Source organism: Prosopis cineraria, unplaced genomic scaffold (assembly GCF_029017545.1).
Source record: "Prosopis cineraria cultivar Desert tree isolate PC_DT_omini unplaced genomic scaffold, ASM2901754v1 PC5, whole genome shotgun sequence".
In the NCBI taxonomy this organism is placed as follows: Eukaryota; Viridiplantae; Streptophyta; class Magnoliopsida; order Fabales; family Fabaceae; genus Prosopis; species Prosopis cineraria.
In genome coordinates, this window is record NW_026555336.1 from 6,576,209 (window position 1) to 6,647,702 (window position 71,494).

Genomic DNA, 71,494 nt, shown 5'->3' on the forward strand with positions numbered 1-71,494 from the left:
GCCACCTCATTTGGGAAATTTTGTGACAATATGGTCAAAATGGATTTTGATGTCCAACTTTTTATAAAAAATGAGTTTGAATGTAAAACCTATATCATTAGCTAGAGTTAGGAGAAAGCTCCATATAGATACTAAAACCACCTCAAACGGACGTCGGACAAAGATGTGGGACACGTTGAAAGTTCACTTCTCGTTCTGTCAAATTACAGCACTGATCTGTCAAATTTCATGTAATACGCCGCGGTGCATGGCACAGAGAAAACACGCCACAGTGCACCAGCCGTAAGATGCGGTGCACATGTCATTTTTTGTATTAAAATTTGAGCTTGATTGTCAGCCTACTTGTGTATTCATTCAAATAATAAATAAGCTTTTTTTGATTTAGTTTTTCAACATTTTCATTTTCTGTGAAAAGCTTTTTCATATTTTCATCTGAATTTACATAAAGGAGTCATTCCTTTTTCTTTTTAAAGAATTATCTTAATATATTGTTTTCACTTTTTTTCAGTAGAAAATGATAGTTTTTGTTTTTTATCTCTTAAATTTAAGAAAAAATGATAATAAAATCTCTTCAAATTATGTAAAATGATAATTTAATCTCTTAAAATATTATAATATCAATGAAGTTCCTAGAGACCTCTTTATCAATAACTTTTTTAGAAAAAATATCATTTTATTTTTATTGATAAATTATAATTTCTTATTCAATACTTGCAATTTTTTAAAGAAAAGTTATAATTCTTTAAACAAAAGTTGTAAATAGAGTTTATTATTTTGAAAACTTATTCTTCAATAATAAAAATTACACTTAAAAAATTATAATTTTTTGTTTAACTTTTATAATTCACAGAACAAAAATTTTTATTCCTTAAAAAAGTTATAATTATGACTTATTTTTTAATAACAGAAATTACACTTAATAAATTATAATTTCTTATTTAACTATTTTAATTTATAGAATAAAAGTTGTAATTCATTAAATAAAAATTATAATTAAAAATTTTTATTTTTAATAAAGATAGAATAATTATTTTTAAAAAAATTATTAACAAAATTTTTTTATTAATTTTATTTATATTATGATATTTTAAAAGATTAAATTATCATTTATACCCTAAAGTTTTATTGTCGTTTTCCTTTTTTGTGGCTGAAATTTAAATTTAATTTTTAATTCCATCCCTTGAAAGTTGAAACGTACATTCAAAACGCAAATACACTCCTCTCTCTCTCTACCACAACGAAAATAGAAAAGGAAAAGGAGAAATCAAATCCTGTCATCGTCATCTCATTCCAATTCCTCAACTTCCCCATTTTCCTTCACCGAAAACTCCAACCTCTCGATCTGTCCGTCCTTGCTTTCCCCGAACGAAGCACAAAATAGATTCTTCAAATCTCGATCGGTCTGCCTCCACTGTTTTTTCTCGAAACGTTTTTTTATTCTCTCTTCGCAGATCACCATTCAAATATTGAAAGCCATTGTTCCGAAATGAGCAGCGGAGAGCTCCTTGGCGTCGAACCTGTCGAGCTCAAGTTCCCTTGTGAGTTACTTTCTTCTGGATCTCATTTTCTAGGGTTCGGTTATGGTATATTCGTCCATTTTAATTGTGCGTTTTGTTCGTTTTCTTTAGTTGAGCTGAAGAAGCAGATCTCGTGTTCTCTTCTATTGTCAAATAAGACGGATAACTATGTTGCTTTCAAGGTAATCTATCTATTCGTTTTGGTATTTACAATTACTTATCTCAGAAATTGATTTCTGACGAGGACGGTTAAATTGTAACTTTGGTTTCTGTTGGAAGCTGGCAGAGGAATAGGATCTGATGAGTTTGACCCAATATTGAGTATTGGCCAAGATACATTATTACTCTTTCAGTTATTCCGTAACGTCGACAGAACAAAATATTTTCGTTACAGTTAAAAAGATTTTTTGTGATAAAACGCATTATTGGTTAACTCTTGCAAAATTTTAATGTTTGAGTCCATATTTGATCATGCTCAGGTGAAAACCACCAATCCAAAGAAGTATTGTGTTCGTCCAAACACTGGCATTGTCTTGCCACGATCTACGTGTGATGTTATAGGTATCAATGTGAATCTATTTAATTATGTCGTGTGTTTGTGCTTCATCTCCAATAAATATTGGTTGACATCTGGTCTTTATAAGTTACCATGCAAGCGCAAAAAGAAGCTCCACCTGATATGCAATGCAAAGACAAGTTTCTTCTTCAAAGTGTAAAAGCAAATGATGGTGCTACCGCAAAGGACATAACTGCAGAAATGGTATTGATTATACAACTTGCTAGATACTGATATTACCTCTAGAGTTTTATTCTTTTTTGTAAAATTACATGATATGTCATTGGGTTTGTCTAGTTTAACAAGGAGCCAGGGAATGCGGTTGAAGAATGCAAGTTGAGAGTGCTGTATGTTTCTCCACCTCAACCACCATCACCAGTTCCAGAAGGTTCCGAGGAAGGGTCATCACCTAGAGGTTCAGTATCAGAAAATGGAAATGTGAATGGTGCTGAATTCACAACAGTGGGTTCTTAACTTGTTAATGGTTAGGTGAATAAAACCCTCCCCAACCTAAAAGAATAAGAAGTAATGGATTATTTTTGTGTACTGCAGGTAACAAAAGCATTATTTACTGAACGACCTGATGCTCAAGAAAAATCTGCAGAGGTGAAAAAATAATTAGTTATTACTTATTGGTGTATTTGCTAATTGTTGATAAACATATTGATATTTTGGCAACACCTTCGACTAACAGTGGTATTACTTTTCAAATTTCAAATTAGTTTTTTCAGCGGAAAAAATATGAAACAAAGTTGAACTTCCTTCTTTGGTGATACTACTATTTCATCAATTTGCATTGGCTTCAATATTTATATGGCTTTGAGTGCTTTCTTTTTTATGTTCTAAATCAGTGGTTTTGCATAGCTTTAGGATGTGTTCATAGTTGTTTGTTTTCTAGTGATAACCAATTATCTTAGGTGCAAAATCAGGATGCACCAATTCTTATTACCATCTGTTATTGCAACTTGTTATCACAGCATCTTTTTTCATAAATTTACTGGCAAGCATCTTGTTTCGTGTTCAAAATGTCAGGCTTAGCAATGAATGTTATTACTACGCAGTTCATCTCTGCTATAAAAGGTCTGTGGGATACACCCCTAAAGAGGTTTTTTTAGTTCCCTCAGACTCCCCTCGATTACTGGATCAGTGATTTTAGCTGAAGTACATAAGGGTCTAACGGCTCCCTTTTTCACTTGATTAAAAAGCTGAAGGATAATTTAATGCTTTCAAGAGCCAACAATTGGTGTTGTCTGACTTACCATTCGCCGGATCAGTTTTTTCTTTTAGTTGGTGTCAGGCATATTTAACTTTCTGAGTTTGTACCATGTGGCAACTATATTTTAGTGATAATTGCTCTTGTTGCAGGCAAATGCCCTCATCTCAAGGTTGACTGAGGAAAAGAATAATGCAGTTCAACTAAATTACAAGCTTCGTCAGGAATTGGTGAGGATTTGAAAAAATATATCTTGTTTTCTAATATCTTCTATCCATTTATGTATGTTATTTTTGGTGAAGGAATGCTAAATTTTTATTATGAGTTCCCATGACTCTAACCCTCTGATTGGTTTATGAGGAATGGAGGGGAGGGAAAATTTTTATGAGTTAGATTTTTTTAAAAGAAGAAGCGGGGTTATGAACTTTTAATAGAGAGAAGATATGAGAAAAATTTATTAAAAACTTTCAACCCTACTTTTTCATTTTTTTTGAAAAAAAAAAATCAAACCCTTTAAAATTCTCCACTGCCCTCCATTCCTTTTGAACAAAACAAAATAAGGATTATCCGTAGCCCATGACTGAGCCTATTTGATAGATTTCACTTTTTTCTTTTTTGGGAATGAAAAGGGGAAGCCATATGCTATTAATCAGAATGTCTTACAATTCCTTCCCTATCATCCTAAACCACCTTACAAACACACGGGGGTTGTGTGATCATAGGTACACAAATCAACACCATTAGCATGCCTCAACTTAGCTTTTAGTCTATGAGCACATTCAGTTGCTTCTCTATGAGCAAAATTAACGTAACAGACAGAATCATAAAAAAGCAACATTTGGCTTTTTCAATGGTGTCCCGAAAGGATGATTATCAATTCTGGTGTCAAGCAGCAGCTGTAAGAGTTGATAGATTTTACTGAGATGCATTTGTTTCAAATTAAATTGGATTTGATCGTCTTGTTTCTGATTTCTTTTTTCATCTTTTTCTTTGAGTTCTCCGTTTTGGCTTTACCAAAATCACATGTTGACACAAATGTGGCAGTATGTGCCATGAAAGTATTCTTTTTGGCATTTTTCCATTCCAAAGCGAATCTAAATTGTTATATGCTCATTCCTCCCATTTGTGAGGTAAGGTAGCTTGATTTTTACGCATGTACTCTGTTATTTGTTGAAGAAACCTTCAGAGGGACTTATTTTTTTATATATAAAATTTAGAATAAATTGCGGGTATTTAATGAGGAAGCTCTTAAATCTTAACATGCTGTCCATCTTTTATGAGGACCTAAGAATGTATTTTCCCCCTGCTCCGTGGATTATTGTTCAACTTTGTTTTATGCACATTCTGGAAGATGTCATTAAAAAGATAAATTTACTTTTAACTGGAGACATAATTTGATTATTGTAGGAGTTGCTGAAGCACGAAGGGAACAAAAACCGTGGTGGCGTCTCAATTCTGTTTGTCATCATAATCGGCTTACTCGGCTTAATTATGGGGTATATCATGAAGACATAAAACACGTCAATTTAATTGTTCACCGTACCTTTTGATCTTAGTCTCGTTATCGTTCCTGGCAATTCAAGAAATGACGAGAAAGGGGAAACAAAAATTTAGCAAGTGATGTTTCTTTCTTTTTATTTCCCTGTTTTTTTTCCCTTTAAAATTTTATTTCAGTCGATAACATCTTGGATGTAAAAAAAACTTTAGGAAAACTCATGGTGTCATGGGTCTTTGGTTGTTAGGGGACCATATTATATTGTGGACTGACTCGTACTTCGATGACATGCAATTCTTTTTTGTAATTCAAGAGAGGTGCCTTGCTTTTCTTGTGTGATAAATGATTTTGGTCTAATTTCAGTTAAAGACCACAATAGAGATTTTAATTATTGGTGGGTTCAAAAAAATTGAAATTTTAGTTAATTTTGAAGGAAAAAAGTTAAGAGATCAAAAATATGTTATGTAAAATTATGAGTTAATTTTTTTAATCCGTTTGTTAATTTATGATTGAGTTGTAAATTATATAAGTTAATATGTTAATTATATAAGAGTTGATATTAGTTGTTTAATTATAAACAGCAATATTAATTGTTAAATTGTAAACTTATTAATTTACTAACATTAGTTATTGTAAATTATTAACAAATTTTGTAATATTAATTATAAATTATTGATAGGTTTTAAAATTTATAACTAATGTTAATAAATTATTAAGTAAAATTAACAAATTAATAATGAATGTTATTGATTGTTTAACAAATAAATGTAATTTATAAATAATATTAATAAATTAATAAATGCAGTAAAAAAATTAACAATTAGTAATTTTGCATAATAAGTAAAGGTATTTTGATGTTTTTACCATCAAAATTAGTTTGACCCACCAGTAATTTAAGTTTCTACTGTGATTCTTTACTAAAATTCTTCCAATGATTTTTTTTATTGACGCTTCTGGAAATCCATCCATAGCCACCAATATCATCCCAAGAGTATTGGTGATATGTCTCAACAGTATCCATCAAATGTTGGACTAACGTACAGTTTTTTCTCACCGGTTTCACTCCTCCTGGCTTTTATAACGCTGTTCAATTTCCCAGTTAGCTACGTATAAGATGATTTCCTTTATGCATCTTTTTTTTTTTTTCCAACCATGATTTGAGAACACCAACAAAGGTTGGTTTAGTTAGTATTAAGTATTTAGTTTATTCAACATCATGGACTTCAATTTTATTGTCAATATAAGAATTTTATTGAAGGGTGATTTATAAATATATCCGTAAATTTGGATGTATATTATTGCCCTGATAAGCTTGGTGGAGGTAAATCACCTGAACCTTTTTATTATTTAAAAAAAACAATAATTTGAGAAACGCTGAAATTGACGGTGGAAGGGTCAAAGATTGCATTTCTATGAACCAAGACGGAAATCTCTGTCCTATCAAAACTGAGACCCCACTTCTTGGATGCCATGCTAGTTTTTTATGCTTGTTTATGGAGGGAAACGACAATACAATCTCGGAATCTGCGAGGTTAAGCCCAACCCAATCATGCAAAACAGGCTGGAATTAATTAAGATTCTCTTTAAAAAAAAAACAAAAACGATGTGAACATTGTGAACAACTGAACATAGTCTAAATCCACATCATTCGGTGGTTCGGTTAGATGAATAAGATAAGCATTAGGTTGAGTCCATGAATAAAACAATCTTTCTTAGTAACTTTAAATCTTGTATCTCACGCATTGGACTACGGTCAAATCATCTGGAAAAGATTGCCTACCTGATCCCAAGCATATTAACGATGAAGCCAAAAAAGTTACATGGACTGATGAGTGGATTATCTTTTATATAATCATGGCTGTCGTCTCCATTGATACAATCTACTCTGTCCAGGCTGTAAAAACGACACATATATTCTGTAATATCAAGTTAAAATATTGTTAGGAGTCAATTGTTCTAACAATAATACTGCCTCCCTTTTTCAAAAGAGGTTCTAGTTTGAACCTAATATTGATATGGTTATAGTCATGTGTGAATGTATGTCTTTCTTTTTATGCAAAAGGGTTAGATTAGGGATAAAAAATTAAAAAAAAATAATGTAAAACATGAAATTTATTAATAATTTGTATTACAATGGCTTAAAATAATTTGTTATAAAAAATAAGTTTGAGATATATACCATGTGACATATTGGGGTGTAATAATAGCAGGAGGCAAATTTGGGTTGGTGTTTTGTAGTGTTAGTGAGCTCCATCCAACATAGAGAGAGGTAAGGAATGGTTTGAAATTCAGAAAGAGGAGTTATGATGAGAAATTGAAAAGGATTTCAGCCTGTGAGGCAAAGAAGGACAAGTGCTGAGATGGTCCTTCCTTGGTATTTTGTGCTGAGGAGGGAGACCCACTAGAGAGGCATGAGATCATCAATCAGATCTAATGACAATGAGGACCGTACAAAATAGAGTGGAGCACTCACAGTCACAGTCACAGTCACTAACTGACACACAGCCGAAAGTGAAGCCCTCAACGTCCCGTGTCCCATTCCCACACCGTCCTACACGCCACTTTGCTGACATGTCTCCAAATTTAATGGGAAATTTTACTCAAGGATTCATACGAAATTTTTTTAAAATTTATAATAGAAATAATAAAATTAACTTGACTTCATATATTATATAAACGACTTATTTATTCATATATTATATATTATTTATTTTTTTTACTGCATTTATTTATAATTTTAATTTTACTTGATTTCATTTCAAGTGTTTTATGATAAGATAATTTATTCATCCTCATATTGTATGTTATTTATTTATTTACAAAATATTATTTACTTTCATATTTCATTTGTTTATGGCCCTGGAACAAAATCAAGTGAAACCAAAATTATAAATAAGTGAAATAGAAAAATAAACAATATTTCGTAAGTAAATGAATAACATACAATATGAAAACGAATAAGTTATTTATGTTGTTATTTAAATGAAGACAATTTTATTATTTCCGTCACAAATTCAAACAAAATTTCATATGGGTCCTTCAATGTAATTTTAAAAATTTAGAGATATTTTTATTATTATCTTTGATCCAGAGTCTCTCATTAAAATTTTCTCAAATTTGATTCCATCTCTTGGAAATTTCCAGTTCCAGCTATCATAGCAATAATATTGAAATTCATAGTAGCTCAATAAGTGGAATTAGTAAATTGTTAAATTGATGAATGTATCATTTAATAAAATACTTTGTTAACAACTACTCCCTTCATTTAAAAATATAAAACATTTTTAATCGAATCTCACTCTGTAATAAAATTACTACCTATTTTTGAATTAACTTTATCTTTTTATATTTACTCATATTAAACACTCTATAATACATATAAATTCATTATCAATAGGGGTACTTATAAAAAAAAGACAATAATTATATTTTAAAAGATTAAAAATATTTTACATTTTTTAACATCTAACTTTTTAAAAAATGCCTTATATTTTTTTAACGGAGAGAGTAATATAATCATAATTCAGCTATAATTGTTATTATTAATATTGAACTTTGATTAGTTTCATAATCAATCCAATTTTTAGTATCGAGTGATTTAATTGATTGAATTAATAAATTATTAAATTAACATCTTGATTAAATTAATAAAATACTTTGTTGATGACTGCTCTTACTTTAATTTAATTATAATTTTAATTATTAATTTTTAAATTAATGTCATTACCAATATAATAATATTTGGTATGTTGGCTTTTTCGGTGCTTTATGACAAGCACTTCCCTTTCAACCATAATCACTACTGGTGAAACGTCTGGCCTTGGCAAAAAAAAAAAAAAAAATGTTGTGTTTAGGAACACGTTGATTTTTTTTTGAATACAAGGATATAAAAAAATTGTGTAAAAGAAAAATAAAATTAGATCATGTGAGATTTAATAAGGGATTTTCATCCTGAAGGCAGATGATTGTAAATAATAAGATTAAGATTATCTCGAGATGTAAGGTGAGCGAGTATGTCCGTACATCTATTTGCTTTCCTAAACATGTGGTTGAATGTAATGGAATACGTTGATTTTAGTCAATGCCAAATGATAATAAAGTTTATCTTAGGGTTATATAAATTATATCATGCTATTACACTCTATTAGCCTAAATTTTTAAAAATATTATTGACCAATAAGTATTGTGTAATAACTTCTATAAGAGTTTTAATTTTCATCTATCTATCTTTACGAAGCTTAGAATTATTTAATTTGTTTTACTCTCTTCATTGTAGCATCGCTTGATTTTCTTTATATATATTCAAATCATTTTAAATAATTTTTTACTATCTTCTTCTTAACGGATGCTTCGCTAACTTTTTTACATATGTTCATTATAGATTTTATGCTTTTATTTATATCCACATATCCATTTTAATATTCTCATCTTTATTACTCTAACATTATCTTTTTGTTGTTCCTTTAAAACCTAATATTCATTGCCTTATAACATACATAATTGGCTTTAAGTTTGATAAAACTTTCTTTTAAACTTATTTGGCACCTTCTAATCATAAATAACTTTGATAGCATTTCTTCATTTAAACCACTTGACATATATTTTATGAATAACATCTCATCAATTTCATCATTATTTTGAATAATTGCTCTCAAATATTTAAACTTTTTTACTAATAGTATGATATATCCCTTTGATCCTATTTATAGGGCAGCAATAGAGTATTTGTTTTGGTTTTATTTTTAAGACACTTTAATAATTATTGTGTCTATATTCATCACTTTACCCTTATGAAATGTTAAGAAGGTTGTTAAATGCTATAGTATTTTATTTTTAAATTATATATATTTAATAGGAGTAAAGATGAAAATTTGTTAAATTTTTAGACATAATTAATGAATTTTAATTTTTTTTAAATTTTGGTAAAAATGTTAAAAGTGATTTATAATAGAACATAAGGAGTAATCTATCTAGTCCAAAATATAAGCATCTTTTAAAAATAATTCGTATGTCAATAAAATTTTTATTTTCATATATATATATATATATTTGACCCATAATTTCAATTTATTATAGACGAGAAGGTCATGAATTCTCCAATATAAGAATTTAGATCAACAAATATGAATGATAAAATGAAAAAAGAAAAAAGTTACAAATACTAAATTATTTATATTTTAAACTAACACTAACTGGGAAAATGAAGTTTATATGTTGGACAGTACTCCTTTCGATCTTCTTTATAAATTACATTTAAAAAGATTTATTTAATTTTATTTATTAGTCACAATGCTGTTTTTTAAATAATTATTAAAAAATATTTTTAAAATAATCTAAAAGCAACATGATATTATTTTAAAATTTATTATATAAAGATATGTTTAAAATTTTACACGTTTTTAATTTTTATATTGATATTAATAAGGTTGATATAAATAAGTTATAAAGATTATTGAAGTGCTTCTTTCTTAAAAAAAACAAGAACAAAAACCAAAATCGGGAAGTAGGAATTAGAAGACTTACACACGTGGTAAGGTGAGGTGGACAGCCAAGAAGGATGACGTGGCACAAGGCCAGATTGAAGTCCCAATAAAGTCAGGAATTGCTAGTCTAGCTAGTAGCTACCTCTGACAGTTGATAGCTTCCACACGTGTAATGCTGCTTCCACCTCACTTGCTTCTCATCTTTCACTTCCTCCATTCACTTTTTCTTTGTTTGCTTTGCCAGACCTGCTTGTCAATCAAGTTTACATATATTATTTTTGATTGTAAAATATTCAGTCCGTTTAAAAAAATATGTAAAATATTTTTTAAAAAATTATATGTTTAAAAATATAAAATATTTTTTATCTTTTAAGATACAATTATTATTTTTTAAAAAAATACTCCTATTAATAATAATTTTATATTTATTATAAAATGTTTAACAGAAATAAATATGAAAAAATAGAGTTAATTTAAAAGTAGGTAATTACTTTATTCAGGGGTGAGATTTTATTAAAAATATCTTATATTTTTTTAACAGAGGAAGTATATCTAATTATTTTATCCAAATTAATAAGAGATAATTAAATTATCAATTTTATTTTAAAAATAAATTTTTAATTTTATAAAAAATAATAATTAGGAATTCTATAAAAAAATTAATGAAAATTATATATATATATATATATCTTAAATTATTAAAATCCATCATAGTTCTTAGATACAACAAATTTTTTGTTTGTTGATTGGTTTAAAATTTAAAAAAATGATAAAAAAAATCTCTCCAAAATATATAAATGACAATTTAATTTTTTAAAATGTCATAATTTCTCTGAAGTTTTTAAAAAATTTTTCATCATTAGTGAATTTATATAGATTATTAAATTGCCCTTATTAAAAATAAATGATTCACAAGTTTTATTTAAATATTTACAACTTTTCTTTTAATATTCGCAACAATATAACAGCAAATCATAATTCACATGTTAAATTTTTTATTTGCTGTTGCACTGTTACAAATATGAAAAGGAAAGTTGTGAGTATTTAAACAAAACTTGTGAATCATTTATTTTTAACAAAGATAATTTGATAATATATATATAAATTTATTAATGACAGAAAAGTTTCTAGAGACTTTAAGAAAATTATAACATTTTGAGGGATTACATTGTTATTTATATATTTTATAGAGATTTTATTGTCATTTTTTCTTAGAATTTACAACAAATTTTTATAAATTCTTAACTAACTTTGCAAAAATTCATAAGTCTCTTTAATTGATTTTTCTCAAACAATAGCAAAAAAATTCCTAAGTCCCTTTAGTTGATTAAAAATAATTTTCTTTCTCTATCCTATAAATAAAACTTAAAGAGTATTAGGGGAAAAAAATCCTTTTAAAGTTTGCTTCATATTAAATATTGGGAGCTAAGGGCTTCTAATGTACCTTCATAAAAATTGGAAACTAGAGGCTTCTATTAAGATGATTGACATATATATATATATATATATATATAATAAGAGATATTTTAATAATTTAAAGTCTTGAAATGATCAGATTTTGTACTTTTTTAGATTTTTCAAAGAAAATATCACAATTATACCATTTTATTTTTTTAAAAAAATTATATTTATATATATAACATAAAGACAGATGTTGATAAAATATTTTTTAAAAATTGATTAAAATGATAAATTTTATAAAAAATTATTAAATTGGACATAAACACACACATTCAGTTTTTGGAAAAAATAATTTCTTTAAAAGAAAAATTTTAAAAAAATTGTTAACATGATGATAAATTTTCTTTTAACAAGTCAATTAATTTTTTATCAAAAAATTGTGTAATTATTATTTATATGCACTATCAAATAAATAAATTTCTGTGTTCTCGGTTTTTAAATTTAGACAAAATGTAAAAATAAGAATTTCCCAAATTATATACTCCATTCGTTTGAAAATGTAAGGTATTTTTTTAAAATTTGGATGTTTGAAAATATAAAAAAAATTTAATCTTTTGAGGTATAATTATTTTTTTTCAAAAATGCTTCTATTAATGATGAATTTATATTTATTATAGGATAGTTAATAGTAATAAATATAAAAAGATAGGATTAATTTAAAAATAAGAACTTTATTAAATGATGAGATTAAATTAAAAATACTTTACTTGTTTTAACGAAAGAAATAAAGTACTTATGATAGTGGGTAGAAAAAGGTTGGGGTGGTTTTTATGCACTTTTTTTTTTCTCAACTATTTCTCCACTGCAAATTTGATTTGTTCAAATTATATATATACTTTTAAAAATTATTAAATTTAAATCAATAAATTTAATTTAACGGTCCAGATTTATAACAAAAGCAGAGGAGAGAATGAAAGCCAACTTAAAAAAAGTTTGCGAAGAAAGGACCAAACACTTTGAGTGATGCTAATGAAGCAGAAATGAGATGATGACGTTGTTGTTGTTGCGGCCGCCCTTTTACCATAACTCTCCGTGAGACTCTCCCACCTTCTTCACATGTCTCTTTAATCTTTTTTAGTCTTTACAATTTTCAAAATCCAAAATCCAGTGCATCCCACTTGTATGTATGAGGTGAATCGTTTTTTTAAAAAATAAAATAAAATAAAATCTTTAAATTATTCTTTGTCTTCAAAATTATAAGACATGTTTTTTTTTTTAAAGAGATATCATGTTTAAAATAATTCCGTTTGGGAACCTTGAATGTCTAATCGCAAACACACCATATCATTTAATTTTTTGTCAAACATGAGCTCATAGTTTTCATCTAATCTCAATCACCCAATCCCTTCCAACCTAAAGTCTTTCATTTCTTTAAAATAATAATAATAATAATAATAATCTTTGATCTTTATAATTTTATCAAATTTATTTTTAATTCTTATCATTTTTTTATTATTTTAATACTGAAAAATTTAAACCTATGAGGATCTAAAAAATAAATATCACCGAATTTTTTAAAAAGTATAAAAATTAAAAATATTAAAAAAATTGTAGAAATTAAAAACAAGATTCAATAAAATTACAGAGCCCATCATTATGTTCTTCATTTCCTTTCAACCTATCTGACTTTCCAGTATCATCAGTTCAACACGGCACGTGATGGCAGTGTGCTACAAGAAACTACGCCGTTTTAATGAGTGAACTAATCTATACTGTCCCTTAATTAACCCAACAGCCTATATAAGTCAGGTGTAGAGGAGAGGTGAAAAAAATTGATGGAATGGTGTTTTTAAAAATGCCCTTAATTAATATATGAAATTAATGAGATTTTTCTATTTATTTGTGATTAAGTTACTCTACTAAATAGTTTCTCTTGTCTATAATATAGAATGTTTTTTATTTTTTATAAATGGTCTTCTTTACCAACACCTTAATTGTACCGACAATTTAACTTAAACGAGTAACCATATCTCTAAAATAACGTGAAACAAAGTCTTCATAGATCAAAATTATACCAACACCTTTTTTAAATCATATTTTTCTGCCAATCGCACTTGTATTATATAAATGTAGGAATCATTCTCCCAAACTTGTTTGCTTTCATTGTAAACCTCTTATCATGACTCTAAACAAAGAGGACGGTCCCCAACTCTTGCATATAAATTCAATTCCTATCCTTAATTTGAACATCATTTGTTAGGACCAATTCATTCTATCCTTTGCTGTCTACATGTTTACACCTAATTCCCTGTCTCTCTCTCTCTTTTTTTTTGTTAATCCCCTTCTTTAATGCTCATTTTTATTCTCTTATTTTAAGTGTTTTGTATACAAGAAAGTGCTCTTTTCTGAAAGAAAATAAAAAATACATCTATTTCATTTTCTATTTAGGTGCATTTCTTATCTCATTTGTAGAACGTACTTTTTCACATATCAAATATTGTCTTAGTGCTTATTTGGTCGCTAATTAAAAATAGACTTTTGCAGCTTTCAAAATAAAGTTACTCAAATCATTTTGATCAATCAAAATTAGCGGATTTTAATATTCTCACTTAGACTCAATTTCTATACTACTTATCCTAATTTTCTTAATTTTTTTAGTGCATGGCCATGAAGAACTCTGTAAGGGGACAAAAATTAGATCATATTAGTTTCTGTTCTTTGAGGGTGGATCATAAAAAATCTTAATATCTAAATTATTTTCTATATTTGTTAGCTTATTGAAACATGTGGTCAAAGATGATCATTCAGTTTCTCGTGACAGGTTCTTTGATCTTTTTGATAGTTTCGGCTAGAGGATGATTCATTGTGAAATTAGACTAGATTAGCATGATGTCTTCCAGAGAGTTAGAGTAGACATTGACTTCAGTAAACTTTTCATTCTAACAAATGTTAAGGCCCTCCAGGATGCCCAAAAGCTCAGCAACAATGTTAGAGTAATAACTAAGGTATTTAGAGAAGCTTTTAATCTAATTTTGTTGGTTATCCTAAATAAGGCCACCATAGGTAGCAACATCGTTGTTATTGATAGAATCATTGGTATCAAGTCTAACTCATCCAAGTTCGAGTGCAATAGCTCTATCATAATCCAAGGTCTAAGGATACGTGATTGAGTTTTAACTGAAGATAGAGATCATTGATGATGTCTTGGGTGCAGATAAATGCAATGTCCTTGATAAGAATTTCTTTTTCAAATATGAATTTTCATCTTTCTTAGATGTTCCAGGCTTCTAACATATTTTAGACAAAGAGTTGCTGCCAAGGGGACTCCTTTTGTGCTCAAGCATCTTGATCATTTTTAGCTTTTCAAAATATCCAATCTTGTAGGAAAGGGAAAAAGAATATCTTCAGTTTAGAACAGTAGATTAATCTCATTCATGCCTCCCAAGATTTAATGAAATCCTGCAACATGGGGATAAAAGACTGTATTTCTTTCCCAATCAACCATTGTGAACTTTATTTTCTTCAAGGCATCTAGTATAACACCTGAGAAAATTTAACCCCAAATTAGTTGAGTGAATGAGGATAATTAAGTAAATTTATGTGGTGTGTGGTTATAGAAAGTTTATGGATATTTTGGGTTGTGATTTTAGTCTTAAAATTGAGTCTAGGGTGAAATTAGGCCACCTAACCATGAAAAAGTGAGAAAAACAGAAGAAAAAAAAATAGCTCTGTGTCATATGTCATGGCACATGCATAACATGCTGTGGTGCACAAGCCACCAGAATTAAGATGCAAAATTGATGTGAAAAATAAAGGGAAGAAAAGAGGAAAATGAGAGAAGGACAAGGAGGAGACTTAGAGCTTTGCTAGGGCTTCAATTTTAAGAAGGTTAAAGGTATTTTGAAGCTATCAAACCTCAAGAGTAAGTTTTTTAACCTCTTCTACTTCCTTCCCCATCTATTTTCTTAAAATTTTTAGTTAGGATTTGATAATGAGAGACCATTTTCAGTCTATATAGGTTTAGGTCAAAACCTATTAACCCAAATGGAGTTAATAGTGGTTGACTTAAGTATTTAAACCTAGTAACTATGGGTTTAGACTTCAATGGTGGTTGGGAGTCATTAATATACAAAAAATGGGTAATGAATTGGAGTTATGAGGGCTGTTGTGACATTAATAACCCTATATGAGTTTGATGATTGTTAATTGGGAGTGATAGAAGCTATTAAACCTAATGGGTAAGTCTAAATGTGAGAAGTAAAGGCATTGAATATTTTAGAAATGAAAATGAGAGAGTTAGAAATGTGTTTTCAATAATGTTAATTGAGTTTGGGCTTGATTAATTGTGGTTTAATCATTCGGGCATCAAATTTGGCTTGGAAATCAAGCTTGAAAGCATATATTGAGAGGTAAACTTTCGAATTTTCAAAAGTTTAAGGTAACATGAAAAAACCTATTTTAGGTAGTTACTTGTTAAATGTGTTATGATATGAAATGGGTTTATTTGTATGTATAATTGAATTTGTAAACATAAAAACATGCCATAAATTTATGATAGTGTATTAATCCTTAACTTGATTTAAATTGAGAGTTGAACTTAAACTAATTTGCAAATTGTGAACATGCAATTGAAATGAGAAGTGTATGATATGTGATGTGATGATTAGGTGTTAGTAAAAAAGATGTGCTTGAGTAATGTGGAAATGGTATGAAATATATGATAAATCTTGATGCTCATATGTGCTAAATAATGAGATAGTTTTTAAAAACAATAAGTTTGTTATGGTGAATTATAAGTTTTATGTGAAATAAGTGAGCATGAAATATTGCATGATCATTTGACGGGAGTTCGCCTAAAGAGAGGAGTAGATAAAAATTATATGGTATTTGTGGCTACCTTCTAATGCAAGAAGGCTAATCCCTATCCCACTGTTTATCGAGGGATTGGCCTATAGTTTGTAAGTTTGTAAAGAGATCAGAACCTAACTATCTCCACCTGTTTGTCAAGGAAATTAGCTTAAGGTATATGACATCTCAAAGATTTGAGAGTGGGGAAAGCTATGGTCTGAGAGTAAGTATTGTAATCTTTGGTTAGGTCACATCTCATAATTGGTGAGCTTGAATAGTTCACTTACACAAATAGAGTCCTGATTAATATTATAGTCCACACTTTTTGTTGGAGGAAATAAGGAGGTTATAAGGAGGAATCGATCATGCATATATGTATATCCAACGTGTCGCATGATTGTTAAGTTTATAGCAAGTTGTGATAGCAAATATGTCATTATCAAATGGTTGTGTGGAATGTGTAATGTGCATCGAATTGTGAATTGGGTCATTATCACAGGTTTGTGAGTACTATAGCAATTTACCTTATGATTGAAACTGTGAAATATGAAAATGAACTTAATAAGTGAAAGTTTAACTTGTGATATGTTTAAGCACATAATTTTGAGTATCCAATTTCCTGTTTTTTTGTTTTAAATCAATTGAGATGCAACTGTATAAGATAGTGTACTTTAGTTACTGAGTAACTAGATTTATCCCTCTCTTTCAATATTTTACAAGCTTTAGATCTGGTGTAGAAAAGGAAAGACTCTAGAGGCTTAGGAATTCATGAAATTCCTACTATAAAACCTTCTCATCTTTTTTATTTTGTGTAATACATTGAATATTGTTAATTAGAATGTGTTTTTTTTACACTTGAACTATATTATTATTAATAAATTTGAGACATATTTTGGGCCTCATGTTAAAAGTAAGATGTTAAAGTATTGATAGATTCAAAATACTAGTGCAAGTATAAGAATGTTGATTCGATCATAATTATGTATGTTAATTGTAAAATGCAGTGCTAAAACTTCCCCCTATTGTTTTTGATATTATAAGGGTTAAAATTTGGAATGATTAGAACTAGATGCATGTGGTGTGTTGTATAAGTAGCCCTAAGTTCTCTAAGTGTGTTTTGGATGTTAGGAATTAATATTGGTGTATGTGTAAGGTTTTGGATATCCTTGAATTGTGAAAAGTGAGAAAAGTTGTGAAAATGTATTTGAGTGTCCAATTTCTTTGTGTAACTTAATTTAGAAATAAAGCCCGTGCCATTAGCCAATTTATAAAAAGAGCTTTTCCTAGACACCTAGACCATCTCATTTGAACATCTGATGGAGAAATGGGGCACATCAAAAATTGCCTCGGGTCACTGCTAAATGACAGCAAAATTACTATTTGATATATGCAACATGATGTGGCGAGTGGCATGGAGAAGGGCAGCCACGATGCATTACCTTATTTCCCTTATCTTGATATTTTCCAAACTAGTTTTGAATCTTTTCACTCCTACAAGGTGTCTCATACTTTTAAAATAATATTTTAGTTTGATTAGAAATTTAATAAATGATTTTGATTTATTTTAAAATATGAAAATATGAGATCCCATTTCTGTAAATTATAAAATTAGTGATCCTTCTTGGGGTTAGACCCTTGATTACTTTAGATTTGCAAAGTTAATTGTGACTTAGTAAGGGAAATATTTCATCTAACCTTATGTAGTAGGAAGGGAGAAAACTTACAGTGGGTGTGCTACATCACAACTTGTAAATAATACTTCCTCATCCCAAATTATAAAATAATTTTAAAGAAATATTATTTTCCTAAAATATAAGATAATTTGGAGAAGAAAAAGGATTTCATTAATGATACTTTTCTAATATTATTCTTTAAGGGAAGATAGAATTGAAATGATTGTAAATTTAAAATTATGTTAAATGAAGAGCATTTTTAGATGTTTATATTTTTATTTTAAAAAATAAGATTGTAAAGTGTTATTGTTAAACTTTATTAGTATGCATAATCTTGTCTAAAATTATCTTATAATTTGAAATGAAGAGAGAGTATAATACTTGTGAATATTAAAATAGAACTTATTATATTTATAATTTGGGACAGAGGGAATATAATTTGGAACTTGGATAGATGTTAGGAGAAATAAGTCAATTATTTATTCATAGGTTCTCAACTCTATTAAAAGTATAATAAATTCTTGGAGAGACAAAATGCTTTCACAGGCCTCAAGGTTGACTTTAATCAAATATGTTATTTCAGCTTCCAATGTTTATTTCATGTCAAATATCAAGCTCCCAAAATCTATTTGTTAGTCAATATATGCTACTTGTGTTGACTTTGTTTTGGGCTATAATGAGAACTCGAGGCATTTACATCTAAAAAACAAGAATATTATATTCTTGCCTATCAATCAAGTTAGTTTAAGCCTTCGATTGGCGCACAGCACTAGTAAACTAATCCTTGTCAGACAAACAGAGCTCGAGAATTATGAATATCGATGTTAACTCTTTGTTGTCTATTATTCTGAAAGTCAAATATATAAATCTAAATTCCATGACCATCATGAAAAAACTTACAATTCTTCATGGTTGTGGAAAGGAATATGCTCCTTTGCTAACTTGATTTCATCCAATTTATAATAGAAAGTGGGTTTAGTTCAAATATCTCTCTATACGATCCCTTCTAGTTTAAATCAACTTCTGTATCTACTCTTTCTTCTTCTTCCACCTTTGATCCTACAACTCTTTGTATTTGAGATCTCATTCTTCGTCATTCTAGGGGCTGGTCTCTGCTAAAAAGTGGAACTCACAATGTATTTGATCTCTTTATGATCATAGGGTTTCATATTTAATTCTTGCCACTCATGTAACATCCTGAATTTTAATACAAGAAAACTAGTGGCTAATTATAGGTAAATTAGTAATTAGTGAATTGATTATGGTTTTGGATGATGGATTGATATTTTATATTATTTGGATGGTATGTTAATAGGGTTGAATGGTATAACTGTAATTTAAAACATAACGCACGAGCACTAATGAGATTTGTCTCACTGTGCCACATGCCATGACATGTTCTGCATGCACTACAACGCATGGCATAGAATTTGCTTAAAGCTGACGTACTCAGCTCGTGAAAATTAGAAGAGAAAGTAAGAAAAAAGCACGAAGGAGAGGAGAGGGATTTCATCTCTACTAGGGCAACAATCATTCAGAATTTAGGAGTTTGTTTCCTTTATAGTGACTTGTCGGGTAAGTTTTGTACTACCTTATACTACACTTCTACCCTAATTTCTTTGAGTTTGGTTAGTAAAGAAATAGAATCAAGAAGTTTTAAGGAGTTAAAATCTAAGGGATCGGCTTGAAAAGGGGTCATGGGTGTGAAACTAAAGTTTTGCGATTGGTCTAAAGTTTAATGGTTGAACTTTAAATATATAGGTTCAATTTAGCCTAAATGGTTAAGCTATTAAAAATGAAAATTGTTAATTAAGTGAATTAAGGGGTGTTTTGGTCACTTGAATAGCTTAAGGGCAAATGATTATAGAGAATGGATCATCTAAATTTAAAAAGAATTAGTTAAACTGTTTTATATGTTAATGGATTTGGCTTAACCAAGTTAATACCTTATGTTGAGTGCTAAAATTGATTGAGGGATGTTTTTTGTGTAGATTGAGCATTTGAAAAGTTGCTCATGAGAATCTACACCCTTGAGAGTTAAATGTGAGAATGTTAATGCTTGGTGATAAGGGTAAAAGATAACTGAAGTAACCCTTATCTTTATTAGTTTATGAAATGATTTACAATTATTTTATATGAATTATATGTATTGTGTTTTATGAACTGATAGAGTAGCAGTATTGTGAAAGAAATATGCATGCAAGTGTATGAGTGATGTTTGAAATGTATGCAAAAAGGCATATGCATTTGTATCCATGAGTATATCTTAGACTAGGGTAAAGGGTCACAGCCCTACTCTGTGTAAGGTTATGAAGTCCTAAAGGTCTTAAACGTAGAGCTTACTCCTTCAGGAAGGACCTAGGAGAATTATCCATAAGTATACCCTAGACTAGGGTATACTCATAGATAATTCTTCTAGGTCTAAACTAAGGTAGGGTGTCTTGGCCTTACTCTTTACAAGGCTAGAAAATCTTGATAGTCTAAGCGTTGAGTATACTTCACTAGTGAGGACTTAGAAGACTACCCATATTATCAATACTTGGTCTAAGACAGTAGTTTGGTGAGCCTTATTTTGTGTAAGGTTAGAAGTCTCAATTTGAGCGTTGAGCTTGCTCCGTTAGTGGGAACTAGAAGTGTATGAGCATAGTGGATGGTTGTGTATGATTTCATGTATACTCTATTTATACTATTTTATTGAAAATGATGCTACTTTATCTTTTATTTATGATTCTACTTATGAACTGATATTTGGGGTTTATCCAAGTTGCTGGGATGTATGTCTCACTCTATTATCTTTAGATACAGGTGAAGAGAGTGCAAGAAGATTGGAAAAGGAAGCGAGGAAGAATTAGCTTCTATTTGATAGTTGTATGACCACCTTAGTGTAATGAATGTATAAAAAATTGTCAAACATTTGGGTTGCCAACTAGAATGTATAAGTATATGTGAATCTATAAATATGATTATGTTGTTTAAGAACTTTCTTGTGTATTTGGTATTGCATCTCGTTGAGTGTATCATTGTGGTGAATACGTGGGATAGCAAGTTTATATTATGTTGTATAACTTATTCTATTAAATATATGTGAATTGTGATGATGAAATGTGCAAGTATGTGGATCTTGACCAAATGGTGAGGCTTGGCCCCATTTGCATGAGTCGAGTGTATTTATGATTCCTGACTATATGGTGAGGCTTAACCCTATATGTAAAAGTCAGAAGTATAAAAATGGAACAAGTGTGGGTATGTGTATGTGGATGCATGTGATACCTCATATAAGACCACAAGTGTGTAATATGACATTGAAAGGTCAAAATGTGTATTTAAGGTATAATGTGCAATTATATGTGCCAATCAAGTGTATTTGGTTTTATTGAATTTAGTTAAAAGCCCAGAGTGGTCTAATAAGGCAAGATGTGAGAATTGAACACTTATGATGCCAAATTTTGAAAGAAAAGTAGCTTTTTATGTAATATCCTGGCTTTTAATCTCCTGATTTCCTAAGCTTAATTAGGATAATTGAATAAATTGTAGTGGTGTGTGGCCTGGGAGGTCTAATAATCATATTCAATTGTGTTTCAGCCTTAATTGCAGATCTGGTATTAAATCGAGCCACCTAGGCATCAAAAAGAGAAGAAAATTAAGGGTTAGTCACAAAACTGAGACAAAATGGAAAGGAGAAATGAAAAGGCATGCCAAGCTCTGCTAAGGTTTGTTCTTGGATGACATTGGGAGTGTTTTGAAAGTTACAAACACCCAAGATAAGTATTATACTTCTTAAACTCCCACTTTCTTCCACGTTATGAAATTTATGGTTAAGGTTTAATAGTAAAAGATGATTTTTGGTCCATATAGGATATGGGTCCGAATCTTTTGGATCAAATGGAGTTAATGAGAGTAGATTAGAGTAATATAGTTGCCAATTCTAAGTTGCATATAGTTGCACTTCCACTATTTTGTTATTGTAAATGTCTGAATTGTATTTTAGACCCTGAGTATTTATGTATGAAGAGATATATATATATATATATATGTTGATGGGGCCAAAATACTAGTGTAAGTGTAGAAATAATGTTTTAAACATGTTATAATAGTTTTTAATACAATGAAATGGCAATTGCCTCCCCTTTTTGTTTTTGGTAAAAAGGGATTGAAGAGTAATTTTACACTATACTAGTGTTTAAGTGCATGTGGCGTGTTGTAATAATAGGTCTATGTCCAATGGACGTGGCCCAGGTGTTATGAAAGGTTTTTGGCACTTGTTGTTGGGTTTTAGACACCCTTTTTATGTAAAAGTTGTAAAAAGTGATAAAAAATGTGTTTGGGTGTCCAACTTTCTGGTGTAACCTGTTTTGGAAGCGAAACCCATGCCATTAACTAATATATGGAAAGAGTTTTCCATAAACATTTAGATCTCATCATTCAGACGTCGAATAAAGAATCGGGATACATCATAAGTTTTTCAATTTTGCTATCAAATGGCAGCAAAATTTGATGATATTTTGTGCAACACGCCACGGCACAGAGAGCAACATGACATAATGCAGCATGTGCGAGCCACGGCAAATTGCCCTATTTCACAGTAATAAGTTATTTTTCAAGTGTTTTCGATTTCTTCCACTCCAGAGGCATCTCATGCTTCCATAACTTATTTTTACTCTGATATATAAGATTATTGTTAATTTAAATTCATTTTGATTAAGAAAATTTAGAATCCCTTGATTTTGAGTTAAAACTTGGTAATCGCCTTTATGGGTTAATCCTTGATTATCATGAATTTGTTTGATTAATTGTGGTTAGTAAAGTGAGATTTTACATTTTACACCCGGGTGTCTAATTCAAGATCAGACCATTTGATTGTGTCCAAACTTATCCCATTAGATAAAATGTGTTATAAGCTTCATGTGAACGCTTGAATTACTCTAATCGAAAGTCAAATGTGAAAATGGTGCATGGCAAAAGTTCATATCAAAAGTTTTCCATGACAGCAAAATCTGATACATGCACCGCAGCGCATGACTCAAAATTAGGGCATGCTGCTCTATAACATGCTGTAGAGCATGTGGTGTAAGCCATGGTACATGGCCTATTTTCGAGAAGGATTGTTTGTTTGTTTTTCTTGAAATTAAATTTGAGTCTATGCTTTCGTTAGCTCTTTTTTATTAAACATATTTTCTATGAAATTGAGATCCTGTATTTTAAAAATAAAAGAAGGGTCGTATCTTTGATATTGTATTGAAATGTGTGTGTGAATTGGTAAAATCTGAACGAAATGGAGGATTTTACAACTCCTCTTTCTTATTCATAACAAGAGGATTAATTGTGCTAGGCTAGATCTAACTTAGGAGAATATCTTACTAAGAAAGGTTTTGAAGTACTTCCTAACATAGAAATTCTGCTTCATTAATGAATTTTATTTACTAAAAATCTCTTTTAACAATTGCAACTTCCTTTAAAACACATTCTATTTGTATGGAAATTACCTTGCTAACACCAATTTGTGTTGATTTGGTTGTCAATGTTAGGAAACTATAGATCACATCTTTGCTCATTGTGCACTTGCTCAATACCTTTGGTTTGGTGGTTTGGATATCTAGACTACAACTTTCCAAGATGGTAGCTTGATTTCTTAGTTATTGTCCACTTTCATGCAACTTTTCAAGGATTCTCATCTTGATTCGATTCGACAAATTATCATTTTGATCAATCAATTATGGTTATTTTAGCTTCTAACTCAACTCTTCAATTAAGGAATTTCAATAATCAATGTTACTTTCTTGACCATATCTGCTGCTGGCCTTCTTCTTAGATATCACGCTATTAACTAATTTATGAAAAGAGCTTTCTGTAAATACCTAGATCACTTCATTCAGATATTGGATAAAGAAATAGGACACATTAGAAATTGGCCTTAATCACTATCAAATGATAGTAGAATTGCTATCTAATATGCGCAACACGTCGCGGTGCATGGCACAGAAAAGGGTAGCCATGACGCACTACCTTGTTTCTCATATCGTGATATTTTCCAAACTAGTTTTGAATCTTTTCACTCTTACAAGATGTCCATGCTTTTGAAAACAATATTTTACTCTGATTAGAAGTGTAACAAATGATTTTAATTTATTTTAAACTATGAAAACTTAGAATCTTATTTCTATAAATTACAAACTTAGTGATCCTTGTTGGGGCTAAACCCTTGATTACCTTGGATTTTCAAAGTTAAGTGTGACTTAATGAGGAAGATATTTCATCTAACATATGCAACATGAAGAGAGAAAATTTACAGTGGGTGTGCTACATCACAACTTGTAAATAATACTTTCTCGTCCCAAATAATAAGCAATTTTAAAGAAATATCATTGTCCCAAAATATAAAATAATTTGAAGAAAAAAAAAAGGATTTCATTAATAATTCTTTTTCAATATTACTCTTTAAGTCAAGATAGAATTGAAATGATTGTAAATTTAAAATTATATGTTTGGAAGAGCATTTTTAAAAGCTTATATTTTTATTTAAAAAAAATAAGATTGTAAATTGTCATTATTAAGCTTTATTGGTATGCATAATCTTATCTAAAATTATTTTATAATTTAAGACAAAGGGAGTATAATACTGGTAAATATTACAATAGAACCTATTATATTTATAATTTGGGACAGAGTATAATTTGGAACTTGGATAGATGTTAGGAGAAATAAGTCAATTATTTATTCTTAGGTTCTCAACTCTGTTAAAAGTATAATAAATTCTTGGAGACACAAAATGCTTTCTGAGGCTTCAAGGTTGACTTTAATCAAATATGTCCTTTCACCTTCCAATGTTAATCTCATGTCATGTGTCAAGCTTCCAAAATCTATTTATTTGGCAATAGATGCTACTTGTATTGATTTTTTTTTCTGGGGCTATAATGAGAACTCTAAGCATTTGCATCTAAAAAACAATAATATTATATTCTTGCCTATCACTCAAGGCAGTCTAAGCCTTCGATTGACGCACAGCACTGATAAACAATTCCTTGTTAGCCAAATAGATTTCAAGGATTATGAATGCCGATGCTAACTCTTTGTTGTCTATTACTCTGAAAGTCAAACATATAAATCTAAATTCCAAGACCATCATAAAAAACCTTACAATTCTTCATAGTTGTGGAAAGGAATATGCTCTTTTGCTAGCTTGATTTCATCTAATTTATAATAGAAAGTGGGTCTAGTTCAAATATCTCTCTGCATGATCCCTTCTAGTTTAAACCAACTTCTATATCTACTCTTTCTTCTTCTTTCACCTTTGATCCTACAGCTCTTTGTGCCCGCGATCTCACTCTTCATCATTCGAGTGGCCGATCTCTGTTAAAAAGTGAAATTCACAATGTATTTGATCTCTTTATGATTGTAGGTTTTCACATTTAATTCTTACCACTCCTCTTTCTTATTCAGAACAAGAGGATCAATTGTGCTAGGCTAGATCTAACTTAGGAGAATATCTTGTAAGAACGGTCTTGAAGTACTTGCCAACACAGAAATTCTGCTTCATTGATGAATTTTACTTGTTTGAAATCTCTTTTAGCAATTGCACCTTCCTTTAAAACACATTTTGTTTGTGTGGAAATTACTATGTAGAGCTCTCCCAGTTGGTGAAATTCTTAAAGAGCATCACCTTGCTAACACCAATTTGTGTCAATTTGGTTGTCAATGTTAGGAAACTATTGATCACATCTTTGTACGCTTGCTTGATCCTTTTGGTTTGGTGGTTTGGATATCCAAACTTCAAATTTCCAAGATAGTAGCTTGATTTCTTAGTTATTGTCCACTTTCAAGCAATTTTTCGAGGATTCTCATCTTGATTTGATTTGGCAAATTATCAATTTAATCAATCAATTATGGTTATTTTATCTTCTAACTCAACTCTTCAATTAAGGAATTTCAACAGTCAATGTTATTTTCTTGGTCACATAGCTGCTGGCCTTCTTGTCAGACACCAAAGTTGTCCTCTTCATCAAGTTCGCCATGGGTTGCAGCTCATTCTAATTTTGTTCCCAGGTGTGATTTGTGGATAATTTGGCTCAAGAAATTTAAAAAGGACGGAAAGCTTTTTCCATTCTATTGCAATCTGCCTCACTTCTCAATTTATCAATGGAAAGTTGGAGATGAAATAGACTAAAGATGCATCCCAATTTCCTTTTCTTTACTTGAGAGATGCTCTTTGGTGGATTAGTTCCTTTTGTGCTCATCATGATCTATCCAATACTACAATTCAAATCAACAACATTCATAAACAATATTTTTTTCCAACAACATTCTCTCGTCATTTCAACACCATAATCTTAGACATTAATCATTTGGTGCATGAATTTTGACATCATCATTTCCAAGTCATCTAAAAAGATTTATTTTACTATGCATTTACCTTCCCTACTGCTGTAGTTTCATAACTTTTCCCATACATCATGCTTATGTTAACTTTTGACTTAATATAAAAAAAATATTATACATTTTATAATTTATAATAATATATCGATGCTTAGAACAGATCGATAATAATGGTATTATAATAATTTATTCATGTGATTTTTTTAAAAAAATAACAAATATTGAAAATTACTTTGCTAAATTTAATCATTCAGAGATGCGTTTTACAAAAACCACTACTAAATCCTAATTATCTACATATTACATACAAACAAGTCTTGAGAGCCCCCGAGGGAGGGAATCCACTGTGTGTAGTGCCCACTAGTTTTTCTGATTCAGCCTATCCCAAAGCGACGCGCATTGTCTCCGGGCGAAACCCACGCGCTGTTTCTCCAAATCATACACGACTTCAAACCCTTGCTGCTGGTAATTCCCAAGCGTAGCCCCAGGTCCATCGCTTAGTTCTGCATCATCTCCACCGTTCATCAGCATCAGACAACCCACCTGCTTCTTCCGCCTCGTTCCATCTCCGCCGACTAAAAATTCGTAAAAATAGTTCTTCTTCGGCAGCACCACAACAGATCCCTTCCCCTCAAAACGCAGCGTTAGAGACGGAACTTCCGTTTCCGCCTTCACCTTCTCCATATAATAGCAGGGTCCCAATCCCGTCTTGTCTTCAATCTCACTCGCACGCTTGTGAACTTGTCCAGCTCGGCGATCGAACTCGGCCACCACTGAGTTATATAAACTCGCAGGCAACATAGTGAACGTCGTGCCGGAGTCAACCACCATACCGCCATTGCCCCTCTGGTCCAACCTCCTCAGCATCTCCGGTGCCGGAATAGTTTTCTTCCCCACGGAGATCGCCGCGAGACCAACACTGTAAAAATACGGGTGTTTCGGATTTTCAAGCATCGGTGTGTATACGAATTGAACCAGTTCGCCGTCAGTTCTCTCCTCATGACGACCGAGAATAAGCGGGCTAGGTCGGCGAACTCTTTGTTTATCAAACGAGTGAGAAATCAAGCAGTAGGAAAATTGATTCCCTAACTGGGGAGAGAACGTCGCCAGCTGAGCAGGAAGAGATAGCAATCCGCGACCGAATCCGGCGACTCCGACCGGTTCGCCGAGCGTGGTGTGGGCGCATCCGAAGGTGAAATTCCTGAGAATCAGAGAAGAAACAGATACAGAATCGCGGTAGAGACGAGCGATCAAGCTTCCATCGGCGTACGCGTAGTAAAACGGAGGGCAAGCGAAAGAAGAACAATCGGACGTCTCGATGGATTCCAAGGGACACCGAGAAATTGCGCAGAGATCGGAGGACGATAGAGAGGTGTGAGCTGCAGAACATGCAGAGGATTTACACGAAACAGCTTGAGTCCGAGAGATATTGGGTGGTCTGGGAAAGAGCGAAGGATTTGATTTTCCTTCACAGAGTATACACTCGAACGGAGCACAAGGGAACCAGACGAGGTCGCTTCCTGTGTCCATGTACAGAGTTACTGGTTGGGGAGGATCGGAGCCGAGGAGGTTGAAGGAGAGAGTGTAATCGCTGCCGGCGGAGAGAGGCAGGGAGAGTTGTTGTTGCCGACGGTGGTGGTGGTGGTGGTTGTGGAAGCGAGCGGCGGAGCGAGAGGAGGTGGATTTGAGGAGGTGATGAGTACTGTTGAATTGGGTGGAAGAGAGAGTGTGTGATAAAGGCAATAGAAGCATTTGTGACGAAGGGGGAAGGCATGAAGATGAGATTAAGACGAAGAACAAGAGGAACAGTGATGAAGAAGACGACATTGATGAATGCAGGAATCTGAAGCCGCCAGAAAACAGAGTAATAACTTCAAGAACAGAGGATGAAAGAGAGGACGAGCTTTTTAAATTTGGTGAGAGAGAGAAAGCGAGAAGGGAGAATTTATAAGGAGGATGAAGGCTTATAGGTAGGTGTAAGGTACAGATGTATCCATACTAAAAATCACTTTAGGAGAGGATTTTATTTTATTTTTTAAATTACAGAGACAAGTACGAAAACAACAAGAGAATAAAAAAAGGATCACACCTGCAAACTCTTATTTGAGCCAGGATCTCTCGCTTGAATGAGAGCTTCCATGTGTTTTTTGAAATTAATTTATCTTTTCATGATAGCTGGTAGTGTTGGAGAAATTTGATTTTTTTAGCAGAGTTTAGAAGGTGAAAGCTTTGTGTGAGTGAAAAATTGTGTTTAATTTGTAAAGTGATCCTTAATAATTGCTTAGCAGCCAGCTTAGGTCGCACTCATACTTAAGAATAATGAGGGGTTGAATTTTGTTTTGGTGCCAGCAATTTGTATGTACTGCCTTCATTTTTATTTATTAAAAAAACTATTACTTTTTACTTATTTTTTATATAAGTAAAATTACTTATTTTAATAATCATTTATTATACATTTTTTAAATCACCCTTCATAATTTATATTAATAAAAAATAATTAATGAATGTTTATATTAATTAACATAAAGCATTTTAGTCTATTTTTTTATTTTCAGATATAATTATTATGGTTAATTAATTTTTTTAAATTATGTGATATAATTTTTTTCCTTATATATAGAACAGAGAGAATACTCCTTTGTTTAATGTTAGAAGGTATTTTGAATCAAATTACAATCCTAATAAATTGATTAATTATTTTTAAAATTGTACATTTTTTCATGTTTATTTTCATTTAATGGAGTGGCTCAACTAAAAAATCTTATTAATGCATCCTCTAATTAAAGATATTTAAAAAAGATTTATTAATTGTGCTTTAAAAGATTCAAAATACTTTATATTTGTTAACATGTGATTTTAAAAGAAAATGTTTTATATTTTTGAAAAGATGGAGTATGAATAGAAGTGCCTATCATACTTTTATAATAGTAAAATCATTTACTAAGGGCTAGAAAAAATTATTTGACAGGAAAGCAAATGGAAATATATTATTAAATCTCATATTTCTTCTATTAAAAAATATAAAATATTTTTTAAGATAATAAGTTAAAAAGTATACTCTTTCTATTAAAAAATGTGAGGTATTTTTAATTAAATTTGACCCTCAATATGCTTTTCAAACTAACTTTATATTTTTATATTTATTTTTATTAAACACCCTTCGATAAATATAAATTCATTTATCAATAGAGACACTTTTAAAAAAAATTAATAATTACATTTCAAAAGACTAAAAATGCTTTACATTTTTTAACATCTAACTCTTCAAAAAAAAATTTATATTTTTGAATAAAGGGAGTAAATATTTTGAGTTTTTCAAAGTATAATTAATAATTTTTTAAAAATATCTTTAATTAATAAGTTTTTTATGTAATTTTAAAAATAATGAACTAACTTATTCAAATGTGTGATTTAGTTAAAAATATATTATAATATTAAAGGAGTAAAATTTTAATTATGTACTCCTCTTTATAAGGCATTTCTAACATATTTTAGTAAAATCAAGAAAAAACATAAAACTTATTAACTCCGTCTATAAATTTAATAATTTCTTAATTTTTTATTAAATATTCATACTTTAACAATATATATTTTTTATGTAATATTCAATTAAGGTCAAATAAAAAAATTGCAGTGAAAATTTAATAAGATAACTTATAGATAAAATTTAAAAAAATTCTCTTTATCCTATAAGTAAGACTCAAAATAACTCAATCATTGTATTTTTTACTCCCTTTATTAAAAAATATAAAGTAATTTTAGTCTTTTGAAGTATAATTATTGCCTTTTTTCTAAAATATCCCTATTGATAGTGACTTTATATTTATTATAGGGTGTTTAATAGAAATAAATATAAAAATATATGGTTAGTTTAAAAGTAAGTAACTATTTTATTATGGGTGAAATTCAGTTAAAAATTCCTTACATTTTTTAACGGAAGGAGTATGATTTACTAATTAAAAATAACTCAATCCTTAAAAATTTTTAACTTGATACAACTTAATTTTTATAATTTTTTAATTCAATGACTCAAAGTTTATGGATTAAATTAATAATTGAGAGAAATTTTAAAAAATTAAAATTTAAGTTATACCTAATTTTAAAAAGAAGTCTTAAAAAAAATTAGATAGTACTCGTATATTTTATGGAGAGAGTATATCAGAATTAACCTTAACAATTTCATATAAAAACATCTAATATTTGCAAAAAAAAAATAAAAATAATCTCTAATATTTTGAAAAAATAAAAATAATCTCTTTACTTTTATTTATAAGTCATTTCTAACATTTTTATTATAACTAAGAAAAATTTTAAACCTCATTTAATTCTATCTAAAAAATTAACAAGCTTTCAACTTTATTCATATTCAATATATATACTTTAATAATAGAGAAAAACTTATATACTTAACCTTATATATTTAATATGCTTGTTTCTAATCAAATCTAGACATGTAAATATTGTATAGATTATTTATTCTATAATAAATTTTTGTTATGATTTCATTAGATATAAGTATATTAAGTAGATAAAGCTAATTACATAAGTCTTACCCTTAACAATAAAACATTCTTGCATCCAAAAACATTTCCAACATTTAATCAGAGCACAAAGGTAAATATAAACACAATAATCATTAAGGTGATATATAAATGTGAGTAAAATAAATGCTCTCTTTGCTTTATAAATAAAACTAAAATATTATTTAATAATACTACCTACATTTTAATTTATATGATACTTTTTAGACAAAACTACATATATCAATAAAAACTGATTAAATACACTTTACAATCCTTTTCTTTCAAAACAAAAATATAGACATTAAAAATACCTTTCATTTAAAATTATATCTGTGAAAAAATATTGAAGAAAGATAATATATGATAAGGATAATATTAACAAAATATCATTAATAGAATCTTATTTTTGTTAAAGTGTATTATACTCCTCTGTTCCTAGAGCCTGAGAGAAAATATTAATCTTAATAATATTTATAAGACACTTTACTATTTTTCATATATACATTTTTTATCCTTATTAAATATTATAAAAAATATTTTTTTTTTGCTTTTATTAGGAGTAGATGTAAAAACTTATTAAATTTTAAGATAAAATTATTAAAATTTATTTAAGATTTTTGTTGATTTTAATAAAACATGTTATAAGTTATTTATAAGTAGATGAAAGAATATTTTTTAGCATCAAATTTTTCCAAAAATGCTATGTAAATTGGGGACGAAGGGAGTGATATTTATCATGTTGATGACAATTATATGAAAGCTGGCTGTAAAAGCTTTTGGTAAAGTACTTGCGTTTTAGGGAAGGAAGAATGATAATTAGTTTTAAAATAGTGAATTAATTAGAATTGTTAATTAAAGTTGAGCTCATCAAGTTGATCCATTTAAACTCAAAAAAATTTTAAGTCAAATCACTATTTTAGAGTACAAAATAATAATTTAAAAGAGCCAGCCCATCAAGGCTAGGGCCAGCCCTTTTATATTTTTTTTTAAATTTTAATGTTAAAAAATTAAATATTATACTAATTTTAAAATACTAGCCTCATTTCATGTGAATGAAGAAGAAATATATTAAAGTTTAATATGTTTGTCACTATTGAGACTCCACAAAGAAAAGAATAGAATTATATTAATGGTGATAATAATAAAAATTATCAAGATTTTGTTAATAATGCTAGTAAAGTTTGATTGTTATCAATATTAATTTTGTGATATTGTTGTTTTTTATCAGACTTAAATTTATCATTGTGTGTATTGACTTGAATTTATTTTTATAAATTTAATGTTACGTGTAATAACTTTTTCAGAATTTTAAATATATATTTTTTTAATTTTTAAATTAAAAAAATATAGGTTGAGGCTCTGAGAGCCAAGGCTGGACTGCCCAAAATGAAGTCCTAAGATATAATTGAGTTTTATAGGATCATCCCGTTTAAGCCTAGCCCTTCAAGGGCTACCTCTAGAATTAATATCAATTAAGTTTTCGACAATTAAATATTATTATTTTTATTAATTTAAATAATTACAAACAGAAATTTCTATTACAATCTAAAAATTACATTTAATATTTAAATATTGATATGTAATTGAAACTTTTAAATTTATAATATTTTAAATTAATATTTTTAACTTATTTTTTTAAAAAATTTGTCAAAAAGTTAATTGATACTCCTTTTGATCTCATTTGTAAGGATTATTTTAAAATGTTTATCTAGTTTTATTTATAAGTTATAATTCAATTTTTTAAGTAATATTTAAAAAATATTTTAAAATTACTCTTTATGAGTGAAAAAAATTAACATGATATTATTTTTTAAATTTATTATATAAATATATATTTAAAATTGAATATATTTTTATTTTTCTAATTTTTTAATATTAATATTAATAAAGTTAATAAAAATAATTTATAAAAAAATTGGATATGAAAAATTCATTGTTGACTGAAAAAAAAATCTAACTGTCATTCTCACTTTACGAAAACGTGGGAAAGGAGAGTGAAAGGGAGAAACGGCGTGAAAGTGTGGGAGAGAACGGAGTGAAAGTGCGGATATGATCGCTGGGAAGTGTGGGCCCCTCTTTACTGGTGACGGCTGGCATAAATCGAATGCGACGCCTCTTTTGAAATTCTCAAAGCAATCTCTAAATCATTTCATTTCATTTATTTATTGCAATATTAAACATCTACAGTCTTGAGTCTTCAGTTCACCATCATTTGTATACCTCTCATTCCCTTGGTGCTGTTTTTTGCTTAAAAGGAAAAATAATTTTTTAATCTTATTTGAAAATAGTTCTTTTATTTCTTAATTAAATGTTAGTGAACGAAACTGTATTATTAAAATATTCCTACTAAAAAATTGGCTCACGTTTAATACTCATTCTCAAACAAATCTCAGATAAAAATTACTAATATACAAATTTCAAAATGTATTTATAATTTTTTTAAAATTAATATTCATAAAGGAGTCTATTTTTACAAGATAAATTGTTCAATTTTTTATTTTAGACATGATTATCATACGTAACTAATTTTTTAAACTGTACTAATATTATATTAATTATTTTTCTCTTATACTTAAAAATAGAGGGAGTATATTTTCTAGAAATAAACTTAAAAATTTATTAAATTTTTATATCAAATTATTTAATATTTTTTCTCAATTTAAATTAAACGTGGAAATTACTTATAAAATGAACAGGTCGATGGAGTAACTTAACAATTACTCCTATCTATTTAAATCAAAAGAAAATATCAAACGAAATTGAAAAGGAGAGGTATTAAATGATTAAAAAAATCAAGAAATTTTAGCATGTGTGCTTTTTTGTTCTGATATACTCCCTTCGGTCCTATTTATAAGTCATTTTACCAACCTCATCAATACTAATATAATAAAAGTACAAGGAATAAAAGTAAGTAAAATTCCAAACATGCCCCTATATAACAAATCTAAAAAGTAATGTCCTGTTACTTTTCTCTCTCATAAAGGATAATTTTAAAATACCTCTCAAATATTACCTAAAAAGACGCACCATGACTTATAAATGAGATCAAATACACCTTCTAAAATGAGATTTATAAATGGGACCGGAGGGAGTATCCCATTGTTCTGAAAGTATTTTATTTGATTGATACTAATTTTTCATGATACGTGATATTTACATTTTATTCAGCTAATAAAGTGGTAATCTCTTTTGAGTTTAAATGAAATATCTAGAATGAAAACTGAGAGTATCATACTCAAAAAGTAAGACTTAAGATTCACATTTTTTTTATTTTCTCACATAAAAATGTCTATTTCGATTTGTGCCAAATTTAGTCCGATTCTCAACCAATTAATCAATGTCCTCGTTAGTCAGTCACTTTGATTAACTTGGCTAACCCATTATAATCTTTCAATTTAATTTAATTACAATTTCAACTAGGACGGTGCTTTGATTTTGAAAGGTTCAACTGTTCAAAATTATCATTAATATACAATTTATAACAAAGAAATATTGTTATTTATAAACATATCTAGGTTAGAAGGATATACCAAATTATAGTTGTTTCAAATGATTGATTTGACACTTGTTTTCTTTAAATAAAATCTTGAGTTTGAGTTTTATGTATTAAAAAAAAATTGTTGCGCGGAGATCAATATATATGATGTGATCCAACTCAGTATGAAAAAGTTAGGGTCAATGTACTCTATGATTATATTTATAAATTACTTTTATCATATTTTATTAAAATTAAAAAAATTTGAATTTTATTAACTCTCTCTTTAAATTTAATAAATTTATACCTCTACATTTTAATAAAGATAAAATAATTATTTTTAATAATTTTTATAGTATTTATTAATGGTGAAAAGATAAAAATAACACATAAAAAATAATAAAATATCCAGTAAATAAAACTAAAATTAATTTTTTTATTCTTTACTAAAAGTATTATGTGTCTTTCACAAACAATTAAGGCTTATAGATTGATACGTGTGAGATCATTAATCAATTATTTTTTTCGCTTATATTAAATGAGGGGTAAAAGAAACCAGGTTATTCATCACAAGAATCCTAAAGAATTGAACCAATAATCGCCACCTTAGTAATAACAAGAAAACATACTTTTTTCATTTAAAAATATAAAAAATTTTAACTGAATTTCACCTCCTAATAAAAAAATTATCTATTTTTAAATTAATAATATCTTTTTTTATTTATTCTTATTAAATATCTTACAATAAATATAAAGTTATTTATCAATAAGAATACTTTTAAAAAAAGATAATAATTATATTTTAAAAGATTAAAATGATCTTATATTTTTAAATATTTAATTTTTAAAAAATATCTTATATTTTTAAACTGAAGGAGTATATAATATCAAAATCTCTTGTCGGATGAGGTTGAAGAATATAATATGATTTGTGAAGACGTGAGGGCACATGAACAAGAACATCACACTCACTCTTTGGACATTTCAAGTGCAAGTCCTCATCATCATTTGCTTGTTTATTTAAGCTTTGTGCGTCGCTTTCGTTTCTTGAGGTCTTGCTTCTCTTTCTTTCTTTGTTCATTGAATCTTCAAGGCACATTGCTTGTGCTGTGTTTCATTTTCTCCATCTCCTTGTCTTTTCCAAATTGTGTGCTTGTGACATTCTCATATATTTTTGGATTTAAGATTGGTGTGGATTATATTCTCTTTGAACTATAATATATGGTATTGGTGGCCATTTCATAGCTTAATATCTTAAAAATTATACATCTTTCTAATCATACACGCATTAAATATTTTATATAAGTGTTTTATTGATAATAATTAAAATTTTAATGTATTATTTTTTTTAAATAGAGTAATAAATGAAATAAGGATATAGTAAAAAAAATAATTATAAAACCACCTAATGTCTTATATTTTAAATTAAGTAAAACTTTTAAAAAATATCATATATCATGATCAAATAATGAGATCATTTTGAGAAATTCTACGTTGTGAAATATATATATATATATATTTATATGTAGAAAAAACATAACTTTTAATTCTTACATTTTACTCGTATTTTACTATAAGTCCTTCCACCTTTTTCTGGTGTTTTAAATTTCTATACTTTTATTTTTCAGTGTTTTAGATTCTTAAATAAACAAAATGTAGGAAGCTTAGACGGACTTGAAATATTGAAAAAAATAAAAGTGTAGGAACCTAAAATATTAAAAAGAGTGCAAGAATTTATAGCAAAACACGAGTAAAATGTAAGGGTCAAAAATTATATTTTTCTATATATATATATATATATATTAAGAGTTTCATGTTTCAAGTAACTTTTACCATTTCACCCGGACATTAAAGGATCGTGATTTTTATTGCATTCTCCACTAAAAAAATGTGAATCTCAAAATATGAGCTCAAACATATCCATCTTCTTTCTTTTGTCTTTTTAAAATTCTATTCTCTGCGAAACTTCTATGCATGGCCGATTCCCACTAATTAATCCCTTCCTTTTAACTTCTTGATTTCAAAAAAATTTCCCCACTTGGTGAGGGAAGGAGCAATGGCTTGGTAAGGGAAAGAGAACAAATGAGCAAACAGTAGTGGATGATGTCACCTCTTAAGCCAAATTTTTAAAACTTAAATTTATGGGTTTTAACACTTTATTATATATCATTATCTCCATTTTAAATTATAAAATACTTTTAAATAAAATATACATATCAATAAAACTCATTAAATATATTTTATAACATTACTTCTTCAAAATAAAAATATAAATTTTAAAAAATATCTTTTATTTAATACTCTATTTATAAAAAAAATATTAAAGAGAGAGAATACATGAGAAGAGTAATATTAAAAAAAATATCATTAATGAAATCTCATTTGTATTAAAGTACTTTATATTTTGAGATACTGAATCTTTAAAAGTATTTTATAATTTGAAATGAAAGGAATAATAGTTATTAAAACTCAAGTTAATGATTGCTTATATTTTATTACTTTCTCTATTAAAAAATATAAAGTATTTTTTAAGGGTTGGATTTTAAAAAAATGTGAAACGTTTTTAATATTTTAAGATGTAATTAATATTTTTTTAAAATGCTCATAATAAATAAATTATTTTATATTTATTTTTCACTGAAATTTTTAAAGATAAACATGAAAAAATGATGTTAAGTTGAAGACTGTTAACTAATTTTTTAGAGGTAAAATTTAATTAAAAATATTTTATATTTTTTTAAATGAAGGGAGTATATATTAAGCATCAAACTTAATTTTATTTAATGTAAGACTTCTCAAGTCAACTCACACTAAATCAAATAGGTAAATAGTATTACATTGCATTCTAATTCAAAACATCAATATCAAGTTTATGAGATATTTTATTTTATTATATATTACTAATTAAATTTAATTTGACTTTGTACATTGACTCAAATTCATCCATATTTAAACATCCTAACAAATTCAATAATATAAATCATGATATGCGAATTTCTCTTTCGACATTGGTAATGAATTAGTGATTTGCAACAATGTTGATAATGATATTCGAACTCTCTTTCAACATTTTGGTAATGAAAGAATGGTTGGTCCAGGGAAGGGACCTGCGTCGCATCTCTCATAGATAACATGACGTGTCTCAAACGACGTTTTGTTTAGGTAGAAAGAAACAAAAAGTTGAGAAAAAGTTGAATCGACATGAACCTCTCATGTTTTATACTTTCACCCAAAAAAAAAAAAAAAAGTCAGAAGAGAGTTTTCAAGAAACAGTGTGTGGCTAGCTAGCCTTTCAACTTAGGATCAATAATTTTCGAGGATTAGGTGAAGGTGCTACACTAATTACTATTTAGTCCAAATTTCTCTTTCAAGCTGACTGGTTTTTGAAAAGAAAAAAAATTTATTTAGATTAATAATTCATTCATTCATTCGGACAAGGTTGGATACAATTTTAGCCTTCAAATTCAAGGCTTGAACTGCGACCTGCGGCTTCCTTTTTAAGATTTTGGTAAAATGAGAGATAAATTGTTTTTATTTCATTATTTTAAAAATTAATATATTATAAAACATGTTAAAAAAATGATGAAAATAGATTTTTTTTTTGCACCCTTACTTATTATCTAGAATAATAATTACAAGACACCTAAAAGATACTCTTGTTTTTCTACTCTTGAGAACAATATTTTATTTTTTTATTTTCTAAAATATTCTCTAAAAACAATTTTTTTTATGAAGAATAAAATACTATTCTCCTATAGATTATGAAACAAGCCCTTAATCATCTTGATTCTCAATTTTAACCCAATATAATATAATTTTCATAATTTTATTCAATTATAATCCAGTCTTTAAATTTTAACTTAATACAACTTAGTTCATATAATTTTAATTATTTAAAACATTAATCCCTAATTTTTAATAATAATTTAAAAATTATTTTATTATAAAATATGTTCTAAAAAATGATGAAAATATATTTTTTTTTGCATCCTTACTTATTATCTAAAATAATAATTACAAAACACCTAAAAGATACTCTTATTTTTCTATTCTCGAGAACAATATTTAATTTTTTTTTGTTTTCTAAAACACTCTGAAAATAATTTTTTGTTCGTTATGAAGAATAAGATACTATTCTCCTAATAGATTGCCAAACAAGCCCTTTATCATTTTAATTCTCAATTTTAACCCAGTATAATATAATTTTCATAATTTTATTCAATTATAATTCAATCCTTAAATTTTAACTTAATACAACTTAATCCATATAATTTTAATTATTTAAAACATTAATTCCTAAGTTTTAATAATACTTTTATTTTTTTAATTTTATTTTTTAAAATGTACGGATTGATATTCTAAATAGATAAAATTATAATTACTAAATCATAAGAGTTAAAGTCTAGTGACTGAATTTTAAATGAGTTAAAATTATAAATACTGAGTTATATTTACTCAAAATTTAAAAATTAATTGTCAACTGAATCAAAATATAGAGATTAAATGATTAATTTTTTAAAATTTTTTTTATATTTTTTCCTTCTTCCAATCCATTGGCCCTTTTGGTTTCTTTTGCTTCTTTTTTCGATTACAAGTAATATGATGCGAGATCAGACAGAATCTAAAATCACCAAGATCGGATAGTGTCTGATTGTGTCACAAGATACATTTGTATATTTCAAATCCACTTATATTAGCCTTTGTCCGCTAGTTATAGTCTCCACGCAAGCATGCTGGCTAGTAAACAATAACACAATATTGATATGATGTCAAGTGCCAGAAAATAATAATGGTCACAATGAAATGGGACAGAGTGTGAGTCATTTTATTGACAATCAGTTTAACTTGACACCCATGCTTTTGCCTCCTACCATGATATCCTTATCCAAGAGAAAATTTGAGCAAGAGCCATGCAAACAAAAACTTGAATTCTTTCACATCAAATACGATACATCAATATAAAATCTAGGGAAAATTGTAAAATAAAAAACCTCAAAACATGGGAATGATAATTAAGTACCACGAAATGTGATTATTATTATTGTTTAGCTCTTAAAAAACTTGTCTGACATTTTATTTTTTAATAAAATAATATATTTGGCCTCATTGACTATTACACGTTGGCAAGTGACCACTTTAATTAAAATATTGACTAAAATGGAATAGAAAATAATTATTTTGTTTATGTAAATTTATTTTATTAGTCAAGTGCAAATACTAAAAATCAGTGACTATTATGTGTTGCAAAATGACTACTTTGGTTAAGCTATTAACTAAAATAGAATATAAAATGACTACTTTTTTTTATTATAATTGTCACTAATTTTTAATACTTGCACTTGACTGATGAACAAATTTAAAAAAAGAAAGTAGTTATTCTCTATTTCATTTTACTCAATATCTCAATCAAAGTAGTTATTTCCCAATTTATAATAATCAGGGAAGGAAAATATGTCATTTTGTCAAAAATCAAAATGCTAGACAAGTTCTTGAGGATTAAATAATAATTATTATATTTCATAGTAATAATTATCATTTGCATATTTTAAGGGTATTTTTGTTTTGACATGTTTCCTAAAATCTATAACATGTGATTCATTCTTTCCCATTCATAAGATCCAATATCTCTTTTAACTTAAAAAGTCATACAAGGTAAAGGACTTGAGTCATTTTACATTTCATACAAGGTAAATAATTCAGTTGTTGTGAATATAAAAATCACATGAGAAGTCCTACCCTCAAATAACTTCAATAGTGTTTAAATATAACTCAATAATATATATATATATATATATATAGTCAGAATCCAATGAATCAATTATGAGTTATGAGGTGAATCAATTCGGCAATATATGCTCCTCATAATGTCACTTAAATGCTCCTAAAGTCCTTGGAAACTTCGTTAAATGATGTGGGCCAAATCCTTTTCAAGTATCTGACTTTACACTCTCCTTATTAACTTGTAAAGCAGCATTTAAATGTATGATTTATCCACTACTCCTTCAATCCCAATTTATAAATTTTTTTTTGATAAAATTACACATATTAATAAAATTTATTAAATACAGTTTACAATCTTATTTTTTAAAACAAATAAATTTTTAAAACTACCCTTCATTTTAATATAATTTTATTTGTGAAATATTGAATAGAGAAAAAATATAATACCAAAATAAAAAAGGTAACATCGAAACAAATATAATATAACCTTATTTTGTTGAAATCTCTTATATTTTAACATTACCAAATCACTTCTAAAAATATTTTATACTACAACATAAGACAATTTTTAAAAGTCTTGATTGGTCGAACATAAACAGGCATTGGTAAATATATCATTTTTAATTATATACTTATTATTTTTCATTCAAATAATTAATGAAGGTATATTAAATAAGTCAAATGTCATTTATTCAATACAAGGGCACAAATAGAGGGAAGTGAAAATTTTTATAAAATCAAAATTTCACCAAACCTTTTTTTAAAACAAACACAAATTAGTTCACAATTATTTATATTATAATTCAGAGAGTACATTGAGCAAAGAGACCACGTATGATGTTATTGACTCTTGAGCATGAATACAACGAATTCAGTGTACCATCTTATAAACATGGCTGCTTCATTTTCTCATTCAAGCCACCGCCAGCCAGAAGGGAATTATTGACTCAGTCTTTCTGTGACTGAGCATCCAAAAAGATCTTTCTTCAAATAAATAAACGTCTCGTGGGGACGCTCTCATCAGAATTTGGTGCAGAAAGCGTTGATTGCTATCATATCTTCTGGCAAAGCATTGAATTAGGACCCCCCAAAATATTAAAAGCTCTATCCATCAGAATGAAAGATTATCAACGTAAGTGAAGGACACTTTGGTCCTCAACTACATTAATTTAACTTCCTCTGTTACTGACATAATGGTACACCTCTACACTAAATTCCCGCAGAAAAATTGTAACTTGTGATCCACTCACCCTAGTCCTCATCAATGCATTAACAAGAGGAGTCTCTTTGTTTTTTTATCATCATTTTCCCTCCACTTCTCTAGTCATGACCATTCATCAAATCTATGACAGACAAATTCATTTAATGCAGTGATTTCAATGGTCATAATTGAAAAGAGGAGAGAAAATGATGATAAAAAAATGGGGAGTACCTCTCCCCCAATGCGTTGCAATGCCAGTATTTGCTTGAATTATCAAAGTCCCAGCAATATTTACGCCTACTCCTCTTGGAACTTCTCTATCCATCATTCTAATTTCCAACAAAAGAACGACATAATTAAGACGTCAATTACACACGATTTTTGCTTCCCGCAACCAATGGCCAAAAATTATGAAAGAGGCACCTCTTCTATTGAAAATGAATTATAAGAGATGAACCTCAAGCACGTAAACCATCGAAAAACTGCACGAGGTAAATAATCTTCAGATATTGTGAACGCCCCGGGGTATCAATAACTCTTCATAATCATCAACCAGGACCTGATTCAAAGTTTAGATTAGGTTTTTTTTTTCTTTAAAGAAAAAAATTTTAACCTTCAATAAAAGTAAGTTGTTGATACCTTGTATTGGTTGCCAGAGTAAGAGTACTCTACGTACAACTTTTTAGGTTCTCCTGGACATGGATCACAAAAGCCCATGATGCCTGATTTTTTTACGCCTTCATGAAGCTGATCAAGAGATTGAATATATTTCAGCAAAAATAAACCAGGATACTGAAGACATATTGCTTAAGAATACACAAATTGTCAGTCTTCCAAAAGCTCAGGCATTATAAGGTGCAAAAGAACTAAATTTAAATCGTCCAGGTCTCAAGTGTCAAGTCACTGTAGTGTTCAACTTGAGCATTTCAATATGCGTTAGACAAACAAGACTCGTTTTGAAGTGTCTGTGCTCCATAGCCCACACTGACAATTGCCAAAAACTATCAACATGATGAATAAGTTAACACTTTCAGGTTGCGCTCAAAATGGAATTTATGGAGAATGGACATGCAATTGCACATGGATGTAACTAAAAAAAAAATGTTATTCGCTCATCCCATGAGAACCATAGAAGCCCACTGCTTTTTTTTTTTTTTGGGACCAAGAAGCCCTTAGCTAAGGTAGTGATAAATTAATTGATCTTTTTGGCCTAAATCTTATATTTAACATCAAAGATTAGGTGCTTAATGTTAAATACTTGCCGCCTTGAAAAACCTTCCACAGGTTATCACTGCTTCACTGTGCTACAAAGAAAGTTTATACTTCTGATTATTTACATAACTAAGCTTCTCAATAAACAAGACACGTATATTTTCTACCAAAATCAAATGAATGTAAACAAGTTTTTACTATGTCCAGAGGCCCCATGTCTTGATGTGAACTCAAAAATAGGAAATTATTGTTTTGAACAAAAAAATTCAACTAAAATTATCATGATGCAAGTTCCTATCTTGTCTTCATACTGTTACTCAAATAATTCAGTTTTCATTCATCATGCAGATGTAGTCCACACCTTGTCATTTACTGCAACACTTTTTATGCACGAGGATGAGTAGAAAGAACAAAAAACAAAGTTGCAAGTGATTTATATTTTATGACTGACAAGCGTCTGCAATAGTTTGTCATAAAAGGCAAGGGAGGGGACAAAATAAAAGAAAGAAACATACCTTGAGCTGGCCAGAATCACTAACAAGGAAATTGAGAGGTATTGTGACATCTATGACTTCTGAAGATGATTGATGACTTGATTCACTTGATGCATTTATCTTCTTCAAAATAACATGATTTCCGTATAGTGCTCTTGTAATAACTAATCCGCCTGTTTCTAATTGTTTATTTCTTTTCCTATTAGCGACAGTTAATTGTAATTGCTGAGCTTTCTCTGCTGAGGCTCTTGCTTCTTGAACCTGCAGAAATTATGGTTACCAAAATGTTTACTGAAACAGAGAAAAGAGAAAGGACAGAAATAGGGGTGTACCACACCCAAGACATACATCATTTCTCAGATTTCGAACATTTATTGTCGTACAAGTTTATGATAAATGTGCAATCAAACCAAAGAAAATTAAGTAAACAATATAGTTTCAACTTTCAAGTTCAAAATGCACTAAAACAACCTTTTCATAACCTTCCTGATTTAAACAGATTCAGCATACAAGTTTTCAACAATCACAAGCAGAAACCCCAAGGTTTGGTAACCATTGACCAACAACTTCCCAGATATAAAGTCTATGTAAACATGAAAAACTGGGAATTTAAAACCTCACATTTGGTAAGACAGTTGAAATTACAAAAGATTCTGTTGGAATCTAAGTGGGGGAACCTCCAAATAATGGGTGCAATCTTCGACAAGGAAAGAAAGACTTGAATGGAAGAAATCTTTCATTGCAAGTAAATGGGCACTATACACTTTTTCCTTCTCACTTTATCTCTCTTACACATGACACTCACCATCACTCTCTTACTTTTCTCACTCTCAAATGTAGATCACAGACTTGCACTCACTATCACTACACTCTTTTATCCTTCCGTTTCTCACTTGCCTTCTATTTCCACTCAAGGGTCTCACAATTTCACTCTTTACTTCTCTTTGCTGCTCACACACATGACCAGAGCTCCTTATTTATAGTAGTTGGAAGTCAGTGGGAGTTCTCTCTCCAGCCTTCTCGGACATTCCATTTTCCTCTATATCCAGAAAACTGGAGAAAATTCTGGTGCTTGCTGGTGAGAGAGAGAGACATTGATTTTTATCACCCCCCCTCAATGACTAATCTCAATCTTATCATCATTCTGCATTGCTCCATGAATTCTTCTATCCTGGCTCCTCCAAGTGATTGCATAAATATGTCTGCAATTTTATTTTTGGTGTTGATTGCTTTCATCTCAATCTCCCCTTTGAGCACCTTCTCTCTAATGTAATGGTAATGATGCTTGGTATGAGCGTGAAGCATCAAGCTCTCAGCAAGTCAAATGGTAGACTAGTTGTCATAATGTGCTCACTGAATAATCTGTCTCTTGTTAGAGTTAGGTAGATAAGACTAGTAGGTAGTCAAAGGTACTATTGATTATGGCATCTTATATAAGAAAGGTGTTGCGTGCAAACTAGACGGGATGCCAACTATGCCAAAGACTGCAATACAAGGCGTTCAACACCCAAGTACGTCTTTAATATTGGATCTAGAGCTATCTCTTGGTTGAGCAAGAGACAGCCAACTGTGTTGCTGTCGAGGACAGGTGCGGGGTATAGAGCACCAGCCATGGCAGCACAAGAAAGTAGCTGGTTGATGCACTTGATGGAAGACTTGCATTAAGAGATAGATTATTCAGTGAAGCTATATTGCAACAACCACTCTGCCATTTGACTTGCAGAGAACCCTGGTGTTCCATGCTCGCACTAAGCATATAGAGGTTCATTACCATTGTATTAGAGAAAAGGTGCTTGAAAGTGAGATTAAGATGAAAGCAATCAACACCAAAAATCAAATTGCAAACATATTCAGTATTCACTAAGTCACTTGGACGAGCAAAGATAGCAAACTTCCTAAAGTAGTGCAGAATCACAAAGAGATTAAGAGAGTAGCTGTTGAGGGGGAGTGTTAAAATACTCCCTCCTCCAGATTTCTCTCTAGAACCTTCTCTCTCTCAACCGGCAAGCTCCAAATACTTCTTTTGTTCACAGACAAAATTCAAAATTTTTTGAGCGAGCATATCTTTCTAGATTGTCAGGGATTTCTTTCTCTCCAAGAATATCAAAGGTGGTGAAATAAAAAATAAATTAAGAAGGATCTGGATCAAATGCAATCATCGCCATTCACCACCTATAAATATGTGTGGGTGTACTTGTGAATGTGTGTGAGCAGAAAAGAGAAGCCAGCAAGTGAAGTGAGCAAGAAGTGCTGAGCGAAGCACGCAAATGTGAGAGAAAGTAAGTGTGAAGAGACGAAAAAAGAAGAGTGAGTGTTTCAGGAAGAGTGACATGATATATAGTCAGAGAGTGTAAGAGTTAGGAAACTCAAAAGAAAGTGTGTGAAAATTATTGTCATGGTTAGCAATAAAAATCTTTCATTCAAGTCCCTCTTTCCTTGTCCAAGCCTTGTATCAATTACTTGAGGTTCCCCTACTCCAAATTTCAACAGATTCTCAAGAATGTGTTTCTCATTTCTTGATTGGCATCTCATAAATTCTTGAAGAATCAAGCTATAAACTTATTAGTAGTGTAATTAGAGAGCATGCATCCAAAAAAGGGTAGTCAGATATGACGCGGACATACCAAGCATGGGTATTCACTATCTAATGTAAAAATTTCAGACATTGGGGCATAAATCACACACCCAATTTAAAATGACACTAAACACCATCACCTCATCAAAGTCTATACCATACATGAATATTCACACAAAGGTCAAAGAAGTAAACTGCAAGAAAAATAGATCCATCCATGACACGCAACAACCACGATCCCAAAAATGTGCAAACTACAAGGATTAATAATCTTGGGATCTTTGCAAAGACATTTCCATCAGCTTAAATTAAGATTTTCTCATATAAGCACATAAATAAATTTGTACTATGCATTGAAAAGCTACAGATACACATCCATGAATTACTAGAGTGGAAGTGTTTAGCACTTGCCATTCGTCACAGTGAACAACTTCTTTCATTCATAACTGACATGAATATTAATAGAGTCAATCTAGGCCGTACAGCAACTAAAGCCTTCGTGTTGAAAAAGGTTCTAGGCATGGTATCACAAATTTTATGCTAAGCCCCTCCACACACTAAGCTTTAAACATGCTCAAAGCCTGAAAGGCTCTTCTGTGTGAAGACATTTTTCAGATTTTAATAGAATACTTGGGCCTCAACATAATAGGCTTCAGGGTTATAACAGTGGTCGGCTATTGACAGAGAATTTCAACATGAGGATTGAAAGCAGCTGAACAAAATAGTTATACAAGATGAGAATAGAAGTAACCACTGTAGGCACATCAGTCATCCATACCTGAGCAGAAGTTTTCTCTGCATTCTCTACAGCCTTCTGCTTGTTCCTTTTAATGTAATAAGGTTTAATTAGAAATCTCTGCACACACAGAGATCATATGTCAAAGAAACATACTATCTGAAAATTAGATAGTTAATCTTGATTATTTCTTCCTTGTATTATTTCAGAATCAGAAAAATTGGAGTGAAAATTGGTAAGAGCTATTTGCTTGCTAGTATTTCTTCATCTTATACTGTAGAAGTTGTAAATGTTGTTAAGAGATTTACTTATTTCCTATCAGTTCAGTCCTTCCAGTTCATTCAAGCCCCTCCATACACAGCTCAGTATAGGAGGGATCAGATATGTACACAGAAGAACCAGAATCAACAAAATTTACTAGTTGTTTATCATCAGGTTCTCTGATAAAGAGATGACACACACGCTGGGACATGCAGGTATAAGGTTGATAACCTTAATGCAGAAGCCAGATGAACTGAAAAAAGTAAACTAACACTTAAAATTTAAAGAGGAAAAATATTTGCACACGAATATGGGTTCTTTAACTGGAAAATTAAAGTAAGATACCAAATTTCTCAGAATTGCTTATATTTTAAGAGGCAAGCATGAAGATGCCAATTATGCGACTATAAATTTCCACAAAATTAATGATCTGGCCAGCTAATATATTAACAGATAAGAGGAAAGCAGACTACAGCAACATGTTTTCTTAATAAATGGTATTCTAACAATATATTGAATATAGACATTTATAGGCCCTCACAAAAATAAACCAGTATGGAACCTTGGAATATTTAAATTGCCAAAGAAGTTAATTATCAACAGTAACCTTCAAAAGGAAGTAAAAAGATGCTGGAATAATCAGTGCTCCACTAGCAAAGACAGGGTTCAAATGTCTGGTTAGCAAAACCTGCAAGCAATAACTCATAAGTAAATGGTAACAAGTTAATAACCAAAGATGAAGTGAAATGAGCAGATTTTTTGTTTCATTCTTGTCCGAAGAGTTTGCTAGTAATTTCATCCTGTCACAAATTAACTACTAAACAACCGGTACAAAAAGTAGCCTGGAACTAACGGAAAAGTGGAACCTTTAGGTCCAAGCAGAATAAATAGTACACATCACAATATAACCGGATGATTAAAGCCTACTATAACAGCCTCAACATTTATTTGAAATCTCTCAACCAAAAATAACAGCTGTCATTTTTATTGGATATGTATGCTCTCAAGAAAATAACCTGAGAAGTACCCATATGTGCAAACTAGTGTTGGATACACTTGGCAACATATTCTAGACATATCCAAATCCATTTCTCTATAGCACAGATACATTAACGAGATGGATGGGATATGACTTCACTTAACTAGATATGGCTAGATATGTATATTGAACAAAACACCCCTTTTTTTCCACTAAAGTAAACCATTTGTAGTTGAACCAAATTTTCACATTGAAAGAATACCCTCTAGGGATTCAGCTAGATAAAATCTTGCTTAGTCTTTTGTTTACATCATGTTTTTGCTGTTTTCATTGCTATAGGAAGGAAGCCTGTGAAGGTTGAATCTGCCCAGAAACACACCATCTCTGGGGATCCGAAGGAGTGAAGCTTGACTGCCAGTCACCGCAAGGGCCTCTTCTCTGTGTTTCAGATGTTTGTCTTCAGGACAATTTCTTTGAAGACTACGATCAAAGCCTCCATTTCATGTTTAATATCTTGCTATAGGACAATCCTTCATCTGTTCATTTTATACCTTTTGAAAAAGTTATATCAATGATGTGGCTCATTACAATGCAATGTGATGATAGGTAGAGTACTGTTTCCATGTTGCTACTTGCTAGTGCTATACTGTCCTTGACTGTAATAATTATTTTGCTAGATATTGAAAAGATCTGATTATAAATTTTAGCGTATCCCAGTATTCCTGTATCTTGTTTTCTTAAGAAATTGCAACATTCCCCATATCCATGCTGTAGCGATATTGTATTTTATATCTGTGCTTTACAGAAAATAACTTCACAGCAAAACTTTGTGTTTAAGTAGAAAGGCACAAACGACTAATGAAATTGTAACCATTGGGCAAAATACATAAAGCACCAAGATTGTGCTTACAGGGATAATTAACTTTTGGCCACCACGATGCAGTTCAAATCTCCAAATAATACCCTGAAAAGGTTTAAAATGGGCATAAGCCTACAACTTGAGAGGAACGTACAACCAATACACAAAGGTTTCATAATATTAAAGCAAATCAAAACAAGAAAATCATTTTAACAATGACTAGAACAAAATACAGAGGATATTCAACAGGTGTTTCTCCCCAAGATTAATCATAAATTCTATCTCTTCCACTACAATCAGCAACATAAACTATGTCACTGAATTGTTGCCGAATTAGTCATTAAAGTAAATCCACCTAAAAGCTCCCAATGGACTTTAAAATAATCTTAAAAGAGATGCAAAACTCTATCAAAAAGCTTTATTTGTAGGAGACTTCAAACAAATAGTAATGCCAGATCCTGTTCAGATTTCATTTCATTAATACACATTTTTTAAATTTAACATAACATTTACATTTAAATCACTACTTCTCAGCAGAAAATTATATAAAAAGGAACGTTTGATTATAAGATAGCCATTTCAGTGACAATTTGTAAGTGAGAATCATACAAATGATGAGAAAATAAAAAACAGTTTCTAACAAAGTTGACCAACACGTTTCCTTCCCACCACTCATATGCCTAAGATGTTATACAATATCTTCATCCTATTATTTCACTCTGGTTTACAATCTCACAATAAACCACCTAAACTTGATTTGTAAACTCAGTAGTCCATGACAACAAATTCTCCGATAACCCAAAAAACGTTGATGAATGGGGTGTGAGGATTGAACTTGGCATCAAAGGACATAATTATAGCTAAGTTTACAGGTGAAAACAGATTAGATAAGCTTTACCACAAGTCCATGTCATGTTAATTCACCATATGAGAGAGAGAGAGAGAGAGACTAAAGTATCTATAAGAATCTATAAGAAACAGCACTATTTATAAGCTACATGCAGTATATCTCATCTCATATTCGTGCAAAGCACAAGCTATATCTAGCTAAAATCACAATTTTCAATAAATAAATAAATGCGTTACCTGAATTCCTATTGTATACAACCAGCGGACAGTGCTGAATTTGGATAACTTCCTCCCGCCACCAATTTCAATCTCAAGGGTTGAACTGGAGATTAAATGTGCAATGTCAAGAAAGAAACAGCACAAAAACAAAAACATGACAATAATACATGAGGATAACTATAATGACGACTGATGAGATGGAGTAATAAATCATTACTAGTACAAAAATATATATTATGACAGTTGAAGATATAAGGTGCAAAAATGAATTAAAGAAAATAGTACTCACATTTTACCAGAGATAAGACACATCAAGTGAATTGAATATTATAGTAAGAAGATGCTTAGCAGTGCCATAACTAAGACCTCTACAATGATCTTGTTATTAATATCTTGCCCTGCTTTCAAATTAGGTTGCATTTTGTTCGAGTGAACAAATGGTGCGCCACAGTTAATCCTTCCCAACCCCATCAAGAAGAACTTCAATAAATAAAAGAAGAGACACTGTCAGCAATGTCACTATAGCGTTGAGAAACCTCTCATGGCATGATCTAGTGCTAAGGGGGAAGAACAGAAACCAAGCACCAGTTCAGGACTAATTTAGTCAAGACTGAGTTAGAAGGCCACAATATAGCATCAACGAGTTGCATGATCTAATAATATACAAAAAGACTTATTCCCAAGTTTCTCACACTAAGAAAAGAAATTTATTATAACTGATTTTTATTACATATGCAAACACTAGTTCTCAACCAAGCCTTACAGTTACGTCACTCCCATCTAACACTGATGGAATTTTTCTTCTCTGCCAGTCACTCAAATTTATATTTCACAAAAGCAAGGCCATCATATACAATTATGGATGCTATAAGTCCGGAACCACTGATAAAACGTGGAGAGAAGCATATTACTTTCAGGGAATGCAAGAGAAACTGCTTTTTTTAATACAAAAGCTGTGTTTTCGGCCAAAAATATAATAAAAAGCTGTGAAACATATTGTGAACAATACATAGCAATCTAGTAGGAAACTGGGTTTGTGTCCAAGCTTTCACCAAATATGCCATCAAATAGTCATAAGCAAATTGTCAGACATCAAATTATTATTTGACATTGAGTATTTGAGGTAAGGTTTCAAAAGCCGGATCGGTTATTGAACCGGGCAAAGCATTGGTTTAAAGGTTAAAGATTAGATCATAGTTGAACTGTGGCTAAATTTGACATAATTAGTTTAATATTTTTAAATAATATATAAAAACCATATAATAAATCCATTTACGATCATAAAAGTTCATATTTAACTAAAAATATTCATATAAAAATAAAAAAAATAAATTATTTATAAATATTTCTATTTATTTTTTCGAGATAAATATTTTAATAGATTTCATTTCATCTTCTCATATTCTATAAACATAAATAGTATTTAATGGTATTAATATGAATTCATAAATAAATGATTTTATCTCCCTCTCATTCCAAATTGTTTCCCGCCTGATACTCCTTTAGTTAAAATAGTAATAATATTAAAATTGATCATTCATGCGGAGAGAGGAGGGAAACCGTACGGATAAGAGGATGAAAATGAAAATAAATTGATTTGTTATCCTTGTACGTGCATTATCTCGGTTGTCATGGGGCCCACTTTCTCAGAATACAAAGTCAAGACCCCCCAATTTCATCTAAACGTTCATCGTCTTCTTTCCTTCTCTCTGCCATCAAGGGTCTCAAACAACAGCTCCTCAACTTTCTTCCTGCCTGATGGTTTTAATGACATAATAGGTAGTTTTTGTGACTGGAAAATCACATCTAAGGTCGTGTTTTTCTGCAAAATGCCTTCTTTCTTAATTTTTTTTTTTTTGTAAATCTCTTTCATCCCCTTCATTTTCATCTTCTCTCTCACCTCTCCCATCTGGTTCTTCCACCCCCCCCCAAAAAAAAAAAAAAATCCCTTCCCTTGAACCAGCCAAACCAGTTAACTGGTCACTTTTTCCAGTTTTACCAGCTTGCTTTCTGGTTCATTTACTCCCCAGTTTTTCTGCCTCACCCGGACCAAACCCAACTGATTCCCGATTCAACTAGTTGAACCAGCCAATCCAGTTTTTAAAACCTTGATTAGATGCCAAGATTCTAATGTTAATGCCATGAGATTCTTTCGCCTCAAGTAACAAAACCATAAACTAGGGAGGACATCAAGTGAATTTACATAAAAAAGCATACCTCCCAATTCTGCCTGCAATGCGGCCATGAGATTTGGAAGACAAGTGATGCGTATAATGAGCTGTTACGTCAAAAGAACTTGTGCCAAACTACATAAGTAGAGAAAGAGTTGGTGTAAAGAAATAGATGAACATTAAATTTTCTATAAGGAGAAGCTCAAGCTAAGAAGCTATTGAAAGGAAGCTCATTCATGAGTGATGAGTTATGACCAAGCCTTATCATGAAGCATATTATATTGCTTTGCCTTGCCATGGGCGTTTTCTATTGTGATTTTCATTCATTTTAGACTAGTAACCTATAAGACTTGTTAGAGGCTGCATTCAGATTTCAGAGGATGTACATGTTCTCAATCACATCATTGATGTAATGTCGCCCACAAAATTTGCAACTTCAACTGTGAGTGAAATCCTAGAGCTATAAAGCAAATACAATAATCAAGTCTGCAATCTAGTCTTTCTTTGTATGCATACATAAGAATGTGTGCTTCCCTTTAAATAAATTAAAGCATGCTAAATATCATGTAAATTTCTTATGAGGTTTAAATGTCCTATATCAATCTAATGTGTAAACTAGATAATTAGAGGATAATTCAGAAATGGTTAGTTACCGTTAGATCGTGACTGTTAATCCTATTCAGCACAGTAGGGGAACCTATAAAAAGAGACTATATGTAATTGTTCGGTATGCTTGAAATAATATTTCCCGAGTACTATTCAAAAATCCTCTCTCTTTCCTTCTATCTCTCTCGTCTCTCTCCTATTCTTCTCTATTCTTTCCTATTCTACACATCAGTGGTATCAGAGCTAGCGGTGCTTGGCCTGTATGCCTAAAACGAGATCACAGAGATTGCAACATACCATGGCAGATAACAGTGAGGACCGACTTCGTGCACTGGAAGACACCTTTGCCAAGCTGGCTAATCTCCCAAGTGACGTCCAAGCTCTCACCAATCACATTGCTCAGATAGTACATGATCGTACTGATACATCCGATGAAGGGCGTGTAAGTCATAACCAGCACAGAGGACGACCAAGACCAAAAAACTAGGAGTACCAGCCTCGCACGCGTTTTACAAAAATGGAGTTTCCCAGATTCCAAAGAAGTGATATCTTGGGGTGGATCTTGAAGTGTGAATTCTATTTTCAAATAGATAACACACCTGAAGATTGGAAGGTGCTTATGGCAAGTTTGCACCTTGATGAGAAGGCGTGGCAATGGCATCAAAGACTTACTGCGTCAGATGAAGGTGGCTGATAGACTTGGGAGGAATATGTGGAAGAACTGAAGCAGAGATTCAGACCCACCTATGAGGCTTCCATGGAAGATCTCATTAAGCTTTGACAAACATGTTATCTTAAGGAATTCGATGATGAGTTTGATGCCATAACTTGCAAGATCAAACTTTCAGAAGACTATCTTGTTCAAACATATACAGCGAGCTTGGAGGAAGAATTTGCAGCTTAGGTTCGGATGTTTAAACAAAGAACGTTACGAGAAGCAAGAAATATAGCAAGTACACATGAGGTAAATTGCTAGAAAGCACAGACGAAGACACGTGGCACAGATTCGAGACAGCGTTTGCTTTAGTGGGTTTGAAACTCAGAGTCGAGACTATAAGGGGGTGTCTTGGATACTTATCCAAGTGAGCAGAGAGGGTCAACAAGGTGGAGAGATGCGAAGACTCCATCTAGCAGTGTTGGATCTTCTTTTAGTAAGGGTAAAACAGTCCAGTCTTCTAATTCTCTTTCTTTCGCACCCAAGACAGCTTCTTTTGCCTTTGTTTCTTCTCACGCAGGTGCTGGGTCTTCAAGAATAAATTCCATCAACACATGAACACTGGCCCCAAAAGAAGTAAAGGAATTACGAGCCAAAAATTTATGCTTCCACTGTCGGCAACCTTTTTCCAAGGACCATATATGTTCTCAGACTCAAAGGATGCAATTGCAACTCATTGAATTGGAAGAGAGGCTCAAGGAAGCTGACGAGGACATGAATCCAGAAGTTGAAGCACTAGGAAAATTCAAATACGTACCAGAGCACTCTGAATGTTTGCAAATTTCACTACATGCCATACAAGGAAGCGTAGGACCCTCTGCTATAAGAATTCCAGGATATGTGGGTCGAAGGCAAGTACAAATTCTCATAGATAATGGAGCTTCTCATGCCTACACGGACTGACTTGGCTAGGAAGCTTGGTTGGAAGGGTGATTTCAAACCTGTGGCAAAAGTGGAAGTGGCAGGGGGTAGAAAATTGAAAGTATATAGGATTTTAAAAGGGGTGAAGTGGAAGATGCAGGGTAAGGAGTTCGAAGGAGACTTTCAGATAATGGAAGTCAAGACCTATGACATGGTTTTAGGTTTATCTTGGCTTAAAACCATTCATCAGGCTCATTGGGATTATGACAATTTGTCCATGACCTTCCAATATAATGGGAAAATATGTAAATTGCAGTCTCAAGGATCTATAGGGTGTAAAATTGTTGATTTTAAAAAGATTGAAAATGAATTAGAAGCTGGAGGACAGATGTTTATGCTGCAATTAATGGAAAAGGAGGATGAAGAGCTGTGTTATTTTTAGTTGCAGGGGAAGAGTGGTTCTGAAAAAGCTGTTCAAGGATTGTTGTTGGGATTTTCAGATGTATTCAAGGAGCCTAAAACTCTTCCCCCTTTGAGAGAGGGCCACAACCATCCTATTATTCTACAAGAAGGTTCTAATCCAGTCAATTTAAGGCCTTACCGATATCCAGCAGCTCAAAAGAATGCCATTGAAGACATGGTGAAGGAGCTGTTACAATCTCAAATCATTCAAGAAAAGTAGCTCACCATTTTCTTCACCAATTGTGTTGGTGAAAAAGAAAGATGGATCATGCCGCATGTGCATCAATTATAGAGAACTTAACAAGAGGAAAGTCAAGAATAAATACCCTATTCCGATTGTGGAATAGCTTTTGGATGAATTACAGGCTGCTAAATGGTTCACTAAGCTAGATCTAAGGGCTGGTTGTCATCAGATTCGAATGGAGCCTACAAACATCTACAAAACAGCCTTTCATACTCATTTGGGTCACTATGAGTGGTTAGTGATGCCTTTTGGGCTCACTAATGCACCCGCAACTTTTCAAGGTGCCATGAATAGTATATTCAGGGAATATTTACGAAAATTTGTCTTAGTTTTCTTTGATTGTATTTTGATTTATAGTTCCCGTTTGGAATCTCACACACGACACTTGCGTTTGGTTCTGGAAATTCTAAGGAAAAATTGTTTTTTTTTTTTTTGAAGGAAAGCAAGTGTACTTTTGCTGCAACACAAGTAGAATATTTGGGACACATTATAAGTGGAGGAGTTGTCTCAACCAATCCCAAGAAGATCAAAGCAGCCATGGATTGGCCTGAACCAACCACAATAAAACAACTAAGATCATTTTTGGGACTCGTGGGTTATTATAGGAGGTTTATTAAGGGTTATGGTTCCTTAACTAAGCCCCTAACTGAACTGCTCAAGAAGAATAACTTTCATTGGTCAGAATTGACTGCTGTAACATTCAAAAAGTTGAAAGAAACACTGGTGGCAGCCCCTGTTCTTGCCCTTCCAGATTTTTCACAAGTGTTTGTGGTTGAGACTAATGCTTGTAGCTCGGGCATTGGTGCTGTTCTAACGCAAAAGGGTCAACCTATTGCCTTTTTCAGCAAGGCTTTGGCTCCTAGACATCTGAATCTCTCTATGAGAAGGAATTGTTGGGGGTAGTACAAGCTGTGGAACATTGGCATCAATATGCTGAAGGAAGGCAGTTTATCATTAAAACTGATCAGCAAAGTCTTAAATACTTGTTAGATCAGAAGCTTAAAACTGCATTTCAAATGTATTGGGTGACCAAACTTATGGGGCACGATTATGAAATACATTATAGAAAAGGCAACGACAATAATGCAGCTGATGCTCTTTCAAGGATGCCAAAGAGTGAGTTTTTCCAAGTATCCTGGCAGACTTGTTCAGATTTCCTTTTTCTGAAAATCCAAAAGAGCTGGGATGAGGATGTTGATTTGCGAGCTTTAAAAGCTCATTTAAAATAGAAGGGAGGTGTAGAAGGCAACTATTCTTGGGATGGTCAGCATTTAAGAAGGAATGGCAGATTAGTGGTGGGAAATATTCCTAGTGTAAGGCAGAAAATATTGGAATGGCTTCATGCAAGTCCACAAGGAGGACATTCAGGTGTACAAGCTACTTATCAAAGAGTCAAAAAGTTGTTTTGGTGGCAAAAATTATTTGATGACATCAAGGAGTTTGTAAAGCACTGTGATACTTGTGCAAGATGTAAGTCTGAATCAGTGGCTTATCCAAAGTTGCTACAGCCTCTACCTATTTCAAGTCGAGTTTGGGAGAGTGTGACTATGGATTTTATAGAAGGGCTGCCCAAATCAAATGGGAAAGACACTATTTGGGTAATCATTGATCATTTCAGTAAATATGCACACTTTTTGTCTTTATCTCATCCTTTTATAGCATCTACCTTGGCACAGCAATTTTTAGACCATGTGTACAAATTGCATGGGTCACTTGTGGAGATTATTAGCGATAGAGATCCCCTCTTTATCAGTAATTTTTGGAGGAAATTTTTGAAGGTTTTGGGAGTGGAACAAAAGCTTACCTCCTCATATCACCCACAAACAGATGGCCGTCAGAGGTGCTTAATTGTTGTTTGGAAAATTATCTGAGGTGTATGTGCTGGGAAAGACCTAAAGAGTAGCACAAATGGCTTTCTTTAGAGGAGTGGTGGTATAACACATCCCATTACACTTCTACAAAAACTACTCCTTATGAGCTGTTGTATGGACAGGTTCCTTCTATGCACATTCCATATTTGCCTAGAGATGTGGTAGTAGAAGCTATTGACAGAACTTTTTCAGCAAGAGCAGAGACTTAGCAATGGTGAAATATGATCTCAATAGGGCTGTGAATAGAATGAAGCAGAAAGCAGATTTGCACAGAAGTGATGGAGAGTTTGAGGAAGGAAAATGGGTATTTCTTAAATTACAGCCTTATCGTCAGATTTCTACAGCCTCAAGAAGCTTTCAGAAATTAGCCCCAAGATATTTTGGGCCTTATAGAATCTGCAAGAAGATAGGGCCAGTGGCGTATAAGCTGGAATTACCTCCAGAATCAAGGGTTCACTCTACTTTTGATGTTTCATTGCTCAAATTATGTCCTGATCCTTCAGTAAAGCAGCAGCATCCCCCTATGATTGGCCAGAATCTCCTGCAGATTTGATTCCAGAAAAAATATTGAATGAACGGAGGGGTAGAAGAAAAGGCAAGATTATTACAGAAGTTCTTGTGAAATGGAAGAACCTTCCAGATGAAGAGGCTAGCTGGATTTCTTCGTTTCAGTTACAGAAACAGCACCCTAGTTTTGTCATTTCTAACCCTTGAAGTCAAGGGTTCTTGAGGGAGGGATATTGATGTGTAAACTAGATAATTAGAGGATAATTCAGAAATGGTTAGTTACCGTTAGACCGTGACCGTTAATCCTATTCAGCACCCTAGGGGAACCTATATAAAGAGACTATATGTAATTGTTCGGTATGCTTGAAATAATATTTCCCGAGTACTATTCAGAAATCCTCTCTCTTTCCTTCTATCTCTCTCGTCTCTCTCCTATTCTTCTCTATTCTTTCCTATTCTACACATCACAATCCATCTATATACAAATACAGCTAGAAGAACTTGGTTTAATACACACTGTTGATCAGAAGGTTGAAGGTCCATGGCTCTTCATTGTTCAATCATAACACAAAGTCATCCGATCCACCAACTTGTAAATAATTCATAAATTAACCTTAGCTATGCAGAAAACAAGAAGTACCTTCACTTCTCCTGAGGCAGATCTTCTTTCATCTTTCTTTTGCCAACCTACACCTATGAATGACTGTGGTCCCAAAGCAAGTTGTATCTGTAAAACAGATGACATGGAAAGAATGACGGATGTAAGATATTTCAATAATTGTTAGTGTCTTCACTTATGTTAGAACATCCTTTAATGTTCTGTACTTTTCCCAGCCCCCCGCGCCCCTTGTTTTTGGGAGGTCCATTCTTAAATTTTATGCTTTGGTATTGTGCCCAAAACGATTTGGTTTATTGTGGCCAACTTCTTGTGCAGAATTTAACTGATAAAAGTTAGATAGTTTACATTTATCAATCTTATATCAGTGCTCCAGAAAGGTATAAACGCATGGATAGTCTGTGTGGCATGCCTAAATTTCTCTATAAATGTACTGCTCTTGGCTGACAGCGCACAGCATGAATGAGTAACACAGTTCAATGATTACTAACACATGCATTGAATATGGCTTAGTGTTGCTCACGCAAGACAAATTTTCAACGAAAAACTTCTTAGGTATTCTTAATATCTACATGTAAATGGCTAGCTAAGACCTTTAAAGATAAAAGGTTCCCAGATTTCTTTTCTAACAAGAACAATAAATGTTCACTATTTCACTTGCTGGTTGAGGAGTGGGAATAACAGAGAAATCACTATGTTTCCCCAAGTTTTGCAAAATCAGTAGATGAATAATTACTTTCTTAGACAACGTAAGTCCTATTATTTTGCATTTCGAATGAATGTCAAAGACTGAGGGCACCTACTATGACAGTAACAAATTTCAACAGCTTGTGAAAGTAATTGATCTTTTTTCGTTGTTATCATTATGTAAATTTAGCTTTAATTTAACACATTAATTGGTAGTCCATACATCTCCAGAATATGTCACATTTGTTCGTCACGGTTCCAAAATGTATCATCCCCCAAATCCCAGGGTTTATCAATGAAGCATACCCTACTGAAAAGGTAAAATAAAAGGAAAATAAAAGATTGGAGTAAATAAATACCATACATTTCCACTAGTTGTTTCTGACAGTTGGCGGTTCCATGAATTAGAAAGATTCAATGAACCATCTTGCAAAGACATAGCAAGGCCCATTGTTGCAGCCGAATGTGCTGATAGTTGACTGAAATATGTCAACAAAGAAGTATTCAACTTGACATTCAAAAACTGGCAAATTCATGCTGCTAACAAGAAGTGGATGACCTACCGTGTTGTTTGCACCCCTATCAATGCACGCAACCCAGTTGAAGCCATAAACTCTACAGAAGAAACTTCCGACATTTCATGCCTAAATAGGGCAGTAGCAGCCCCACCACCTGCATTGCCATTAACTGCTAAATTGCCGCCAATTGCAATAGTATTACGTTTTGATAACCGAGACTGGACTTCACTGGTCATAGCCATTCTGAAATTCATAGCCACAAAAGAAGGTATGAACCGTCAGATAGAATAATAAAGATGTTATTCAAAGACATAATCACAATAATGACAGCTAGCTATTGATATGCCAGTAAGGGAATGAATATGCTTTAGTTAGAATGAAAATGAGCAGCTGAAAAATGACAACATATTTCGTTGTCATTTTCCCTTGCCACTTAAGGCATGCTACCTCTGTTGAATTCAGAGTTTCTCTCCGACATTTCCAACAAGGAAGCACAGTATTAACACATTGCCTTTAACAAATATGATGTTTGATAGACTAAGTCAGAAAGCATTCCGTTGATTACTTAACGAGTTCAATATCAAATATTTTGAGGGATGAGGATAGTTGGCAATAAGAAGTGATGAAGAAATATAATGAACTGAGCAATACCCTCTCATGAAGCCATCGCCATTTCGAAAGCGTGGCAAAGACATATTGGCCAGAATTGTACCAGAAGTTCTAAAATGTGCTGATATCTTTTGCATCTCCTTCATTCGCCGTAGTCTCTCCAATTCAGCCTTTATCTCTTCGGCTTTATCCAGCTTCGAACCAAGTTCCAGACCAGAGGTCAAACCTTCCATGCCATATATGTCATATATTTGCCTTTTATTTGGATCCGACAAAACTTCATACGCTTCACAAATGCGTTGAAAGTTTGCAGTAGCAATGTCTTTCATCTGAGAGTAGCCATTAAAACCAAAACTTGAGACTGCAACTTCAAGACTATAAAAAAATACATTAAAAAAAAAAACCACATTCTCTCTATTGTGCATCCCGAAAGAGGCTATCAGAGTAGCATACATGGGGAGCTCGGTATTTATCAGGGTGATAGGCTTGTGCCCATTGACGATAAGCTCTTCGGATTTCTTCATCGGAGGCATCTGGCGACAAGTTTAAGAGTGCATAGAGTTCTCTATTTGGTGGTCCTTCGTGGACTTCGTCCATGGCGTCAGCCTCCAATCGAAAGAACGATAACTAGGGTTTTGCAGAGAATAACATTGAAATTCAACTCAAGTCATCAACCGGTAGAAGGGGGTTTAAGGGGTTTTTAGCTTACGTCACATCAATTGTAAGATTCACCTTTGCCTCCACGAAATCCTTTATTGTGTTTTTCGAAGAGACGCCTCAAAGCTCGAAATAATGACGTTCTTTGCAAAGTGAAATAATAATTGATGATGAGTGTGAGGTGGTGCAATTTTTTTTTTAAGAAAGAATTACGGGAGAATCACATCAAGACTCGAAAAGATACCTATTGTTGCCTAATAAAAATTAATATGAAATGATTTGTTGTTAAAGTAAGATTATGTATTTTTTTTTAAATCAGACTTATTATTAATTTTTATTTATAAATAATATTCTTCACATATCTTTAAATGTAATTCCTTCAAGAATTATATAAAAAGTACCTCACAATACATTTAAAAAGAAAGAACCATTAAGAACTTTTAAGATAAACATCAAGAGCACTTGACAATTAGTGGAGGGGTTGAATTAACTTATTCTAGAATTTTAAATTAAAATCTTAAAATATACTATCATATTAAATAAATATGTCAAAAATATTTTTGAATCACCCATAAAATGGTTGTTGGTAATGACAATTTCACATAATGGGAGTTTAAATTAATTTGTACACGGGATAATAATATTCCAAGAGCGCAGCCATGGAATAAGAAAAAAAAATTAGCAGAGAAAAATACAACTATTATTATTTTTCTATGAATCTAATAAATTCTGAGGTGCTTAAATATGTTGCGGGGATTGTAAAGTAATTTTTTTTCATTTTTATTAATTTAACATTTAATACTGAAGATAACATTAACCAATATTATAATAATACTTTATCGAAAGTAGTTTATCAATGGGCATGCTTAAGACTTGTAAAATTTGTGATTCAGTATGCTTAGGGCTTGTAAATTGTATAAATTTCATTTTACAAACGTATCAGTTATGATATATTAAAATATTATTTTTATATAAAGAAGATTTAAGTTTGTGTGAATTTTTAAGATTCAACTCATTTAAATTTTACTTTTTTTTATTTTATTACTCAATATCATAAAAAATTTAGAATATTATCACTTTCATTATTTGAATCCTTGTTATGTAGAATTGTTATTATCAATAATAGCCTTATGAGTACTTAAGAGATGTCTTTGATATATTTATTTAATAAGATTGCTCATTTGAATACTCAAACTCAAGATCACAAAATAAACTTATTTAATTTCTCGAACAATTGAACCAAGCATTCATTAATTATTTAAAGTTTTACTTTAAAAACAAGGATGAAAAAATATTTCTTATATCTAACATAACAAAAGTGTTTATTTGAAATTACTTTATTAAAAAAGGTAGACTTATTTATTCTTGAATATGTTTTTGAATATTCAATTATTAATGATTTTGACAATGAGATATCTTTTAAAAATTTAATAAAGTGATTTACGTTTGCATCAGTATTTAAGTCTACATTATTTTGCATTATTGATGAACTTTTAATTGTTAAAAGATATTGTGTACTTATACGACTTAGACTTAGTAGTCATGGTATTTAATTTGCAAGTTGGGTTTTTTTTTTTTTTTTCAAAAATCGAACCGAAACCAATCTATTTATGAAATGCTTGGGATTTGTTCTTTTTTTTTTTTGTTTTAATCGGTTTAATTCAGTATTTGAATAATTTGGTTTAAGGTTTGGATGCAAGGAACGTGCTTGCCCCCACAATTTGATTGTTCCTTTGAAAAATTTTGGGATTTTTTTATTTTTTTGAAAAAATTGTAAAATTAATGTTAGCTTCCCATACTTTAAGTAGTTTTTATGTTTGCCCACCATGTCTTGATTTCAAGACTAGCCCCTGCTTGGATCAAGTTTAGTTATTATTTTTTTGGCCAAATATTTGTGGTTTATTTTCTAGAGTGGCCCCATGCGAGATATTTTTCATTATAATCTATATATGTAAGCACAATACATGTTTTTAATTATTATATTTGAGGAGGAAGGAAGACAAAAGAAAAAATTAATCATTTAATCTTTTAAGCTTTAATTCAATGAGAATTCAATCGTTTAAAATTTAACTCGATGCAATTTAGACCTTAAAGTTTAATTTAATCAATTATAACTCAATTTAAAACTGATCATGCTACTAATAAGCTAGCAATTGCTGAAAATAGAGAGGTGTTACCCAATGGTGGCTGGAAATAGCATCACCACCACTCTTAATTGAGGTTTTATTAGCTTATTTAACTAGTAGCTTAGATAAGGACCCTAAGAATTCTAACAATTATAATATTCATGTTGGTATTGGTTATTGTTTTTTTTTCTTTCTTTATTTCTGTTTGAAGGTTGTATTTTTTTTTTTTTATGTTTGTCTGAGGTTTTGGTGTGTTTAGGTTGTATTGTTAGTTTTTCTTTGAGCTTCTTTCTTCTTCTTCTTCTTCTTCTTCTTTTTTGCTTCAACTATTATTGTGTGTAATTTTTTTATTAATAAAATGGACTTTTTTTGGCAAAAAAAAAACAAGTATAACTTAGTTTTTCAAGTTTAATCAGATTATAATTTAATCCTAGTATTTTTGAAAACCCATTTAATCCTTTATAACTTATCCTATGTGGCAATGATGTGGAGTAGTAGTGTTGGAGTTTGTTGATATGTTATTCCTTATTAATGCCTCATGGATCCTACATTGTTGAAAAATGTGCTGAGTCATTATATATTTTTTTCATGGGATGCAAGTGGGTAGGGATGCATGGTGATGTTTTAGAGGGTGTGAACACATTGTTAGAGCTCTTGCTGAACCAAAACCAACAAGGAGTAGTTTTGAATAATATTAATTGATTATCCACATAACTAATAGCTTCAACTATAACTTACAACTACTGGCCAAAAAAAAAACTTACAACTCATATAGATCACAACATAATCATCATCATTGACCACATCTGTGCACGCTATAGGTATGTTTTGAAAGCATCTCTTATCTGACTTTTTATAGATAATGTTGAAATGATATTTTTTTTCTTATTCCTTTAACAATATCAATATCTCTCCCAATACTTTGAGCCGAGCTAAGGGGGATACTGGCTTAAGGCACAAATTCCTGTAGCAATGAATAGTTCAGCTTTTCTTCCTTTACAGTGTCTCCTTCTCTTCCCTTGAAGTCCATCCTTTTTTGTGAGTGCCCTTGTGCCTTCAATTGGGAATGTCAATCCCTCACTTTTTCTTGTACCTCACCTTTCTTTTCCTTTTTGCACCAACACAGTGGGTGCATTTCCTGGTGACTAGCAAAATTGGTCCCTTCCTTGTCTTTCCCCTTTTTTAATTCTACTTTTTCCTTCATTTGCTTCTATTCCATGAAAAATTCCTCCTAAATAAAAGGGCCCACTTTTGGTTTTTTGAGTTCCAATATACAATTTGTTCTTTGCGGGTAGCATAAGCTTTAAGAAACCCACTATTTTGTCCCCCCGATCGGTGGAGTGAGGTTACATCCTTGTATTGTGAGAATAATTAAATCAAATAGATCAACAATGAATTAATTAAATACCAATCTTAATCAATTAACCATGAATTAGAAAAAGATATATTAGTTGTTAGGGATAAAAGGGACATGTCCTTACAGTTTGAGAATAATTAAATCAGCTAGTCTAACAATGAATTAATTGAATGCCAATCTCAGTCAATAAACTATGAAATAGTAAAAAAATATTAGTTATTGGGGGATAAAAGGGATAGGTGTGGAGGTTTATTAATAATAAATTGTGATGTGATTGATTTCTAGACTAACTATGGTCCATGATATTTTTCAGCCTCATTTATGAACCATCCCATTTTAGAATTCATGAATTGGTGGGTCAATAAATATTAGTGTTAGAGTGTCCAAAAAACAATGTTTAATAAAATACAACAAATTAATAAAGATTGGTATTATTGTATCAACAACAAACAATGTCTAAAAAAAATAGCTACCCTGATCAATTATTATTATTTGGAAGATATCAATCAATATATTATTTAATAATAACCAACTAATAGTAACCAGTTGTCATCGATGGCTATTTTTAATGTAAAATGGTGGTATTTTTATATGAAAAAGAGATATTAAGGCTTGTAGCTTGGCTTCATCTTTATTATTATTTCATTATTAGTAAAGAAAGATAAATAAAATATGGAGAAGGGATTATTAAAAAAGACTGACACGTGTCATTGGTTTAGGGGCAAGCCGCACTACGTGGCTTTTTCTAAGAAAGTAAGGGGTGAGTGTTTGCTAAGGCATGTGAGAGATTAATTGTGAGGTAAAGGCAAGGACAAGGAGTTGTAGTAGTGGTTAATTTGGGCCATAGTTAGTCTTCTAAAGCTCAAGCTTTGATCTTGCAATCCAAAAGGGGTACAATTTTGGCTCTCGCACAGGGCAGATCCATGGCATTTAATCACGGCCATTCGATGGATCTTCCTAAGGTTGCAAGAGGAGAGGGTGACACATTTTAGTGTGGGATAAATTTACTAGCCTTGCGCCATTGTCCTCACCTACGAGAGAGGCTTTAGTAGTGGGAGTCAGGTAGTGTGTGTTTATGAGTTGAGGGAGTAAGGTTCTTTAAATCTCATCTTTAATCGTCTTCCTGTCATTCCATCTCGTCTATACATCCATTGCTGATGAAGGCATGTGTGGACTTTAAGCTCTACTAGCTGTTTGTGCTGTGTTAGTGTTAAATCTTCTTTCTCTGATATGGGTTGTCTCAAGTAAGTATTCAATTCCTTGTCTCCTATCATTAAGCTATCTGTTGAATGTTATGGGTTTGTTGCTATAAATAGGCATCGATACTTCAATGGCCTACACTTTTGTGGGTTGTATTAGTGTTTATGTTTGGGATATGGATGTTCATTGTAAGGTTGGTGCAAGGGGAATGATTTCGGTTTAGCATGTTTTGGCTAAACTTGATGCTTTGTCTAGGTCATAGTCCATTACTGTTCATGTTATAAGAGTATTTGGTATGCCTCAATGTGATATTTTTATGTGACCTTGGGTATCCAAAAAAGCTATTATCGATATGCTTTATTTTGTTGGATATTCAGGTGGTGTTTATGTTATCAAGCCTATTTTATTCTTTTCTTTGCATGTGTTCTTGAGCATGCACTTAATGTTACACTGATTTTTCAATTTATGATTATATATTTTAGTTTTCATGTTTTATTTTTCAATTGGTGGTAGGGTACAAAGATGTTAGCTATAGCAATAGGGGAAGCCATGATTGATTGATTCATGACTATTTTTTTGGATAAGATGTGTTACTACTTAACTTTGTCTTATGTGGTGGAATTATCCGACAAGATTCATGATCGATGTGAGATTTAGCTTAGGTCATATGCTCAAGTTGAGTGAGTAGATGTGCTTCTACCTTTCTATGAATTTCACTTGAGGTTTATACTGGATTTAAAGCATTTTCGTGGCTTGGATGGGATGTGTGTAGGTTTGTGTTCTTTCTCTTTGCTTTATTATTTTTGCTAGGTTGTGTTGGCAAGATTGTATTTGATGATTGTTACTTACAAAATGTTTATGGGGTGTTTAAGGATGCTCGAGATTTAGTTCCTTTGAAGGTCAACCCTGGGTTGTACTCTGTGGAGTGGATCTTCTATTTGGAGGACCATAAGTACTAGCCTTTAAAAACCTAAGAAGATTGAATTTTGAGATGCCACTTGCCCGTTTCACTTTAGAGTTTTCATAGTCTTTATTGGTGATAGGTCTTTATAGCAATGGTGTAGGAAGAATAGGATAAAAGTGGTGCTTTAGGGAGATTCAGTTAGTAATGCATGGAGGGATTATGATGATTATAAGGGCGTTGATGCCTTGGTGGTGATTTTGGAGCTTGCCAAAATGACTTTAGATCATGGTACATTATTCCTATTGCTTAAATGGTTGCAGTTGTGTGATTATATTTCTTGGTTAGTTGTGGTATGGTGCAAGTATTGAGCTTCTTTTTGTTATTGCAGGGGAGATTATTCTAGGAACTTTGTAAGTATCACTTGTGTCTATTTCAATGCCTTTTGTTGATGGTTGTGGATTTAGGGAGGCTACAATAAAGACTCAATTGTTGCTGAAGTGATGTGCTGTTTAAGCATCGGCGATATGTGGAGGAATGGAATGTTTATGACAATGTGTGGTTTTATGGTCACTTTGTTCTAGATGGTTATTGATGTTTTTTTAGGTGTTTTGTTCCAATCAAGGTCTTTTTTTATAGGTAGTAGGTGTTTTGTGCCCAGCCATTGGCTATGATGAGAACAACCTAAGAATGTTATTAAACTTTGTCCTTTGTTTAAGATTAGTTGGTGTTCTGTGTGTACCCTGCACTTCAAGTATCTTTGTATCCAATGTGGTGCAACCAATGGAAATTAATCAATGTTAATATGTGGAGTTTTTATATCATTGGTTGTGTTTATGTGCATATGTGATTTAGATGTCTGCCATTTGTTCTTGCAATTAGCTTGGATTCATCTTTATATTATTATTTTTGAACTTCGTTGTTTAGAGGCACCCTTTATTACTCAGGTAATTGCTTTCCTGAAAGTTTAAATGCATATGTGAGCCAATAATACTGTTCGTTTTAAAGCTGATTGATTTTTGTTAGTTTGATTTACAGGCGTTATGGTTGATGTAAAGTTGAGAGAATAATAGGAAATTATGCCATCTACTGTTGTTCTAGTTTTGTTGATTTGTGGTGTTTGAGTGTCAGGTTTGTTTTAATATTAAGTTCAGAATTTCTAAGAGACTAACCAATCTAGATCTATCAAGTATCTCTTCAAGTATATAAGTAAAGGACATGATAAAGTCATTGCCTTATTGTATAGCAACAAAGATGATAACCTTGCTTCATATGTTGTTGATAAGATAAATCAATATCTTGATTGCAGGTATGTATCTTCTTGTGAGGGAGCATGGTGGCTATTTGCCTTTGATATACACTACATATATCCTCCAGTTGAGAGTCTCATTTTCAATCTTCTAAATGAACAATTTATTGCCTACTCAGAATTAGATGATATCTCATCACTGTTGACCAAAGAAAGGGTGAATGAATCAATGTTCCTTACTTGGATGGAGTGTAATAAGTTAGACAAGCATGCTAGGACCATGACCTACGATGAATTTCCCTATCATTTTATTTTTGATTATAAACTTAAAAAGAGGGTTCTCATTTCACAATAGGGAGAATTATTCATGCATACTCCTCACCAATTGAAAGGTATTATCTTAGTATACTTTTAACTAAGGTTAAGGGACCTACATGCTATGATGATATCAAGACAGTTGCTAGTACTGCTTATATGATTTTCAGGGATGCATGCACTTGCCCTTCTAGGTGATAAGAAAGAATACATCAATGCTATAAAAGAAGCATTGCTTTAGGCTACTGGTTACTCACTAAGAAGAATGTTTATAGGTCTCTTGCTTTGTTGTTATATATCTTGACCGAGGTCTTATGGTCTGAAATAAAGAAATACATGATTGAAGACATGTTGCATTTTCAAAGGGAACGCATAATGCTAATAGGTGACCACTCTTTACTTACTTTTTAAAAACTTCATTTTTGTTTAATCTAGGTTGTTGCTATTTTTTAACAAAAAAGTTTTGCAGGTTGTGACATTAACAAACTTGATAAGGAAAAGAAGTGTGCTACATTTGAAGAGATACATTAGCTATTGCAACAAAATGGTAAAAGCTTGGCTAACTATCTTATGCTTCCATGTCTTGAGCATTATAAAGCTATTAACCTTTCAAACCATTTAATAGTGGAAGAGTTAAATTTTGATATGGCATTGTTAGATCAAGAGGCTTGTAAGAAACATAGATCAAGCAGCAGGTCTATGCAATGGTACTCAGCTGTGAGTCTCACAACTAGGTCGGAATATCATTAAGGTGGTAACTTTTAATAGTTCTTACCTAAGTAAGAAAGTCTTGATTCATAGGATAGACATGAATCCATTAAAAAGTAGGCTAACATTTCATATGTAGCAAAGACAATTCTCTTTAATACTGTTATTCGCGATGAATATTAATAAAAGCCAAGGGCAATCACTCAAAAGTGTTGGGGTGTATCTCACTTTTGTCCTGTCTTCACGCATGGTCAATTGTATGTAGTTGTATTGAGGGTTAAAAGTATTGATGGCTTGAAAATACTTATATGCAATTCAAATGAAGACCTTCACAAATCAACAAATAATGTTATGTTTCAAAAGGTGTTTAATAATGTATCATTTCCTTCTACTTAATAAAAAACACCAATTGTCTTATCAATATGTATTTATTAGCAGTATTAACTACCAGCACGTGTAGAGCACAGGGGTAAGAATCTAGTTTATGCCTATAACTCTATTTATCTCTATTGTTCCAAAAATAGAAATAAACATTCTTTAATTGGTTTTTTCATAAGAAAAATATCACTTGAGGACCACTAAAGATATTTTATATCAAAGAAGAATTTTAAGATTTTAATTTTTTATTGCACCTCCTTAGTCCTTAGATGAAAATAATTTTTTAAAAAATAATTAATTGCCCCTCTTAATGAAAGAGAAACAACTAAATAGGAATTAGTTGTTAACATTAGAATGTTTTATTGTTAATCACAAATTATTTATTGTCAAAACTTAAATAACTTATTGTTTATGCAGGTAAACATTTGTTTCACTAAACTTGTGCTATCAATTTTTCAATCTTGTTAAAGTTTAAATATGTTGTTGTCAATTACAAATTAGTTATTGTCAAAATCTAAATAGCTTATTGCTTATACAAGATAAACACTTATTCCATTAAATTTTGCTATCAATTTTTCAGTGTTGTTAAATTTCAAATGTGTTGTTGTTAATTACAAATTGGTTGTTGTTAAAACTCGAATTGTTATTTATGCAAGGTGAACACTTATATCATTAAACCTATGCTATCAATTTTTCAATGTTGTTAAATTTTGAATATGGTGTTGTTAGTTATGAATTAGTTGTTGTTAAAATCCAAATGACTCATTTGGACAAGGTGAATACTTGTTATTCTAAACTTTAGGAATAATTTAGTTATTTCCCATAAAAACTTATTTTTGTTCAAGGATCAAGGGGGTGCTATGAAAAATCATAATCTTGAGGTCCTTTTTTGGTATAAAATACCTCCAATGGTCATTTCGTATTTTCCTTTTTTATACTTATATTTATACTCTTGATCTCTCTTTATATGTGTGTGTCTATATATCTCACCTATAATATTTTCTAGTGACATAAAAGTATAAGATTTCATTGTTGCCAAGACTGAGAAACACATTTAAGCCATGCTATAAGTAATACTTCTATTTGGGCCCAAAATAAAGCGTTAGCCCAAAATATCAAAGAGAAAAGAAAACTAGAACAATAGGCCAAAATAAGGACAAAACTCGATCCATTATAAAGAGTCGTGCCACACATACACTTAACATGACTTTTAAGACTCAGAGCGACTGGGTGTGGGAGATCGTTAAGTGGACATGAGAGTGTTATTTTGATATGCCACAAATGTTGTCAGATCGTGCTAAGTGATCACAGATATTTCGCACACGTGCTCCAGATTCTTTGGGCACAACAGTCTCAAATGAATGATTATAAAAGGGGTTCAAACTAACAACAAAAGGGATCATAAAGCATTGTCATTATCAACTTCAAAGACACAATACACTAGAATCCATAGCTTTTCTCTAATTAATTAAATTGTATTTCATATTTAAACTTAACTTTATTTCTAGTTCATTAGTTGTGATCATTGCAACTCTGTACCTTATTTTTCATTAATCAAAAACACTATTCACACCAATCTCTTTACATCTATACATCCGAGTGAACTGAGATAAAGGAATCCAGAAACCTTAAAGTTATCTTTGAGACTCAGCATATTTGACACGCCTAACTTTGTTGTTTTGTGAAGGACAACTTCATTTGTCTAGCGCCTAAATTATGTACACATATATAAGTAATCCATACAAGAGGTCCATTTGTGATATAGTTCATCAAAATGACTTTTTTTCACATGTTTTTGGTATTTTGCACCATACATTTGTCTTCACGTTGAGTAGAAGCTTGAGGTGTCTTTTAAACATACCCATTATTATTATTGTCTTCTTGATTTATTGAATTTTAATTTTAAACGTACACAGTTTAGTAAGTCAAGGGCAAAATTAATGGGGAGGGAGGGACAGTGGCATCAAGTCTTTGAGTTTTGGGTACGGATTCTGTAACAGTACGGAGCCACCCCTTGGGCCTCGACTCGGTACTGGACTCTGGCCCATCACTGGACCAAAGCCGACTTTCCCACAGGTGGTACTGTGGTTATTCCTCACCACTGCCTCTCAGTGACCCAATGGTACCAGACTTAGCCTCAACTTTGTTAAGGTGGTAGAGGTTGGAGGTTCGAGTCTGGGGAGGTTCCAAAAGACCCTGGAGAGGCAGTGGTGAGGAATAATCACAGTACCACCTGTGGGAAAGTCGGCTTTGGTCCAGTGATGGGCCAGAGTCCAGTACCGAGTCGAGGCCCAAGGGGTGGCTCCGTACTGTTACAGATTCCATGCAGTAAAAATGGTTAGGTGACTTTGAAGTAAGCAATTCTCACCATTCATTTATCTAAGGGTTGAGAAGAGAAACATGTATAAAAAGGTTTCTCAAAAGCAAAGTACCTAATCACATTATATCTATTATGATTTTTTAAAAAATAAACTTTTTTAATAAATCTGCTAATTGATTTGGATAGTCCATAATAAATTTAGAGTTCTACAAAAGTCTTGCAGTCCAATACAACTTGATCCAACCTAGAAAACTTGGTTCAATCCTATATAGAAAAAATTGAGGCAAAGGACCAAAAAGACCAACAAGACCAAGCTTCATCTTCATATTAGATTGGACAAAAGAATATACTTTTAGACTACTTAGTTTGATCTTATCCTATAAATTTGTTTTAATATAATTACAATTAATAATAATAATAATAATAGTAATAATAATAATAATAATAATAAGTTAAGTGGGTAGTGAAATAAATTAAAGGGATATGAATTTCTGCTACTAGCCACACATCGAAGTGACATGTTGTTTTAACACCATAAAAGTTAAAAAGGCACTTCTTTTGGGGGTGGCCATGGGGTTGATAATACGTGAGGTTCTTTTGTACATTATATGCAAGCTTGTGCTGTCACATACTTACTATTTTTAGCAAGCTAAGTGTGTGTTTAGATAACTTTCTAACCTAAGTTAGGTAGCCTAAACTTAGGTTGAGATGTAAAAGGCTAAAAAATCTTGTTTGGATGAAACTAAAATTGAATAG

At 31.2% G+C, this 71,494-nt stretch overlaps 3 protein-coding genes across 4 annotated transcripts; 1 reads left to right on the forward strand and 2 right to left on the reverse strand.

Moving 5' to 3' along the window:
• Positions 1–1,230: 1,230 nt before the first annotated feature.
• Positions 1,231–5,093, forward strand: LOC129311417 (vesicle-associated protein 1-2-like). The gene is made up of 8 exons (XM_054953724.1): positions 1,231–1,538; positions 1,629–1,699; positions 1,997–2,078; positions 2,162–2,277; positions 2,371–2,535; positions 2,626–2,679; positions 3,439–3,516; positions 4,694–5,093. Exons 1-8 carry the CDS (start codon positions 1,487–1,489, stop codon positions 4,799–4,801), a joined length of 726 nt encoding a protein of 241 aa, XP_054809699.1. The 5' UTR covers positions 1,231–1,486; the 3' UTR covers positions 4,802–5,093.
• A 21,617-nt stretch (positions 5,094–26,710) lies between these two features.
• Positions 26,711–28,617, reverse strand: LOC129311744 (probable aspartyl protease At4g16563). Its single transcript, XM_054954181.1, has one exon. The coding sequence runs from the start codon at positions 28,381–28,383 to the stop codon at positions 26,917–26,919; it is 1,467 nt and encodes a 488-aa protein (XP_054810156.1). The 5' UTR covers positions 28,384–28,617; the 3' UTR covers positions 26,711–26,916.
• A 12,368-nt stretch (positions 28,618–40,985) lies between these two features.
• LOC129311286 (chaperone protein dnaJ 13) lies at positions 40,986–60,315 on the reverse strand. Of its 2 annotated transcripts, XM_054953498.1 has the most exons (14): positions 59,981–60,315; positions 59,570–59,856; positions 58,964–59,161; positions 58,765–58,879; positions 57,738–57,824; positions 51,878–51,966; positions 49,679–49,763; positions 48,644–48,697; positions 47,362–47,442; positions 46,536–46,613; positions 43,204–43,443; positions 42,116–42,223; positions 41,934–42,035; positions 40,986–41,805 (listed from the first exon to the last, which is right to left on the reverse strand). In XM_054953498.1, the coding sequence occupies exons 1-13, from the start codon at positions 60,122–60,124 to the stop codon at positions 41,979–41,981; spliced, it is 1,623 nt and encodes a 540-aa protein (XP_054809473.1). In that variant the 5' UTR covers positions 60,125–60,315; the 3' UTR covers positions 40,986–41,805; positions 41,934–41,978. The 2 variants fall into 2 exon arrangements, with proteins under 2 accessions (XP_054809473.1, XP_054809472.1); XM_054953497.1 differs by having other exon boundaries at positions 40,986–42,035.
• Between the last annotated feature and the right edge of the window lie 11,179 nt (positions 60,316–71,494).

What these genes read in the sequence shown, in the direction of transcription:
- LOC129311417 (XM_054953724.1), top strand. Translation starts at nt 1,487, where the DNA reads ATGAGCAGCGGAGAGCTCCTTGGCGTCGAACCTGTCGAGCTCAAGTTC. An exon ending in TGTCGAGCTCAAGTTCCCTT is followed by an intron (nt 1,539 to 1,628) that starts GTGAGTTACTTT and finishes CGTTTTCTTTAG; the next exon opens with TTGAGCTGAAGAAGCAGATC. An exon ending in CTCAAGAAAAATCTGCAGAG is followed by an intron (nt 2,680 to 3,438) that starts GTGAAAAAATAA and finishes CTCTTGTTGCAG; the next exon opens with GCAAATGCCCTCATCTCAAG.
- LOC129311744 (XM_054954181.1), bottom strand. Translation starts at nt 28,383, where the DNA reads ATGTCGTCTTCTTCATCACTGTTCCTCTTGTTCTTCGTCTTAATCTCA.
- LOC129311286 (XM_054953498.1), bottom strand. Translation starts at nt 60,124, where the DNA reads ATGGACGAAGTCCACGAAGGACCACCAAATAGAGAACTCTATGCACTC. An exon ending in CAGAAACAACTAGTGGAAAT is followed by an intron (nt 57,825 to 58,764) that starts GTATGGTATTTA and finishes TCTGTTTTACAG; the next exon opens with ATACAACTTGCTTTGGGACC. An exon ending in CAGAGAAAACTTCTGCTCAG is followed by an intron (nt 43,444 to 46,535) that starts GTATGGATGACT and finishes TAATTTCTGCAG; the next exon opens with GTTCAAGAAGCAAGAGCCTC.